Consider the following 72,089-nt stretch of genomic DNA (forward strand, 5'->3'; position numbering starts at 1 on the left):
ACTGTTCATATCATTTGGGGGGGACAGAATGAGAACCTCCAATCACTTTTGGTCCATAACTCAAAAATATTGCTTGTCTTTACATAAAATATTTTTAATAGTAGGACTCAGACAACCTTGTGAAATGATCTGCATAGATTATTTATTTATTTATTTATTTATTTATTTATTTATTTATTTATTTATTTATTTATTTATTTATTTATTAAGTTTATATGCCGCCCTCTCTCCAGAAAGGACTCAGGGCGGCTCACAGCAATAAAAACAGACAAAATCAATATTAAGTGTTAAAAACCATTAAAACTCCCCTTAAAAACCCCTTCAGTCCAATCCGGTCTGGCGAAATAACCATGTCTTAAGGTCACGGCGGAAAGAGCGCAGGTCAGGGGCCACCCGGAACTCCAGGGGGAGTTGATTCCATAAGGTAGGTGTGCCCACAAAGCCCGTTCCCTAGGAGTTGCCAGACAACACTGCCTGGCCGACGGCACTCCAAGGAGGCCCTCCCTGTGGGAACGCACCAGGCGATGGGGAGCTGTCGCTGGCCGCAGATTGTCCATCAGGTACCCCGGGCCTAGGCCATGTAGGGCTTTATAGGTAATAACCAGCACCTTGAATCTCTGCTCAGATTGCTCAGATGTTGCAAACAGTGGTCAGCTAGGCACATTTTCCTTACCAGGCCCTGCCTTCTCCACACGGTAATTTTTAGTGTCACTGAATGCAGAACCTCACAATGTCTTCTTGTGTTCTCTGGTATTTTTGGAATGTTTCCATTCCAGCAGTTCCAAATCCTCTCTTCAGCAGGGATGCAAATTACTAGTAAGTAAAAGAAATTGACAGATGATCTCAGTGGTATACCATTATGCGTAAGAATCCCCTTAGAGATATTTGTCATGATTCACTTGATAAATTGCTGTTTTATGTCGTGTTAAACACAGGGATGGTCCATGAAATTAAAAAGTGAGGACACAGTTCAAGTCTGTTCAAAACCATCCAAGTTCACACATCATACTAAGCTGCAAGGCTTCTTTTCTCCAAGCTGAAGTTCCCACATTTCTCCTGTTTGTCCTCATGGCAGGGGTGGACTTCAAAAATTTTAGCAAGGGGTTCTTTGCCCGGTTGCTGGGTGGGCATGGCCATGGTGGGTGTGGCCTAGTAGGCCTCCTGCACCATGGCAGGGAGGGGGAGTTGCCCTCCCCGGGCTCCAGAGGCTTTCCTCAAGCCTCTGGGAGGGCGAAAATGGCCTCCCCAGGCTCCAGAGGCCCTCCCGATCTTCTGGTAGGCCTGTTTTTCGCCCTCCCCGACCCTCCACGCGTGCCCTGCACTTACCTACAGCCAAAACAGGCCTCATGGGGACTCCTTGGAAGGGAGGGGAGGGGAGGAGTGGGCGTAGCCAGCCAGGAGTGGGATTTGGGGGTTCTCTGAACTGCACAGAATCTTAGCTAGAGGTTCTCCCGAATCTCTGAGAACCCCCAGCAGCCCAGCCCTGCCTCATGGGGTATGTCTTCCAGGATCTCTTTGGGCAAAAAGGCAAGATATCAATAAAAAAAATTAATAATCTATAATCCAGCCACTTGCAATGCACTGAGTGCATGATAGTTAAACAGTTATGCAATATATGTTAATCAGGGCTTAGTATTTCACTCTGTATTGCAGGGGGTGAGAGTAATAAACCCTTCTTCTAATAATCACAATGTAATGAAGTAGATACTTATATATTCCCTAAAGCAAAACCACTAGCTTTATCAAAATAAAACGACAAAGCAATAACTAACAAAGACATTCTAAACAGAAGTCTGAACCTAATTGCAGCCATGTATTTTTACAAATCTTATGAAACCTTAGGGCTAAGGAAAGTTAATTTAGAATATCCTACAAAATGTATGACCTAGTTTGGTGCAATGATTAAGCTACCAGGATAGAAACTGGGAAAATGTGAGTCCTGTTCCAGCCTTTGATAGGAAGCCAGTTGGGTGACTTGGGCCAGTTCTTGTCCTTAGCCCTAGAAAGGAAGCAATGGGAAACCACTTGTAAAATCTTTCCAAGAAAACTGTGGAGAATTGCCCAGGTAGTTGCTAAGTCTCAAAAATGATTCAAAGGCATATGTATGTTCATAGTTAATCATTGCCTGCCATACCTTATATGAAGCCATAATGTATAATTTCTTAGGTTTCGCCTGGCTTTCCATCTTCTAGATTTTCCTCAGATGGGTGAACTTCAATGTCAACAATTCTCAACAATTGTGACCATGGAACTCTGAACACTGAAGCCCATCTATCTGAATGACACCCGGGTTGGGGAAGACAAGTATCCATAGTGCCTTTCAAATCATGATTTCATGGTAATATTACCCCAGGCAACTGAGACTTGTTCAAAAAATAATAATGAAACCATGGGTTAAATGTCATTAATTCAGAGGACAGGGTGGGCCTAACCATGTTTGAAACATGATTTAAAGTGATTTGCTAACTAAACCACAATGTAGTTGGAGCTCATTCAGTGAAGCTGTTAGTACAAGGAAGACAAAGAAGATACACCTTCTTAAAAGGTAAAGGTAAAGGTTCCCCTCGCACATATGTGCTAGTCGTTCCTGACTCTAGGGGGCAGTGCTCATCTCCGTTTCAAAGCCGAAGAGCCAGCGCTGTCCAAAGATGTCTCCGTGGTCATGTCACCGGCATGACTAAACACCAAAGGCACACAGAACGCTGTTACCTTCCCACCAAAGAAGTCCTTATTTTTCTACTTACATTTTTTACGTGCTTTCGAACTGCTAGGTTGGCAGAAGGTGGGACAAGTAACGGGAGCTCACCCCGTTACGCGGCACTAGGATTCGAACCGCTGAACTGCCGACCTTTCAATCGACAAGCTCAGCGTCTTAGCTACTGAGCCACCACGTCCCTTACACCTTCTTATAACTGATTCACAGCACAACTTGGAAAGCCTACGTTCATAGCAAATATGAAATTTAATGTAAGAAGTAGGAGCAAACAATAAGGCAGAGAAGTATTACATCCATGTCCTGTTCATAGGTATCTGACTAGGATACCTGTGCTGCATTTTGCTGTATTTTACTGCCTCCTAGACCTTGGTCCGCACATCACATTCAGCTGTGATTTTCTTAACCATGTTGTTCAATAAGCCAAAGGGGCAGAATTCATACTTAAACCACCCAAAGTTCATACCTGTGATTATGAAAATGCATATTTTTTTCCCTTGGAGATATTTAAAATTTTACACATTTAGCCAAGCTGTCACAAACGCAATCTGGGGGCTTTGCTCTGAGAGTACTCTTATAATTTCACACAGTTGTATCTGTTCAATCAGTTCATAAGAAGAATCAGCTTGCGAATTATCCATGATGTGAATTATCCACGTTCATCTAGTCTTCTATAACAAGGTCTCTGAGGTACGTGAATTTCAGTTCCTATCATCCTATCTAGGACAGCTTTTTTTGTTTTTTTTAAAGGACTGTCTTTTAAGAACAACAGCTATATATGAGTGTTTTTATCCATCCTGAATGTCCTTATAAAGTCCTACCAAGTCAAGGTTAGGTTGCATGATGCCCTTCAGAGACTTTGGACTAAAGTACAGTTAATTACAAGGGACTCTGGAGATTATATTCCAAGATATTTAATGGCATTTCAGATTGTTTAGTTTTGTGGTTTATATCTTTATTCAACACTTTCAGTATTATGGCAGTTGAAAGGGGGGAAACCAGTGAGATATCTATGTATATACAGTATCTATATCTATCTGGAGAGAGAGAGAGAGAGGGAGGGAGGGAGGAAGGGAAGGAGGGAGAAGGAAGGAGGGAGAGAGAGAGAGAGAGGGACAGAGGAACAGAGTGAGAGGGAGGGAGGGAAGGGGAGAGAGAGAGATGGAGATGATACAGATGATATAGATATAAAAGCTGACTAGCACCAATGATGTTACCCAGTTTGGATAAGAAAACAAGGAAACTCAGAGAGCACCAAGCCCCCCCCCCCCCAAGTGGGCCTGAGCTACGAATATTCTCCTTTATTTAAAAAAAAGGTTTTCAATCAGCTCTAATTAAATCTCAGTCAAATTTATTATTTTATTTATTTATTGGTTCGATTTATATGCCGCCCATCTCCGGAGACTCAGGGCGACTTTCAATGCGTTAAGCAATAACCTTCATACTTTTGTATCTACTTGCTTAGTAGGGCTTTCGGGGCCCCCCTAAGTGGTGTTCTTTTTTATACAAAGTCAGCTTATTGCCCCCACAATCCGGGTCCTCGGAAGGATGGAAGGCTGAGTCAACCTTGAGCCTGGTCAGATTTGAACTTGCAGTAATTGCAGGCATCTGGTGCTACTTAACAGCACTTTAGTCTGCTGCGCCACCAGAGATATCTTAGTCCAACTGAGTAGCTGAATCTCCACCCATAGATTTAGCTGCATCATTTAACTGGGCAAACTCTCCCCAAACCTTTGACTTTCTTTCAAAATGGAAATGTGTAATAAATACAACAAGGGGAAGAATGACAGTGTTGTCAAACCATAGACTTTAGCCTTCATTGGGCATTAGAGACAGCAAAGGAAGAAAAAAACATCTGTTGAATATGTTCCTTGGCTGCAGCTCCTCCTGAAGCAACTTTCACTTTCCCAACCTTGCATCCCAGAGGGATCCGGGTCTCCAAATCCCACCGTATCCATTTTAGCTCTGAAAAACGCCCCGTTGGGGAGATTGTGGGTTTCTCTCTCTCTCTCTCTCTCTCTCTCTCTCTCTCTCTCTCTCTCTCTCCTTCTCTCTCTCTCCCCTTCTCTCTCTCTCCCCCTCTCTTCTTTCTCACTCTCCTTTTCTCTCTCTCCCTTCCTTCTCTCTCTCTCTCTCTCCTTCTCTCTCTCTCCCTCCCTTCTCTCTCTCTCTTTCTTCTCTCTCTCCCCTTCTCTCTCTCTCTTTCCCTCTCTCTCCTTCTCTCTCTCTCCCCCTCTCTCTCCCCTTCTCTCTCTCTCCCTCCCTTCTCTCTCTCTCTCTCTCTTTCTTCTCTCTCTCTCCTTCTCTCTCTGTCTCCCCTTCTGTCTCTCTCCCCCCCCTCTCTCTCTCCTACTCTCTATCTCTGTTTTCCACCCACGCAGACACTGATATAAGGTGCTGCCTTTCTGCCAGCCCCTCGCAATTCCACACTGCCCGTGTTCCACCACGGCGCCACAAGTTGCATCTCAAGCTTTTTTTTTCCAGAAGCCGAGTCGTCTCGAGAGGCTAAGCTGGACCACCCGCTCGCCTCTACCGCGATGGGGTTCATGATCTCCACCCCCCACCATTCCCCACCACCCCCCACCACCCCGGCATTGCATGGCTCCTCCTCCCTCCCCGGGTCTCCATCTCCCCCAAGCGCGAGCGGATCCCGTTCGACGGGCTTCCCAGGACCGGGCGCCGCGCTCATCACCTGTACTCCTCCCAAGCAGCCGCGCTCTGCTGCCATTGGACCAACTGCCTACCGATGCCCTCGAGCAACAAAAGGCGTTGCTAAGTGCCGTGAGATATTTATTTTTTTTGGTCCCCCGTGGCTTTTTTTCCACCCGAGTTAGGCGTCCTTGTTCTTCGGAGGGGAATCTCGACTCACTTTGCAACGTGCGGATCGGACTGTTCTTTCCTCCGCTGCTGCTGCTGCTGCTGCTGCTAAGCACATCTCTCTGCTCCTCTCTGTCCCTCCTCCTCCTCTTCCTCCTCCTCCTCCTCCTCCCGCTCCTTTCGCACTGATGACTTGAAAGCTGGAACTCTCCGGGTTTCACGGGGTGGGGAGGTGAGAGATGCCTCTTTCCAGTCCTACCGCGGGCGACCATCCAAGAGCAGGAAAGTGGAGGGGAAGCCGTCCTATGCCCGTCGGGAGAAGCATGGCTCAGATCGAGAGGAGGAAAGAGAAGGCTTAAAAAGAAAAGAAAAGAAAAAAGAAAAAGAGAGGGAGAGTGGAAGAGCGCTGAAGAAGATGAGTTTCCCCAAGGAAGACGGGGTGAGCGGCTTGTGCCACAAAGCTCTGCAGATCATCTCCGAGCTGTGCTTGGGTGGCCAAGTGGAACTGGAGAAATGTTCGGGCATTTTTCCTCTGGAGACCTCCAACCAAGGTATAAGGCGCACAGGTAGAGTAGCAGCTCCCTCGCTCGCCCGCTCGCTCGTCCCGGCTTCTTCTTCTCTTCCTCCTTCGCGTCTCCTCTCGTCCGCCTTCTGGGCGAGCGCTGCGCGGTTTGCTGACAAAAGGCAGGAGGACTCGCAGAGAGGCGTGGGGGGCGAGAGAGAAAGAGAGAGAGAGAAAAAGAGAGAGAGAGAGCCAGGTTTCCTCAACTAATGGCATCGGGGTTGTGTGGGCGTTGGGGAAAAAAAGTTGAAGTTTTCCCTCTCTTTCCTGCCTTCTTCTTCTCCCTGGAGAGGAAAAAGGCAAAGGGCGAAGCGCCTCCAACGTTTGGGCTCGCGGATGGATTTGGATCACGGGCAGGGACCAAGAAATCCCGGATTCAGCCCGAAGCGTGGCGACAGGTCTTCACTTCCCAAGTCACTCGAGAGTCGGGGGAAAGATGCGATCGACTCGGAATAGAATAGAATAGAATAGAATAGAATAGAATAGAATAGAATAGAATAGAATAGAATAGAATAGAATAGAATAGAATAGAGGAGAGGAGAGGAGAGGAGAGGAGAGGAGAGAATAGAATAGAATAGAATAGAATAGAATAGAATAGAATAGAATAGAATAGAATAGAATAGAATAGAATAGAATAGAGGAGAGGAGAGGAGAGGAGAGGAGAGGAGAGGAGAGGAGAGGAGAGGAGAGGAGAGAATAGAATAGAATAGAATAGAATAGAATAGAATAGAATAGAATAGAATAGTTGGAAGGGACCTTAGAGGTCTTCTAGTCCAACCCGCTGCTTAGGCAGGAAACCCTACACCACTTCTCTAACGATCGCGGGGAGAAACAAGGGGGAAAGACTTGGTGAAGTTTGGGGGCTGCGGACGTTAAGCTCCGGTTTTTTTTATCCTCGACTAGTTAGTCTATTTCTAGTGTCTTTGGCTGTCTTGGAAGCACGCTTTATGTGCCCAGAAAGACTGTTTAGGGTTGCTTTGGGCCAATTCTAAGAATAAACCTTGGCTTGTCTTTCTCCGCGGTGGCAACAATCATTCATCCGCCAGACAACAAGCCTTGGGCAAGGTAGCCACATAGGTTAAACCTGCGTCTTCTACCTTGCATTTTTCCCCGGCTCTGCCTCTCGCTAACCAGCTCTGAAAGGAATTACTCTTACCGGGTTGTGTGTTTACAGACCGACAGATTTTTTGTGGTCATCTTTCTCCCCTTGGTTTCAAATAATTGAGGATCAAAGGGGGGGGGGTTATGCTTTTATTGCAAAAGAGTAGAGAATGCTTTTAAATGAAACTTCTGCTGTCACATTTGTTGTTGTTGTTGTTGTTGTTGTTGTTGTTGTTGTTGTTGTTGTTGTTGAAAGGAACATTATTGTTCCTATTGTTGATAGGAACATCCCAGATAAGTTAGAGAGACTTGAATATATAGGAATGGGAATGTTCCTATGCATTTAGTCTCCCTGCCCCTTTGTTCCTCTGAGCAGGGCTGCCCGAAGTTAGGTGCAAGGCAACAGGTGGCAGGAACCAGCAGGAATGCTTCAGATGTGTTATTGGGAGAAAAATGTCCTGTGGGATAGAGAGAGACAGACAGACAGACAGACAGACAGACAGACAGACAGAGATTGAGAGAAAGAGACCATTGGTCTGTGGAGATAGGATTTGTGTGTCCTTGCCCTCCTCTCCAAAGAGGGAGGGGTATTTCCTTTTGTTTTCCATTGCATCTCATAAGGTCAGAATAATAGCATTGATTAATCAGGCAGCCATCTATCTTGTCCAGTATTTTGCTTCCAGCAGTGGCCAGCCAGATGCCTCCCCAATCTAGAGCAGGGAGGGCATAGATCAGAGGCAGGACACATGCTTTGCACGTAGAATATTCCAGTTCCAGTAGCTTGCTTTTTTTAAAAAAAAAGCTAGGAAAGGGTCTGTCTCTGTTTGTTCCTAACTGGAATACATACAAGTGAGCTATAGGTAGTTTTGGGGTAGGAGGAGGGCATATGAGCTAAATCTGGAGCTAGATAAGACAGAGATGTTATAGTTAAAGAGTCAACTGTTCTAGGTGGGTTTCCAATTGTAAATAAATGTCTATGGAGATACTCAGTCATCCAGGTCATGGTTGTCCCAAAGATGCTTTTTTTCAAGAGTCAACTGGACTTTCTTTGTTTTTCTTTGAAGATGTTTCACTTCTCATTCAAGAAGTTTCTTCAGATTTTCAGAGTTAAAGGCATTCAACTCTTCAGAGTTGAAGACTTCAGCTCTTCAGAGTTGAAGACATTTCGCTTCTCATCCAAGAAGCTAAATGTCTTCAAAGAAAAAACCAAAAGTCTAGTTGCCTCTTGGAAAAAAAAAGCACCTTTGGGACAGTTGTAGATAAGTTTATATTTCCTCTGAAAGTTACCATATGCCTTATGGAGTTCTTAGGAACTTTATTCATGCATTATCAGGGATCAAAATTGTGTCCAAGAGTACTGCTTACATGTATATGAAAGTGAGTGGAACTGTCTTCAGATTTGCTATTCAGTGTGGCAACAGCCAAACTGCTGGACATGCCTACAGAAGATGTAACGTTCCCCAGATTAGATATTTCACTTTATAACTCTTCCCAGTTTCAGATAATCACACATTCCAGTGAATACTCATAAAAGGCTCTGGTGGTCTCCTTTCTGAATAAACTGGGGAAGCTCAGAGCACTTTGGTCAGGTTAAACTCTACCAATGATGCAGACTTGCCTTAAATTTCTTTCGCTATTTCTATTTTCTAGAGCAATGCTTCTCAACTTTGGAAATTCTAATATGTGTGGACTTCAATTCCCAGAAGTGCTGCCTGGGGAATTTTGGAAATTGAAGCCCACACATCTTAGAGTTACCAAGGTTGAGAAGCACACTGTTTTAGAAAAATCAAGACTTTTTTCACGGCACGATTTTTGGAAGTGGTTTGCTATTGCCTTCTTCCTAGGGTTCTCACAGAGTCACCCAGCTTGCCTAAGACAACACTAAAACTCACCATCTCTCAGTTTCTAGCATGGTGCCTTAAAATGCTACAGCAAACAGACTCTCAATAAAAGAAGACTAGAAAACTGAAAATTCATTATGTTGAGCTGCCATGAATGAAGTGCAAAGAGCAACTGGCTAAGGTCTAGCACAGTGTTTGGCAACTCTAAAATGTCTGGACTTCAATTCTTAGAATTCCCTAGCCAGCATCAAAGTTCACACTTGTTAAAGTTGCTAATGTTGAGAAATACTGGCCTAGGATAACGTGAGCTATTGTTGCTGCTATATTGGTTGCCAGTTTGTTTCCAGACCCAATTTAAAATTTGGATTTGCTCTTTAAAAACTGTTAAAGTTCAGTTCTAACGTTTATTTATCTACTCTCAATAAATCAGGTCTTTGTTATGTGTCTGTTGATTGAAAAACAGTCAGTTTTGTGGATATGGGGGAAAAGGCTGTTTTGATGATGACTTTATGACTCTATCATTCAGTTGGGTGCTATTCAATCCACGGTTTTATGTAGAAGTAATATATTTGAACATGGGTGGTAATTCACTGATGGATTCTTCAAGGAAAAAGTCTATTAAAACTATCCCATCCTTAATGATATAATAACCGCTTCCAAAATTCATATTATAACCCAAGTTCTGTCAGACTTCACTAACCATTAGTTAATTCATAATTCATTATAACTCATTAGACAAGGATCTTCCAGAGGTCTGGAAAGCACTATGAAGTGGTATGTAAGTCTAAGTGCTAATGCTATTGCTATCTGATGAATCCAATTTCTTTTTTTTAAAAAAATAGGCCACAATCCTCCAGACGTTCATTTTATCTTTGGTAATATCCTCAAGAATGTTCAAACTGAAAAAATATCAATAACAGACCAGTATGAATGAATCAGTCTTAACTGGAATTTCAAGATTCAAAGAATTTGTAATTCCAACATCTTCAAGATTTAAAAAGTTTCATTCCTAGGCTATAATAGGGAAGCTATGCATATGCTCAATTTTGCATGAAGGTGAAAAACAGCAGAAAAGAGAGCTCCCTTAGAAATTATGAACCTGGGTTTGGTTTAGGTGAGTAGTTTTAACAGCTTCACCACAATGCTTTTTAAAACGTCCATTCCTGCTCATTCTTTTAATGCAGAGATAGCAGAAATGCAAAAAAAAGAAAAAAAAGAAAAAAAGAAGTGGAGAGCAATCTGCAAATTGTCCAAAGATAAGTTATCCAAAGTTGTACTAAGCTAATACAAAAGAAAAAAAAAGAGTCAGTTTGGTCTAGTGATTAAAGAACAGGCTAGAAATCAGGAGACTTGAGTTCAAGTCCCACCTTAGCCATGAAAGCCAGCTCGGTGACTTTGGACCAGACACGCTCAACCCATTCTACTTCACAGGGTTGTTGTTGTGGGGAAAATAGGAGGAAGGAGGAGTGTAGTGTTTGTTTGCCACCTTGAGTTATTTGTAAAAATAATAAAGGTGTTATTGGGTGTTTTAAATTTGTCTCGGCCAAATTGTTTAATTAGGTTTTATTCTGTTTTTAAATTTTGTATTTATGTGTTTTATTCTGTGGCTGTTCACCGCCCTGAGTCCTTCGGGAGTAGGGCGGTATACAAATCCAATAAATGAAATGAAAATGAAATATAAATAAGCAAATAAATAAATAAAGTGTCCAGACTCATTTTAAAAAGAAACACTTTAAAATACTTTTCTGATTGCTTTTCTAAGATATTGTTCTTGGCATGGCACTGAAATATTTTTATATTGCCATGATGTAAAAAAGATGTGGAGACTCTAGAAAGAGTGCAGAGAAGAGCAACAAAGATGATTAGGGGACTGGAGACTCAAACATATAAAGAACGGTTGCTGGAATTGGGTATGTCTAGGTTAATTAAAAGAAGAACTAGGGGTGACATGATAGCAGAGTTCCGATATCTCAGGGGTTGCCACAAAGAAGAGGGAGTCAGGCTATTCTCTACAGCATCTGAAGGCAGGACAAGAAGCAATGGATGAAAACTAAACAAGGAGAGAAGCAACCTGGAGAACTAAGGAGAAATTTCCTGACAGTGAGTACAATTAATCAGTGGTACAACTTGCCTCCAGAAGTTGTGAATGCTCCAACACTGGAAGTTTTTAAGAAGAGATTGGACAACCATTTGTCTGAAGTGGTGTAGGATTTCCTGCCTGAGGAGGGGGTTGGACTAGAAGACCTCCAAGGTTCCTTCCAACTCTTATTCTGTTCTATTATTCTTAATTGTCCTTAAAAGGCAGCTTTCTTTGCTGCCTCTCATCACTAGGTTTTCTGGTCCAAAAGATTGGAATATTAGTCAACTAGCTTGCCTTTCTTTCCTCAGAGATCGAGTTAACCTGACAAAAGTGTGTATTTGTAACATTTGATGTATTTTGGACAAAAGTAAGAATGACCACTCACTTTCCCTATGGGATAGTATAATAACTTTGTTGCATGTGATCACTGGAAAATGACCGGAATATAATATAATTTATCAGAAAATTTCTTCCTAAAAGGACTTCCTCCCCAGGTATGAGATTTGACAATAACCTGTGTTAATTAATTAATTAGCAGAGGCATCAGTGGGGCTTGTGGTTGACAGCTAAGAAACCAAATGAAGCCTAAAGCAGCACTGGACACTCCCAAAAGTTCTGTCTACAGAGATTCTCAATCATCCAGGTCATGGTTGTCCCAAAGGTGCTTTTCAAAAGGCAAATGGACTTTCTTGGTTTTTTTTTTCTTTGAAAACATTTATTTATTTATTTATTTATTTATTTATTTATTTATTTATTTATTTATTTATTTATTTATTTATTTATTTATTTATTGGTTCGATTTATATGCCGCCCTTCTCCAGAGACCCAGAGTGGCTTACAATGCGTTAAGCAATAGCCTTCATACTTTTGCATATACCTGCTTAGTAGGGCTTTCGCCCCCCCCCAAGCGGTGTTCTTTTTTATACAAAGTCAGCTTATTGCCCCCACAATCCGGGTCCTCATTTTACCTACCTCGAAAGGATGGAAGGCTGAGTCAACCTTGAGCCTGGTGAGATTTGAACTTGCAGTAATGGCAGGCAGCTGGTGCTAGTTAACAGCACTTAATCTGCTGCGCCACCGAGGCTCTTTGGACACTTCTCATCTAAGAAGCTTCTTCAGAATACTTGTTGGTGCTATCATACCCTCAGTTTTCCCCTCAGGGTTCTCCATACATGAAAGTAAAGTTGTGCGGTATTGTATCTGTAACCTTCCCAGAAGGACTCCAGAACCCTCACACAGCTTCAAAAGCTACAGAGCAGTGTGAAACCACATGATTCAATTTGCAGGTTCCTGCCTTCATTTACAAGTCTGCTACTCTGTTTCAGTCAGGTAGTTAGATCGAACTTCAGTTGCTTGTACAAAAGTCTAATTTGATCCAGGTAGAAACAATTTTTACTTGAAGTATCCAGCTGCTGAACTACTGATCTTGACAACAACTTCCTGTCAAGCTTCTGACAGCATAGCTTTTGGGGCTGACATTGTACGAAATCAGAAATAAATGTTACTTTCCATCCCCCCCTGCCCCCGATTATTATTCCCACATCGCTTCTGTAAAAGCTTATCATTATTACCACAAGATAACCTACAAGTAGATCATCTTTCAGCATTTAGGACAAAATTTTCTGTCACATTTGAGGTAACATTTGAGACACACTTATGATTGTCACTGTGGACTTAAACATATTAATTGCTCCACAGAAATTAGGGGCTATTTTGACATGAATGCAAATGTTTTCCAGTACTTTAAGTATTAGAGTCCTCCCCATCAGCCCTGAAATTCTGATAAGTGATTAGGAAAATGGACATTGACCAAAATCATCTAGCTGTAATCCAAACTGTATTCACGAAGCTTCAAGAGAAATAATGTACAATCCTTCATGACAGTGCCTTGGAAAAGCCTAACAAAACTTAATTCAAAACTTATTGTTTTAGCAGTAACAATGGTAAATTGGGAATAAGTACCGTATTTTTCGGAGTATAAAATGTACCTTTTCCCCCCCTAAAAGGAGATGAAAATTTAGGTGTGTCTTATACACTGAATGTAGCCCCGCCCACCAACTGGCCCCCACCCTTTGGCCTCTGCCTCACAGCAGTTACCTCCTTGCAAGTAAACAGCAAGAAAAAACAGCTTTCAGCTTCAGCACAGCCTAATTAGCACAAGTTGATTGGATCAGCCTCTGGACTCTCAGCTGATTTGCTCTCAGCTGTTTTTCGCAGGGCTCTGCTGCTTGCTGCAAAGAGGTAAATTGCTGGAGCAGATTTTTTTTTCCTTGTGCTAATCATGCTATGCTGAAAATGAAAGTAAAGCAGGCTCTTTGCTGTTTGCTGCAACGAGGCAAAATTGCTCGTTTTCTTTTTCTTCTTTTCCTCACCAAAAAAGGTAGGTGCATCTTATACTCTGGTGCATCTTATACAGTGGTGGGTTTCAAATTTTTTTTACTACTGGTTCTGTGGGCGTGGTTTGGTGGGCATGGCATGGCTTGGTGGGCGTGGCTTGATGGGCGTGGCAGGGGAAGGATACTGTAAAATCTCCATTCCCACCCCATTCCAAGGGAAGGATACTGTAAAATCTCCATTCCGTCCCCAATCCAGGGGAAGGTTACTGCAAAATCCCCATTTCCTCCCGATCAGCTGGGATTTGGGAGGCAGAGAATAGATGGGGGTGGGGCCAGTCAGAATTTTTACTACCAGTTCTCCGAACTATTCAAAATTTCTGCTACCAGTTCTTCAGAACTGGTCAGAACCTGCTGAAACCCACTCTGGTCTTATACTCTGAAAAATACGGTAAACAAGAGATTTAAATTGGCTTTCCACTATGGCGTTCACTGGGTGACATCGGGATATCAAGCCATCTACCTCTCAAAGTTTTATTCCTCGGGATAAAATGAAAAAAAAAAGGAAGCTTCCTGTCTAACTGCATTGAGCTCCCAAAGAAAAGATGAAATATAAGCACAGTTACACAAGAAGCATTCGACTAAAAGCAATCCAGATTGTAGGCGATCTCTGCCATTTCTAAAGATTAATATTTATTTAGTATGTTCCTTTTTCCTGGGAAAAGGATGGAAGCTGATGTGTTTAATATTTGCAATCACTAGCTGTCCATGTGTCAGTAAAGTTACAGATTGAAGAGTACCATTTAAGTTGTAAAGACACAAAAATAGTCCAAAAGTACTATGTGATCAAAATACAAGTATTTTGATAGGTTCGGCGCAATATTTCTACTCACCATCCTTTCCCATTAATATATTGTAGTTGCTAAGAAACCAAAGTGTGTTCCAGATAGTCCTGTTTCAAAATCATGTATCTCTTCTTTAAATTCATTATATTTGGGGTGGAATCGTAGCTCAGCTTTGATGCAAAGATACCTTGTTCTGTTCCTGGCATCTCCAACATTTGTTTGCTTGTCTTGAAGGACTGTTGGGCTCAAACTCTGGAGATTAATTGCAAGCCCAAATATACTTTATTACTTTTTCTGGCCCCATATGTGATCTGGCACAATGGCTTTTTTCCCCAGACTCTCCATGATCTTCCATAAGATTGCAAAAAAAAAAAAATAATCACAAAACCTCCCACAAATTCTGAGATTTTTAACATTGTTTCATTATCATGCAGGAGACAGACGCCACTTGGCGATATGAAGCATTGCTAATTGTTTACACAGTTAATCCTGGAATAGATAGATAACATTTATGATCTGATGCAAACAAAAGGCAGCTTTATTTTGTTATTATGTCACTTTAATTAAAATGCCACTTCTGTTTTATTATACCTTTCAGAGTTAGAGGGGAAAATGTTTGTGAAGTCCTTTGATCATTCTAAAACAATACATCAACATTTATTTGTTTTTATTCTTATCCTCAACATCCCCAAACAATGGAATAGGATATATGTACATAAAAGGAAGTTAAAGCAATTCTCCTCCCCCAAATAATTACCTTGTAGTTATAGTTATAGTGTAGCCTAAAGTCCATGCAGGTGGATTGTTGGGAAAACTGCTTCAAAGCATTCCTTGACACACACAATCCCAGCATCTTATTTCTCAAAGACTCAGCACAACCAAAGGCTTCTCCATGCATCTGAGTACACCTGCCCATTCAGAAGGCACTTCCACCAGGATTACTTCCTAAATGAAAATCTTCTGCCAATATCAGCGTACAGCTATTCACACATTTAGGTTTAGGTTTATTAAATTTGTATACCGCCCTTCTCCCGAAGGACTCAGGGCGGTGAACAGCCAAGATTAAAATACATGCAATATAAAAATTAAAATAAATTAAAACTGAATTAAATCAAATTGGCTTCCCAAAACTTAAACCCTTTACCCATAAAATAACCCATTAAAATTTTAAGCCAGCCCAGCTTGCTGAAATAGGAAGGTCTTCAAAGCTCAACAGAAAGTACGGAGGTCCGGGATCAGTCACATTCCTGGGGGTAGCTTGTTCCAGAGGGCGGGTGCCCCCACAGAGAAGGCTCTCCCCCTGGGGGTCATCAGTCGACATTGCTTGGCCGACAGCACCCTGAGGAGACCCTCTCTGTGGGAGCGGATTGGCCAGTGGGAGGTTATTGGTGGCAGAAGGTGGTCTCGTAAATACCCGGGCCCTAAGCCATGGAGCGCTTTAAAGATGAGAACCAATACCTTGAATTTATGCCCACATATAAAAATGGGTCACACGTCCATGTTAGTTAGAGGAGAAAACCTCTCCAGAGATTGTTTAAATGAGAGTCATCAATCCTAACTGACAAGGTAGGGAAACTGGGCAATATATGGAATCACTGGTTGTGTTTTAGATAATTTTCTGTCTAGCTTCCTTATTTAATAAACAAATAATAATAAATAATAACTTTATTGTCATTGTACGTGTATACACAGTATATCCATACAACGAAATTCACTTAATACTCAAAGACCAGGTCCAACACACATAACAATCCCCAAACACACTCCCACCTATCACAAATTCCCCGCCCCTAAACCACCCAAACATCTACACAACAGACCAAGTAATGCTGTCCAACAGCTCACTGATGGTGGCCCTTTAGTTCATTGTTGAGTGCAATTATATAGCTCTGGGATGAAAACTATTCAGAAAACGTGTGGTCCGAGTTTTAATTGTTCTCTATCTTCTGCCAGAAGACAACAGTCCAAAAAGATTGTAAGCAGGATGGGAAGAGTCTTTGAGAATGTTACACAACTTCCTCAAACAGTGAGATTCAAAGATGTCATCCAGGGCTGGTAGCTGGAGCCCGATGATATTCTGGGCAGTTTTAATGATTCTCTGTAGAGCTTTTTTGTCTGCTACAGAGCTGCTCCCATACCATGCAAGAATGCCATATGTCAGGACACTCTCAATGGTGCTGTGATAGTAGGACAGAAGTAGATGCTGAGATAGATTTGGGGGAGGAATTGTCTTAAAGTAATATCTCTTGTTCTCATATAGCAAGGTTCTGTGTCAATCAGCAAGCTATGGAACAGATTTGTAAAAAAAGAAGAAGAATGTTTTCATGAATGGGAAGACCTTTCGATCTACAAGATGATTCTGATTCAGTTTCTTTATATAGTTATAATTTCTCCTGCATTCATTAGGATCTGTTGATGCTTAGGCTTCATGACCTTAGAAGCTTTATAACTATCAAGATGAGAAAAGCCTAATTGTAGTTTCAGGACAAGAGAGATATAAATGTACTCTAACCATTAAGGATGGCTTCTGACTAAACTCTATAATTACTCCAATTCAGTAAGCATTAATCAGGCACAGTGAGAACATACATTGCCCTTTAAGTATTTTGGATGTATAAACCCTAACCACTAGAAGTTTGTAGAGATTCTCAGTCATCCAGGTCATGGTTGTCTCAAAGGTGCTTTTTCAGAAGGCAACTGGATTTTCTTGTTTTTTCTTTTGAAGACATTTCGCTTCTCATCCAAGAAGCTTCTTCAGGTCTGACAGGATGGTGGGGAATGGAAGGATTTATATTCCTTGTAGACAGATGGTCATTTGCATCCTTTTAGAGAGTGGTTGAAGCACTTGGAGGTTATCTGTGTCCTCAGGGTCACCCAAATAGTGCTCCTGGTTCCTGTAGTCTGCAATTTTTTTCCCTCTGGAAATCCATTCTTAATCCCACACCATTCAAAGGGTGTTTATCCCAAATTGTATAGCTAAAAGTCTGTAGAGATTCTCAGTCAATATAAACCCTTCCATTCCCAGTATCTTGTCAGAGCTGAAGAAGCTTCTTGGATGAGAAGTGAAACGTCTTCAAAAGTAAAAACAAGAAAGTTCAGTTGCCTCCTGAAAAAGCACCTTTGGGCCTAACCACTAGACCAAACTAGTATAATTTGGATGGTGCTGGCTATTTATTCTCTTTGCAACACTGAATGCCTCCATCGCTTTTCTAAATCCTATAGGAATCCTAGAAAGAATGACAATACCCTCTGTATTCAGAGTTAGTTAAGGCTCGCTATCCAAAACCACCAGATAGCATTTCAAACTTTGATAAACATCACCTAAAATAGTTTTATTGACAAGCAACCTAAAAGAAAGTAAGTAAATGTTTTCACCATTACTGGTTTGTTGATTGGATAATCGATTCTTCTGCTCTCTTATAAAGGAGACCAGGAGAAGGCATTATTCCACGGTGTGTTAGCATAACTATTATCAGAGCTCATCAAGTTTTGACAGCAGATGTCCACGTGGGAAAGCAGTGCTCCTTCCCACCAAAGTTGAGTGCATAATATTCCCCCCTTAACTTTCCCCTCCCTCTTTTTCTTTTGTTTCCATTACTTTTTACTAGGCTTTGGCTTACTTTTATTGTCCTCTGCTGAGTATGAAACATGATTTACTTGTTGTTAGAAAACAGTTTGTGCCATTATTGCATCATCATTCACTTTGGTATCATGTGGAGGGATGAACTGTGGTTTCCTGTGGTGTGCCAGATGCTCGGTACTCTTGACCGTTGTGCTCAGCTAGAAGGAAATGACCTGTGAAGCGAGGATACCTTTTCCCCCTATAAAGCAGCACATGATTTATGGCCATCATTTCTTGGGTTAAGCTCTTCATATAACTGTAAAAGAAGCAAGAAAGCCACTGAAGCATCTGGGACAGGTTTTATCACCACTCTACTCTTGGAAAGCCTCATCTATTGATTCTATACATTGTCAACACATTACTTAAAAACAAGACTCCAGGGCCGCTTTCATATTGGAATTTTGGAGTCATATAATATGTGTGGGCATAGGCATAATTTTGTATGTATGTATGTATGTATGTATGTATGTATGTATGTATGTATGTATTTATTTATTTACTTACTTATTTATTTATTTTGTCATGTTTATGTAGTGTACATTGGAAGGGGTGACCCTTTGAGAGCTGCATGCAACGGAATTTCATTTTAATGTATGCCGATTACTGTACATTCAAAGTGACAATAAAGTTATCAGCCACAGTGGCGCAGTGGTTAGAATGCAGTACTGCAGGCTACTTCTGCTACCTGCCAGCTGCCTGCAATTTGGCAGTTCAAATCTCACCAGGCTCTTCTATCCTTCCGAGGTTGCTAAAATGAGGACCAAGATTGTTGGGGGAAATATGCTGACTCTGTAAACTGCTTAGAGCGGGATGTAAAGGACTGGGAAGTGGTATATAAGCCTAAGTGCTATTGCTATTGCTATTGCTATTGCTATTGCTATTGCTATTGCTATTGCTATTCCATCTATCCATCTATCCATCCATCCATCTATCTATCTATCTATCTATCTATCTATCTATCTATCTATCTATCTATCTATCTTAGTGCTTCATTCACTCATATTTTAGAGATGTCCTTATGCCACTGACATTTACAGGCATGCCTCAACTTACAGGTAGTCCTTAACTTACAACGGTCACTTAGCAACCATTCAGCATTTAAAAAAAGATTAACAGAGTTGGAAGGGACCTTGGAGGTCTTCTAGTCCAACCCCCTGCTCAAGCAGGAGACTCTATACCTTTTCAGACAAATGGTTGTCCAATCAACAAACCTACCTTAGAGTGAATTATGACTTGGGTTTAAAGTTTCAATGCTCCCCCCTCCCATAGTCATGTGACTAAACTTCAGGTGCTTGATAACACAGCCCAATCTCTGTTTACAACATTGCACAGTCACATGACCATTTTAGGACATTTTATGATAGTTTTGCTAAAAACTGCTGCTTCTAGTTTTGGACAAAGCTCTGGTTTGTTTAACAACCGCAGTGCTTGCTTTATGACCACAGCATTCGCTTATTATCTTCTGTAAAAAAGGTTGTAAAATCAAGTCATGACTGACTTGATTTTACAACCTTTTTTACAGAAGATCAACCAGTTTTACGACTATCATGACTTATGACTATGATGGGCAGGCACCATTACAGTCATAATTCGAGGACTACCTATACTTATAATTCATTACAGCAGGGGTGAAATCCAGCAGATTCTAACAGGTTCTGGAGAACCGGTAGCGGAAATTTTGAGTAGTTCGGAGAACTGGCAAATACCATCTCTGGCTGGCCCCAGAGTGGGATGGGAATGGAGATTTTGCAATATCCTTCCCCCAGGAGGGGAGGGAATGGAGATTTTGCAGTACTCTTCCCCTGGAGTGGGATGGGAATGGAGATTTTGCAATATCTTTCCCCTGCCACGCCCACCAAGCCACGCCCACAGAACCGGTAGTGAAAATTTTTGGATTTCACCCCTGCATTATAGGTAATCCTCGATTTATGACCACAATTGAGCCCAAAATTTATGGGGCTAAGAGAGAAATTTATTAAGTGAGTTTTGCCCCATTTTGCAACTTTTCTTGCCATGTTTGTAAACTGAATCACTGCAGTTGTTAAATTAGTAACACAGTTGTTAAGTGAATCAGGTTTCCCCATTGGCTTTGCTTATGGGAAGGTTGCAAAAGGGGATCACATGACCCCGGGACATGGCAACCATCGTAAATGTGAGTCACTTGTCAAGCATCTGAATGTAAATCATGTGACCATGGGGATACTGCAACGGTCATAAGTGTGAAAAATGGTCATAAGTCACATTTTTCCGTTCCGTTTAACTTTGAACCATCGCTAAGTGAACTGTTATAAGTCAAGGACCAACTGCATTAGTTCTGGATGATCATTAGATGGCAGCAAAGAGGAATTTAAAATTGTGATACTTTGTGGTTATCTAATGGGGGATTTTTCAATCCAACTATGGTAACTCTACATTCCATCGTTTTTCTTATTGAAGAAAATCTTTGAGTTTTTGGATAGAACGGAAGAACTGCACAAACTTCATTGGTATGATAGCATTGCTCCTCTTTATTTTAAGAGGTTATACGCAGGCAACGATGCATTGGACAGATAAACATGTTATGTCTCTGCAATCATCCTTTAGAATTCTCACTATTGAAACCTTTTCATCGTCTTGTAATTCTACTTTTTCAAAAGCCAAAAATTGCTTTTCTCGCTGAAATACTGGTCTGAGCACCAGAATTTTAGCAACATTTCCACTGTAATTAAAAAAAACAACCCCTCAACTCTTACTTTCAAGGCAAAATGGGCAATCACAAAGATCATTGTGTTTATTTATTTGTTTCAGAATTGTATACTGCAACTTGAAAATAATGCTCAGCCTCTTACAGCAGTAAAAATAGAAGAATAACATTGTCATATCGTAAAACTATCATTAAGCACTAAAAATGAGATAAACATGCCATTAAATAATACCAACCACCAACTCCATCCTCGATAATAGTGTTGCAAGCAGACCACTAATCCCAAAGGCCTAAAAATGGGTTTTTATCAACTTTCTGAATGACAGCAGGAGAGAAACCATTTGGACAAGGGAAGTTACCAAAGAACTCGGTTTTCAGACTTCCCCATAATTTGAGAAACAGTAGGGAAGGAATTCTAAATCATCCTCTTTTAAGATGAAGGATCAAAACTACAGGTAGTATGTCCCGTTCAGAAGAGGGTCCTGAAATCTCTGGCCCTCAAGCCAATTTTCTCCTCTAACTTTCCACCAGCTAAAATGAAAGATATCTTAGGATGGGTGGAAGCTTGCTGAAGAGAGATCCAACAGAAGAGGAAGGAGAAATTTTCTGACAGTGACAATAATTAATCAATGGAGCAGCTTGTCTCCTGGAGTTATGGGTGCTCCATCACTGAAGGTTTGCAAAAATAGACTGGACAACCATTTGACAAGAATGGTATAAAACAGGGGTGTCAAACTCAAGGCCTGGGGGTCAGATACAGTCCACAGGGTGCTTAGATCTGGACCTTGGGGCCGCCCTGAAAAAAAGCAAAGGACCGGCCCATGATGCCTCTCCCAGTGAAAACAGGAGGCCGTTGCAGCCGAAAACAGAGTTCACGAGCCCGTTTTCGCTGGCAGAACAGTCAGGCCACCACAGGTGCCTCCAACACAAGTGACATTGATCTGGCCACGCCCCCCTGCCCCCTCCCCTCAAGGTCAAACACAACCCTGATTCGGCCCTCAATGAAATTGAGTTTGGCATCCCTAGTATAAAGTCTTCTGCTTTGAGCAGGGAGTTGTAGAAGACCTTTGAGGTCCTTCCAGCTCTATGATTCTATGTTCTTAGTTTTGTTTTTATAGTTTTTAATATTTTTCAAGGGTTATTATATACAGGGAGTTCTCATCTTACAGCCATTCATTTAATGACTGTTCAAAGTTACAACGGCACTGAAAAAAGTGACTTGTGACCATTCTCCACACTTACAATCATTGAAGCATCCCCATGGTCCCATGATCAAAATTTGGATGTTTGGCAACTGGTTCATATTTATGACGGTTGCAAATATCCTGGGATCATGTGGCCACCTTTTGCAACTTTCTGAGTCAACGGGGAAGCCAGATTCACTTAACAACCATGTTACTTTCTTAACAACTGCAGTGATTCACTTAACAACTGTGTCAAGAAAGGTCATAAAATGGGGCAAAACTCATACAACTGTCTCGCTTTACAGAAATGTTGGGGTCAGTTGTGGTCGTAAATTGAGGATTACCTGTAATGGTTTTAGATAATGGCTATTTTATATTTCTACTGCTTTATTGAATTGTTGTACGCTGCCCAGAGTCACTTTCTGTGAGATGGACGGCCGTATAAATTTGATGAATAAGATAAATAAATACACAAAATACATAAACAGTACTTTGGAATAAAGAATAATGGCTTTTCAACAGTTTTTATGTTGCCTTTTTTGCTAAAACAGTGAGAGGGGTGAATTAAAAAAAATCTTAGAATAAACAAAGAAGCATAAAAACCTCCCATGGAAATATAAAAGTATATCAAAATATTAAAAACTGAGTTATGAGTTTCAAGTCCGATATCTTAAGGCGTTTTTTGTTTTTTTTTTAAAGGGCAGAAAGTTTTGGATCAGATCCTTTTTTTAAGGTCTGGAAGACTGGGGACAATTCACCCCCATATTTTCTTCTTGCACTTCAAAGTTGGTGTAATATTAGGTTATATGTTTGAGCAGCACATCATCAGGATCTTGTTGCTTTTCATCACAAAGGTGAAAACAGTTGTCATGTTGCGATGAAAGTGCCAATGTGTTTAGGCATAATATGTGTGATCTGATTCTTCTTCTTCTTCCTAACATATTCCCAAAAGTGCAGGGCCTGCTTTTCGGATCATTGAATGCCACTTCGCATGGTCAGCTGCGTCTTCAGGGCACAGGCGGTGGCTTGCATATCTTTGTTGACGGTATCTTGCCATCTCTGTTTTAGATGCCCGCGAAGTCGCCGGCCATTGACTTCTAGTTGGTAGGCTGTCTTGGTAACAGTGGAAGGTGCTGCTCTCAGGACATGTCCATTCCAGCGGAGCCGGCCTTCTCTCATCTTCTCTGTAATTGGCGCCACACCAAAATGTTATCGAATGGTGTCATTTGTAATGTGGTCAAGAAGGGAGATGTGTGTAATATGATGCATGTAGGAAAAAAAGGAAGCGCTTGCATTGCAACACCATGGCTTCCATCAGCTAGATCAGGGGTCCCCAACGACCCACTACCGTGACCCACTACCAGGCCATGGCCTATTCCCAAGCAGACCACGTGAGAGGCGGGCTCACATGCACACAGACACACGCAGCTCAACTTGCAGCCGATTAAATCAGCACTCAGATTGCCTTATAACGTGACTAATCTACTAATTGACCCAATTACATTTTGAATTAATCTACCAATTCAAATAAATTAAAGCCACTCGAATGCCTTTCCTCCCTTGTTTGCAGACATCTCTGTCAGCCTGCTCGCGGTTGTCGTCAGCTTCTGTGGGCTCGCCTTGCTGTTAGTCTCGCTCTTCGTCTTCTGGAAGTTGTGCTGGCCATGGTGGCGAAGCAAACCCACCGCTTCAGACACAACAAGCATCCCTCAGAGCACCACCCCCGTTCCCCCTGAGTTTTTGGAAACCAACGAGAAAAAGGAAAGCCTTAAAGAAAACGGGAAGCCCCCAACAAACATCCTGGAAGCAGCGATGAAAATCAGCCACACTTCCCCGGACATTCCAGCAGAAGTCCAAAATGCTTTAAAAGAACATCTCATCAAACACGCACGAATGCAAAGGCAGATTACAGAGCCTACATCTTCGTCCAGGTAAGAGAAAGCTAAACAAACTTTTATAGGAACCTCACACAAAATAGACCGCCTAATTAAGGATCAAAAACAAATGAATGGTGCTGTGTGATTCATAAACAAAAGCTGGACAGCAGTGGTTCTCGACCTGTGGTCCACGGATTCCTGGGGAATTGTGATATTGTCACAGGGGGTCCACGAAGACTTGAAGAAATATTATGATTTAAGTGTTGAGTTAAGTCGTAGTGGTTTGTAGTTATGGTCCATTGACACAAAAGGTATTTGGTGGCAAAGAATAGAATAGAATAGAATAGAATAGAATAGAATAGAATAGAATAGAATAGAATAGAATAGAATAGAATAGAATAGAATAGAATAGAATAGAAAACAGAGTTGGAAGGGACCTTGTAGGTCATCTAATCCAACCTTCCACTCAAGCAGGAGACCCTACACTATTTCTGACAGATGGCACTCCAGTCTCTTGTTGAAAGCTTCCAGTAATGAAGCTCCAACAACTTCCCAAGGCAAACTGTTCCATTGATTGATTGCTTTCACTGTCAGAAAATTTCTCCTTATTTCTAGGTTGAATCTCTCCTTGTTCAGTTTCCATCCATTATTCCTTGTTTGGCCTTCAGGTGCTTTGGAAAATAGCTTGACCCCTTCCTCTCTGTGGCAGCCCCTCAAATATTGCAACATTGCTATCATGTCTTCCCTGGTCCTTCTCTTCACTAGACCAGCCATGCCCAGTTCCTGCCACAGTTTTTCATATGTTTTAGCCTCCAGTCCCCTAATCATCTTGGTTGCTCTTCTCTGCACTCTTTCTAGAGTCTCAACGTCTTTTTTATGGTGTGGTCACCAAGGTTGAGAACCACTGCTGTACAGTAATAAATTCAACAGTATAAAGTTAAGTATTGGTTTCAATTGATGATATTCAAGTCAACTTTAATATATGTTATGTACATCGTTCTATGATAGCTTTAAATTACATTTAAATCCAGGGTTAAATGCACTATACTGTGGGTCTCCATATAGAGTATATTTTGATTATCTGAGGGACCGTCTCTTGCCGGTCACATCTATCCGATCCATCAGAACAGGGAGGCAAGGAATGTTGCAGGTCCCATCTCCTAGGGAGATACACCTGGTGGGATCCAGAAGAAGGATCTTCTCCATGGTGGCTCCCTCCCTCTGGAACATCATTCCCCCAGAGATTAGAACAGCCCCCATTCTAATACTCTAGGATGAAGGCTATTGCTGAGCACATTGTAAGCCGCCCTGAGTCTTCGGAGAAGGGCGGCATATAAATCAAATTAAAAAAAAAAAAAAACTCTTCCAGAAGGCACCGAAGACCTGGTTCTGCCAGAGGGCCTGGGAAACGCAGATTGGGATGGAGCCCATTAAATGGCTTGTGTGAGGTGCTGTCGCCGGGGCAGGGAGTGGAGGGGTGATTTTATTATATTAATTTATTATATGACACTTCTTTTATTAGTTTTATTGTTCTTATATGTGATTTTATATTCTGTAAGCAGCCCTGAGTTGCCATGTGTGAATAGGCGGCAATATAAATCTCCTAAAATAAAATAAATAAATGAAGGGAAGAAATTTAGCAGCAAGAAAAGCTGCTTAAAAGAACTGATCTAGACCTACACTCCAATCTGTATCTAGTTTTTATTCTCAGACTCAAACATGAATGAGTATTTACATAGCAAGTGATAAATCACAACAGTGTACATAACATCTGACCATAAGGTAAATGAGACTTCTATATTTTCCTGCTAAGTGATTAGAAAATATTATGGCACTAATATTTGATCTAACAGTTTAAAGAGACTACAAAAACAATGAACAGTTGGTCACTTTAAGGTAGAACAATGCACAGGGCTGGCATAAAAGTTATACTCCATGAAATGGAACCCTTTCTGTACCAGGAGCATTCCAGTATGGATGCAAAATAACTATTTCTGCCATTTGTTTGACTGATTAATTTTTTTAAAAAAAATAATCTAAGATTCATTTAATTAAAATTAAATTAAAGACACTGATTCTAAATGACTTTAGAAGGCAACTCAGCATAACCAAGGTCAATTAAAGTAGGAACAGGTCACAGAAGTGCAGAATAGATGAAAACCCATCAGAATACAGTATCTCCAAAGCAACCTACAGGACCCTTTTTATGATACAGGAATATGAATAGCACAGGTAATCCTCAACTTACAACCAAAAGTGAGTCCAAAATTTCCATTGATAAGCAAGACAGTTGTCAAGTGAGTTTTGCCCCATTTTACAACCTTTCTTGCCATAGTTGTTACATGAATCACGGTGTTCTGACCTAGGCTTCCTGAGTCATTAAAACACATGAGTAGTCCCAAAAACCTCTTTTATTGCAACAGCTGTGAATTCTGTTCATGAGTCCCAATTAGTTGTAAAGAGTCCTTCGGGATAAGGCTGATAATCACCTACCTTTATCTCCCTTGACATGCTGCCAAAGACCTAATTGGCAAAGCCACACGGAGTCCAGAATCAAACAGAGCTTCAGCCTTTAAGCTGAACCGAATGAACAAACGTTGCTTCCTGCAAAGGCCCACATGCCTTTGCTCCTCTTTTAAGTCTTATGGGATGGGCCAATCATCTCCCAGCCCTACTCCCGAGTCGTCCCTTTTGTTTTAACTGTTCTTGCCTTCTGGCAGCTCTGTGCATGCGTGCACTGGGAAGAAGCTCCCCCGAGGTCCGACTCTGGAGGCTCCGGAGGCAGCACGTACCTCCCAGATGGCCCTTTCTCTGCCTCCGACTCAGAGCCCTTGTCCGAGCCTTCCCCAGACTCCAGGACTGGTACTTGTTAAGTTAGTAACACTTTTGTTACGTGAATCTGCTTCCCTATTGACTTTGCATGTCAAAAGGTCTCAAAAGAGGATCACATGATCCCAGGACACTACAACCATCATCAATACATGCCAGTTGCCAAGTATCTGAATTTTGATCACGTGACCACGAGGATGTTGCAATGGTCATAAGTATGAAATATGGTCATAAGTCACAGTGCTGTTGTAACTTTGAACAGACACTAAATGAATAGTTGTAAGATGAGAAGTAACTGTATATGAACAGAAAACACAAGGGCTGGGATGAATATGTATGTGTGTCTCTTGATTATAATAGCTGAGGCACACAATAAGTTAAAGTAGGAAATAACACAAAGCAACTTCAAAATGTAAAGGTAAAGGTTTCCCTCGCACTTATGTGCTAGTTGTTCCCAACTCTAGGGAGCGGTACTCATCTCCGTTTCAAAGCTGAAGAGCCAGTACTGTCCGAAGACATCTCCGTGGTCATGTGGCCGGCATGACTAAATGCCAAAGGTGCACAGAATGCTGATACCTTCCCACCAAAGGTGGTCCTTATTTTTCTACTTGCATTTTTTACGTACTTTCGAACTGCTATGTTGGCAGAAGTTGGGACAAGTAACAGAAGCTCACTCCATTATGCAGCACTAGGGATTCGAACTGCTGAACTGCTGACCTTTCGATCGACAAGCTCAGCATCTTATACTATTAAATATTTTTTTTAATTAGAAAAAAAAAGCAATTTATTCTTTACCATTAATAGTTCACGTCCTTCCTTATCCAACAATCAGAATTCTACCAGGACATAACTGAGAACAATATGCTAGTACTTAGCACTTGCAGTAGCTGTCACATCAACCGAGAAATGATTTAAGAAGATGCTGATTAGACACATCTAATGTTAATGCACTAAGAAACATTAAGGGCTAAATGCATTTGAAGTAATTGAAAGAATACTTCCTTGAATAGAAAATTCTGGGCAAAAAAATAGAAAAATTACGAGTGTCTTGTTTTGCAAATTATGGCCAGTGTTGCATGTATGCAGTTTTGATTGACTGATTCATTATTTGCCATCAAGCCATTTTTGACACCTAGCAACCACAGCTAAAAAGCTATCCTTAATCTGTTCTTTCAACTCTTCCAACAGTGTACTTGGTACCCCTGTAACTGAGTTCATCCATCTTGCTTCTGGTCATTCTCTTCTCTTTTCTTCTATCTTTCCCAGCATTAGAGCCTTTTCCAGAGATCTGGGTCTTCACATAACAAGTTTGAAGTAGGATAATTTCAGCTAGGTAATTTGTACCTCAAGTAAGATTTGTTCAATGATCCATCAATTTGTTTTCTTAGCTGTCCTTGGTATTCACAGGAGTCTTCTCTGACACCCAAGTTCAAAGGTGTCAATATTCTTCCTATCCTACTTCTTTAAAGACCAAGTTTTCCTCCCAAAGACTCTTTTAATGACCCTGTAATCCCTTGCATCAGGGTGGAGTCGGGGCAACTGAATGGAGCTGAGCATTTACTGGCTGGATGCCCTTCCTGTCACCAATGCAGAATTCGCAGTATTCTCATTGTTCCCAGAGAAAGAAATATCTGCCTCTACCTAGGATCGAACTCACAGCCTCCTGATTGTGAAGCAAGAGCTCCAACTCTAGGTCACCGCACCACTCAACTTTTCCTCTCAAAGTGTGCCACATGGAATTTAATTTTAGTTTCATTTTTCTCATTTGACTTTTAGTAGAGGGTTTGAAGATCTTTTGCATTTTCAGCTATCAAAGTAGTGTTATCAACATAATATGTGTTATTGATGTTTCAGTCTGTTTTGCTAAGTTGTGGCCATACCATGACTTCCTGACCTGTATATAAGTTTCTCATGAGGACAATGGGATCCCCCTTTTTCTTATCATTTTCCCTTGCTTGACAAGATTGACAAAATCAGAGACTTTTCTATAATCGATGAAGCCCATTCTGGCTTCTTTTTGGTATTCTTTGGCTTTCTCAACTATCCCGTGTGCATCAGCAATAATGTATAATGTTCCTTTTCTAAAGCTAGCATGAATATCTGCCATCTCTTTTTCCTTGTAGGGCTCTAATCTGTATTGGATGATCATAACCATTATTTTGTTACCATGTGAAATTAAGTATATTGTCTGTTAATTTGCAGACCCTGTTAAATTTCATTTATTTTGTACTGGAATGTAAATAGACATCTTCAAATTGGTTGAACATTGTATCATTCTCCAGATTTGTTGGCATAGCTTGATTAGAATCTTGACAGATTTTTTTTTCTGTTGCGTACCATATTTTCGGGGGGTAGTCCATCACTACTTTCCAGCTGGGTAATGAACCGAGTGTTGATCTAATTTCCTCTTCTAGTTCCAGTCGCTCTTGTAACTAAGAAATATAGAATAGGATAGGATAGGATAGGATAGGATAGGATAGGATAGGATAGGATAGGATAGGATAGGATGCGATGCGATGCGATGCGATGCGATGCGATGCGATGCGATGCGATGCGATGCGATACAATACAATACAATACAATACAACACAACACAACACAACACAACACAACACAACACAATACAATACAATACAATACAATAACAGAGTTGGAAGGGACCTTGGAGTTCTTCTAGTCCAACCCCCTACTTAGGCAGGAAACCCTACACCACTTCAGACAAATAGTTATCCAAATCTTCTTTAAAACTTAGTAAATAGTTACTACAAGCTTTGATGTCCATTTCATGAATATATACATAATATGTGGCCTTCAGAAAATTCTTTCAGATTTGTTGAAATAGTACTCCCACCATCCCCAGTTGGAACCATTGGGGGTATAATCTGTATGCCCAAAATAAGCCAAATACTCCATGTTGTTCCTAATATCATCCCAAAAATCTATTGGGAAGGACAGAGAAAAGGGAATAGATATGGCTATGACAGATGTTGTGGACAGCAGAAGTAGCAGTGACACGTCATTCCATTTCAGGAAATGGTATGACTAGTACATCTGCTGTCAACTTCACTCCAAATATTCTCTAATGAGTTATATTGTTTCTCTCCACAGGAAATTTTCATTGAGTCACTGTATAGTTCATTGTTAGAAACTGAACTCTTACGTAGATGTGAGCCTCAGTATTCTGGATTCAGGGGTGGGCTGCTGGGGGTTCGCAGGGGTTCAGGAGAACCTCCAGCTAAGGTTCTGTGCAGTTCTGAGGACCCCCAAATCCCACTCCTGGCTGACCCCACCCGCCCCACTCCGCCCCTCCCAGGAGTCCCCACGCAGCCCATTTTGGATGCAGATAAGTGCAGGGCACGTGCGGAAGAGGGCAAAAAACGAGCCTACCGGAAGAGGGCCTCCAGAGCCTGGGGAGACCATTTTTGCCCTCCCAGAGGCTCGAGAAAAACCTCTGGAGCCCGGGAGGGGCAAAAACACCCCCCTACCATGGTGCAGGAGGCCGACCAGGCCACACCCACCATGGCCACACCTACCCAGCAACCGGGCAGAGAACCCCTTGGTAAAATTTTTGAAGGCCACCTCTGTTTGGATTTTCTAAATCCTATGGAATGTGGATTCCAGGAATATTCAGGAATGTGAATATACATCAATGCTGGAATAGTCCTTTGACCTATATCCTCTTCCTTGTTGCTATCAATAAAGAGTTTTCCATTTCTATGCATTAATAATAAAACTATCAAAATTCAAATGATTCTACTGAAAGGAAAACGATCTAAGGTAACCTTGAATCTGAAGAATCATTGCATAGGCAGGGGAAGCAATGCAGTGAACCTGAATTAAATATTTTGCATTCTCCTATTTTGTACTCTTTTCTAAGAGACCTGCGGATAAAATGGGTTTTTATGTCTTGATTCCCAGCAACAATAAATGACATGTGAAGAAGCAGTTTTGTGTTACTGTCTGTTTACCTCCAGAGTGCAATTTCATTTCACTTGGAAGCTCATGAAAAGCATTCTTGTTGATGGGAAAGAGGGGGAAAAAACCCAATTTCTACAAATACTTTTTTTTTTTTTAGCTTTTAAAATTTTTTTAAGACAAACAAACATTTAGTACATTGTTCATTTCTTCCATGTGACATTTCGGTGTTATCTTCAAAAGTTTCTTCTCTTCTCTACCTCTTCTGTCTTCAATCTCACCAAATCCATTGCAAAGATTTTCCACTAATATAATTTTTTTTTAATTTGATTTATATACCGCCCTTCTCCAAAGACTCAGGGCGGTTTACAATGTGTTCAGCAATAGCCTTCATCCTTTTGTATTTTTATACAAAGTCAGCTTATTGCCCCCACAACTGGGTCCTCAATTTACCTACCTTAGAAAGGATGGAAGGCTGAGTCAACCTTGAGCCTTGGCGAGATTCGAACCCTGCAGTAATTGCAGGCAGCTGGTCTTAATAACCAGCTTAATAACAGGGTGCCTTAAACCACTGTGCTACCAATATATATAATATTCTAATTACAACCATTTTTTCCCCCAATCTCTTTTAAAAACTTATTTGTATCTCTTTTCTAACCAATAGTAAAATTTATTCCATATCTTAAAATATTCTGAATCTTCTTTTTCCTTTATCATCATAGTTAATCTATTCATTTCTGCACAATCTAAATTTTTTTTAATTACTTCTCCCTCCGAAGGTATATTCTCTGCTTTCCAATTTTGTGCATAAACAATCCTTGCCGCTGTTATTACATGTATAATCAAATATATATTATCTTTACTAATATTCTCTGGTAAGATACTCAATAGGAATAGCTCTGGTTTTAAATCTATACGTTGTTGTATCATTTCCTCCACCCGTAACTTAATTTTATTCCAATAGTTTTTCGTTTCAGGGCATGTCCACCACATGTGGTAATATGAACCTGGTAACTGGTGACATTTCCAACATTTAGCTGATTTATCTTTAAACATTTTTGCCAGTTTCTCAGGGGGCATATAAAACATTTTATATTGATTTTCCTTGTATGCAGTGGACATTGTTAATTTATAATTTCTTTCCCATAATTGTTGCCATTTATCCTACAAATACTTTTATGTGTGAAAAAAGCTTATGGTGCTCTTTGGTCTGATCATTTCACTATCTCAAATTTACAAAGTTTTCCTAAGATCTGAAATTGGAAATAAGACACTGAATGTAGATTTTATTTCATGATTCCAAAGTAGATAATGAAAAATATTCTTCATTCACTAGTTGTAATTCAAATTTTAATTTTAAAAAATTAGACTTTGTCACACTTTGTTGTGATTTTGCTGACTTCTACGAACTCTGTAAAAGAAATTATCACATTCGCTACATTCGTTTTCAATATCTTGTTGGGGTTTTTTTGGTGTGTGTTTGAGACTTTCGTTATCATTGATCAGGAGAGAAGTTGTCTTCTTTCAAAATGTAACATTTTATCAAGTAATGAGAAAAAAATCTGGGACTACAGCTTTTATATCTGGACACAACAAGATAATTGATTTTCTTTTTTTCTTTTGCTTTTAATTACAGAAAACATGCCACTAAGATTAGATTAAATTCCTTTTTTTTCCCAGCTAGAAGATGGCAAGGCTGCACTTAACAATATGATCTTTGTACCTGAGGGATTCTTGCTCATAATGAGGGCTTCAGAGATTAAAGGAGAGGAGACATGTAGTAAATTCCTTACAACCTGTCCATTACCTCTGCTGGTTTCCTTATTTATTCAAGGTTAAAATAATGTTTTCTTATAAATTGAATGTTCTTACTATGCAGGGACATAAGAAATTTATTTAGGCTGGGTATAGGCCAGTGATGGCTAACCTTTTTGCTGTCGCGTGCCAAAAACAGGGGGAGCGGGGGGGGTGTCACATGTGCATGCCCACACCCATAATTCAATGCACCCTGCCCCCCGTGCATGACCCCCCTGCACTCCCCCCACTTTTGGCATGTGATGGCATGGTGGGCCTGGTAGGCCCATTTTTCACCCTCCCCAGGCTCCAGAAGCTTTCTAGGAGCCTGGGAAGGGCGAAAACGGCCTTCCCCACTCCCCCAGAGGCCCTCCGGTGGCCAGGAATAGCCCGTTTGCCAACTTCCGGTGGGCCCAGAAGGCCCGAAAATCAGCTGGCCGGTGCACACATGCATGCTGGAGCTGAGCTAGGACAACGCTCGGTGCCCACAGATATGGCTCTGCTTGCCACCTGTGGCACCCGTGCCATAGGTTCGCCATCACAGGTATAGGCTCTAAGCCACTATACCCAACCTTGTAATTGAATAAAGATAAACTATATTGTTTCCTCTTCTTTCTTTTAACGACCCCATAATACCTTGCGGGGTGGAGTCTGGGCAACTGAATGGAGCTGAATGTTTACTGGCCGGATGCCCTTCCTGTTGCCAATTCGGGGCTTTGTTCAGCAGATATATTCTCATTGTGCCCAGAGAGAGAAATATCTGTTTCTACCTAGGATCAAACTCACAGCCTCCTGATCGTGTGGTGAGAGCTCCACCTCTAAGCCACCGCACCACTCATAAACTATATTGTTTGTAGCCCTAAAATACAAGATTCAACTCCTGGCATCTCCTGGTAGAATTTAGATTCTTGAACTTGGTCAACACATCACATTGAACATGAGGCAGCTTTTTAGTATCCTATCCAGGGACGCTGGCAAGTAGAGATGAATAAATCTGTCTAATAAGTACTTCATTTTAATTCATTTTCTCATTTTTCCAGTCGTAATGGTTTTTGCCATTCAATTTTAAATACTTTTTTTAAAATATGTGCACAATTACTTATTCAAATTTTCCTCTGTGCTTTTCCCAACACTTATTATTAAAAGCATTTTTCCTTAATATAAAGCCTTTTTGTTCTTACATTCATCAAAACACTCATGATTGTGTTTATTCCCCTTTAATTTATAGCTCTTTGGAAGCATTTGCTGTTGTTGTTGCTGCTGAGAAAATTCCCAACATTACAGTGGAATGTAACATTACATTATATTGGTTCTGGAAATGTGAAACTGAGTATCTGCAGTAAAACTAATTGCAAGCATGTGAATTCTAGCATAGGAATAAAGTGAAGCAAATTCACAGACAGTCTTGTTTTTCAAATATTAGAATCTAACTATTGGGTTAGGACGTAGACCTCAGATAATTTTCCAGATCAGCACTGAGGTCTGAGTAAGTTGCACATTCAACCCCACCAAGATAACTGCAATTTGCGGCACAAATATTGAATGAATGTAATAAGTTCCTGCACCGGACAGGCAAATTTGTATAGATCTCCAAGTTACCTTCTAAGTTCATATGTATCTACAACAGAGGTGGGTTTCAGCAGGTTCTAACCAGTTCTGGAGAACCGGTAGCAGAAATTTTGAGTAATTTGGAGAACCAGTAAATACCACCTCTGACTGCCCATGCCCCCATCTATTCTCTGCCTCCTGAATCCCAGCTGATCAGGAGGAAATGGGAATTTTGCAGTAACCTTCCCCTGCAGTGGGGTGGGAATGGAGATTTTAATACAGTATCCTGCCATGCCCACCAAGCCACGCCCACAAAGTCATACCATGCCCACTAAGCCACACCCACAGAACAGGTAGTAAAAAATTTTGAAACCCACCACTGATCTACAAGCCATATATGACTTGCCTGAAGAAAAAAACTTTGTAAATGATGTACATCTTAGTTCTTTCAGCAAGACATAGTCTCTGCTCTTAAGTCTTCACTGAATGGTTATGTTGTAAATAGTTGAATAAATGCAAAATAAGACATTTATTTAAATATGGATAGTGTTTCCATCAGTCACCACAATCAATGGTTAGTTTAAACCATAAGTTAAAGTTGCTTTCAATATAATCACTTACTGAATTTTTTAATGTAAGTTTCAATTTGCCAGTGGATCATCTAGTCCGGTGATGGCTAAGCTTTGTCTCATTGTGTGCCAAAAGCGTGCTCGTGCGCAATAGCACGCATGTGTGCCAGCACCCATAATGCAATATGCAGTCCCCCCTGCGCATGCGCGCATGACCCCCCTGCCCCCCCACGTATGCACATGTGACCCCCTACACTCCCCCTGCCCCCTGTGCATGCACACATGACCCCCCTGCCCCCCTTTTTGGCCTAGCAGACCTCCCTGCAGCCTCTTGGGCCCAAAAATGGGCTATGGGGGGGGCTGCTGCACCCCCCACGGTCTGCCCCTCCCCCCGTGCATGCGTGCATGACCCCATCCCCCGCATGCATGCACGCGACACCGCCCTGTGCATGTGCACATGTCTTCCCCAAGTGCCCCACCCCCCACATATCCTAAAAATCAGCTGGCTGGCGGGAGGCACGCGCGCGCATGCACAGTGGAGCTGAACTGGGCGACGGCTTGCATGCCCATAGAGAGGGCTCTGTGTGCCAGCTGTAGCACGCATGCCATAGGTTCGCCATCACGGATCTAGTCCAATGTTCTATCCTACAGGAACTCAGAAGCATGGAGACGAGAGCGCTAGCTTTCTTTCAATGGTATTCTTTATCAAATGGGCTTATTTCAGAAGTTACTATATAGCTATCAAAAATGTCACTGATATACCTTCTTACATGATACTAGGCCTTGGAGTTATGGGCTCCATTCCTGGAAGCAATCGCCTGAATGGCTGCTCTCTTCTTGAGTTACTTCATGATCTTAAGGGATCCTGTCTAATCTACCATTTAGGTGGTAAAATGTATGGTGTTACTTATTCAAAACTTATTAAATAATTTCTGTTGAACTTGAGCATTCTTCTATTCTTGGTCCCTGGCAAAGGCAACCCTAATATTGTGGCCCAAGGTCCCCATAGCATATTGGTTTCAGCTGCCACTGAATGAATGAAAGAAACCAGCATCTAAGTTAAGATAAACTCGTCTATTTATCAACTGATGTCTCATTACTTGGTTAAAAAGTTTGACTTGTTGCTGAATGTGTGAAACTGAACCAGTGGGAAAAATATTGTGTTGGTGTTGTTCTGATTTTGTTTTCCTCTGATACTGGATCTGGAATATTGTGCATAACCAGGCAGGAGTCTGATGCTAGAAAGAACCTGCAACTGTGGCCTGGCAAGCAGAGAGTAGAGGAGAGGTCTTGAAGATGACATCTAGGGAAGAAGGAGGTGATGGAAGTAGATGGGACAGGAAAGTCTTGGTTCAGAAGAAAGTAGGATGACAGTAGGATGACAGTAGGATCCTCTGTAGGATGAGAGCACAGGTGGAAATTCTTGGACAGGAAAAGCTAACAACCCAGACCCTCAAGCAAAACTGGAGCCATGCCAGATGACAGTAACTCCATGCAAGAGTTGGTCTGGAACATAAATTGTTTCAGTAAATTGATTTACTCTATCCTCTGCATTTGGCTGTTCTTGTCCGAAAGAAGCATGGACTTCAGATATTTTGAAAGAGGCATGGACTTCGGATATTTTGAAGTGTCCCACTCCATGCAAGGAGAGAAATTAAATGCATCCAGTTAATGCCATTTTAATTTTAGAAACTGGGGTTCCACTAAAACTGCCAGAGCAATTCATTTGGCAACTTTCAGCTGCTATCGTTCCCTGGGGCACACATTCCCGCTGGCCAATTTCAGTGGATCGGTGGATACTGATCCTACTGAGAATTGCCTATTTAAATTCTCTAGGACGTGGAGGACCATTTTTGGCTTGCCTTCAAGGCTCCAAAGAACAAAGATGAGTTCCAGGCAGAGCAACAAATCAAAGTGCAGGGACATGGCAGTGGGAGGAACAGTGTAGCAGATGTGAGCTGTTAAGCGTGCACTTTCTAATTAGCTGTGCTCCTGACCCCTTTGTAGGGTAATCATACAACTCCGATAGTTTCTTTGGTTCAGAAAAGCATTCCCACTGTTGCCATGGGAACAAAACACATTTGAATAATTAACACATCAATCAGCTGTCTCCATGAAACTGACGTAAGCCACTGTGTCATTAGAGCATTGGCTTCCTCAAGCACAAATATCATTGAATAGGATGATATTATATCATCTGGGGAATAACTTTCTCTGTAGCATCCAACCTAGGCAAGCTATGAAGTTGCTAGCAGTAGAAGCCAAGGGAACAATGTTATGTATTCGGTACAGGTGTTTTAAATAGAGCTGCGCAGAAGAATTCTGCATGTATGGTTTTTTTTTTCTAGCACGCTTCGGTCCATTTGATGAAATGGCATTTGTTTCAAGATTTTCTTTTCCAAATAAGAGAAGACTTTAATTAAAATTCTCGTGTGCATAAGGTCACCTGCAGAAGTCTGTGAAGGTCCATAGTACATGATACAATCATCTGCTAGCTATCAACAGCTTCCTAAGCTTCCAAGCTTCTATTAGGTTCCAAAAGAAGACAAAACTAGGGGCTTCTTCAGATTAGGAAATAGCAGAACCAGAGGATAGAACTGTACAAATCTTTTGAACGATGCTTCAGAATGCACGGCGCACCCCATGAAGCACCTCTTTTTGCATTATTAAGCAACCACATGAGGTGCTTCAAAAGGAGGCTGCTGGGCAGCTGCACAGAAAGATATTTTGCTTCAGTGTTCAAAGGCGATGTAACCAGGAAATGGGACCGATAGAACAGCCCAATGCTTCATTGCTCCTCTTCACTTTCAGACCGGCATTTTTGTTCAAGAGGCAAAAATTGGAAGTCTGGAGTGAAATAGTCATTCCAAAAAAAAAAAATCTGCCCCATGTTTGATCCAACCATCTTCTATTTACGAGGCAGGTATTATGACCATTGCTCTATTACCGCGTTCATGATGAAATGAGCTGTAATTGTGTTAAAAAGCAGAATAAGCACCAATTCAGTTGATGGTGCACTCCTGCCTTGATGAAGTAGCAATGAAATACAGCATTTAGCCAACAACAACCCCAACTCAGGGGTGGGCTGCTGGGGTTTTGCAGGGGTTCAGAACAACCTCTAGCTAAGATTCTGTGCAGTTTGGAGAACCCCTAAATCCCACTCTTGGCTGGCCCCACCGACCTCACCCCGCCCCTCCCAGGAGTCCCCACGCGGCCTGTTTTGGATGCAGGTAAGTGCAGGGCACGCACGGAGGCTCAGGGAGGGTGAAAAACGGGCCTACCAGAAGTTCAGGAAGGCCGGAAACAGGGCTATTTCTAGCCTCCAGAGGGCCTCTGGAGCCTGGGGAGGCCATTTTCGCCCTCCCAGAGGCTCAAGGAAAGCCTCTGGAGCCCAGCAAAAATGCGTCCCCCCTCCCCCACTGTGATGCAGGAAGCCGACTAGGCCATGTTCACCATGACCACGCCCACCCAGCAACCGGGCAGAGAACCCCTTGCTAAAATTTTTGAAGTCTACCCCTGCCCCAACTGCTCTATGGTCAAAGATCCTCAAGGCAAAAAAAATATAGAAAAGTATACTTGGAAGGGCAGTAAAAAGCCCACCAAACTGTCTTTCACATCATGTATGGGCTTAATAGAGGATGATGCCAATTATTTGTGTCCTCCAGAAATGGTGGTTGTCCCGTTTCGGTGAACGGCAAACAGGAGAATGTAGGGAAGCTTCTCATGAAATAGAAAAAGGAAAAATAAAAAACTTATTTCATTCAGCATGGCTTCCAGTATCTTTATGGCCCATGGCAGCAATACAGAATGGCTACTATCGTCTTCCAGAAAAAAAGGAGGGATCGAAGGGTTAATTCTTTTTACTGTTTTATTTTTTTTTAATTTCCTAGTTTACTTTTCAAGATCATGCTCTTCTACAAATCAGCATTTACAGATAGGCCTTGATTTAAAACAATTCTCTAGTTGACCGTTCAAAGTTACAACAGCACTGAAAAAAGTGACTTATGACCATTTTTCACACTTATGACCTTTGCATCCTCATCCCCATGGTCACGTGATCAGAATTCAGCTGCTTGGCCATTGGTTCATATTTATGATAGTTTTAGTGTCCCAGGGTCATGTGATCACCTCTGACACACAAAGTCAATGGGAAAGCCAGATTAATTTATCAATTTGTTGTTGTTGTAGTTGTTAGTTGCAAAGTTGTGTCCAATCCATTGTGACCCCATGGACAACGTTCCTCCAGGCCTTCCTGTCCTCTATCATCCCCTGGAGTCCATTTCGCCAACTGCTTCAGTGACTCCATCCAGACACCTCGTTCTCTGTCATCCCATTCTTCTTTTGCCCTCAATCGTTCCCAGCATTAGGCTCTTCTCCAGTGAGCCCTTCCTTATCAACTTAGTTATTACTAATTTAACAGCTACAGTGATTCACAAACCAATGGTGGGTTGCCACCGGTAGTAAAACCGGTGGGAGGCTCCATCCATCGACCCCAACGTCATCAGGAAGCTTCTGCGCATGTGCGGCCCTGTTGCGAACCGGTAGTAAAGGTAAATAGAACCCACCCCTGTCACAAACATATGAAGAACGGTTGCAGGAATTGGGTATGTCTAGTTTAATGAAAAGAAGGACTAGGGGAGACATGATAGCAGTGTTCCAATATCTCAGAGGCTGCCACAAAGAAGAGGGAGTTCAAGCTATTCTTCAAAGCACCTGAGGGCAGGACAAGAAGCAATGGATGGAAACTAATCAAAGAGAGAAGCAACCTAGAACTAAGGAGAAATTTCCTGACAGTTAGAACAATTAATCAATGAAATGTCCTTGCCTCCAGAAGTTATGAATGCTCCAATACTGGAAGTTTTTAAGAAGAGATTGGATAACCATTTGTCTGAAGTGGTGTAGGGTTTCCTACCTAAGCAGGTGGTTGGACTAGAAGACCTCCAAGGTCCCTTCCAACTATCCTATCCTATCCTATCCTATCCTATCCTGTCCTATCCTATCCTATCCTATCCTATTCTTAACAGTTGTGGCAAAAAGGATGTAAAAATGGCACAAACTTCACTGAATTTTGGGTTCAGTTGTGGTCATAAGTCAAGGACTTCTGCTTGAATGATGACTACTGGGGTGGAACTGAGAGATGGATTTTCCTCTCTCATTTCCATTTCTTGTAAGTTTAGGCTATTATCACCTTTTCTTACCTCTCCCTGATTTACTTATTCTCCATTTCTGCCTCCCCCCCCCTTCTTCTCTTCTGATCTACCTAATTCTCCATTTCCTGTTTTCTGAATTATCATTATTCTTCTTGAACTGAACTATTAAATTATCTTCCTGGGTTATCTAGCATTGTTAATAACTGTGCTCCCTCATGAGAGTTGTAACAATAACATTGAAAACTTGTTAAATGGTGAAATGCTGATTGACTTCTTTCGTTTTTAATGGTATCCAAGTTATTTTTTCTTTCCCTTCAAGATAATCGAAGCTAAATTTCTTTCTGTTTCTAAATGCAGGCACAATTCTTTCAGGAGACATTTGCCAAGGCAAATGCAGGTGTCTAGCATCGATTTTAACATGGGTCCAGAACCAGTTTTACAAAGAGGGGAGACCACAACCAGCATTGGACGGATAAAACCTGAGCTTTACAAGCAAAAGTCTGTGGATTCCGAAGGCAAGAAAGAGGATGTGAAAACCTGTGGAAAACTCAACTTTACCCTCAAATATGATTATGAAAATGAACTGCTTTTGGTCACCATCGTTAAAGCTTTGGAGTTACCAGCTAAAGACTTTACGGGAACCTCAGACCCGTATGTGAAAATCTACCTTCTTCCAGACAGGAAAAAAAAGTTTCAGACCAGGGTTCATAGGAAGACTTTAAACCCTGTCTTTAATGAAACTTTTCAGTTTCCTGTGGCCTACGATCAACTTTGCAACAGGAAGCTACATTTCAGCGTGTACGATTTTGACAGGTTTTCTAGACACGATATGATTGGGGAAGTTATTCTTGATAACTTTTTTGAAGTTTCTGATCTATCTAGAGAGGCTACAGTATGGAAAGATATCCATTGTGCCACTACAGTAAGTACCCTGTCTCAAAAAAAAAAAAGTTTTAAGAGATTTCAAAATAAGTAAGTCTTGTACCTTCATACTAAAACTCCTCCATCTTTTCTTTCAGTAGCTATTACATATAACACCATAGGGTAACAATGGGTTTTTAACCCATATCAAGACTTTGGGAATGGAATGGAATGGAATGGAATAGAATAGAATAGAATAGAATAGAATAGAATAGAATAGAATAGAATTCTTTATTGGCCAAGTGTGATTGGACACACAGGGAATTTGTCTCGGTGCATACGCTCTCAGTGTACATAAAAGAAAAGATACATTTGTCAAAAATTTTAAGACATTTATGAACATATTACTGATAGCCTTCCAAATACAGAGATCACTGGATTCCACTTTTTCAGATCTGTACAAGAACTTTACTTTCGTCTAAAGAGAGAAAAAATAAAGTTTCGGGTATAGACTCTTAGGAAGACATTAATCCTGTATCCAATTAACCTTTTCATTTTCCTATAGTCTACATTTCATTGAATTATACCCCAGTTCCCTTATTATTACCATTTATTATTCTCACTTCCTTTATGTCAGACCAGGTGTTGAAGGTGGCTAATATTAACAAAAATAAGAACTTAATGATAGAATTATAATTAAGTGTAAGTAAGATCCATACCAAATCAACTCATAATTGAACCCATAACTTACTAATATTAGGTAATGGTACTTACATGAAATCTGGGATGAAGCCTGGTGTGTCACAGAGTTGAGTTTTATGATGTCTTTATCTAGTTCAGGCAAGTGGAAATATGGACTAGTCTCATTCTTAGGTCAATCTATTAATGATGATAAATCTTATTCTTGTTCATATGGACAATCAGAGGTATGGAAAAATTACTTCTGAGGCTGTAGAAAACAGAAGCTCTCTGCAAATACAGAAACAGATTGTGTTTGCAATCTGTACTATCTTAGCAATGACCATGGTTAGGTTTTATTTAACAAGAAGTTGCTCCTTTAAAAAAAAAACGAAAGCCTACAGTAGCCCAAAGAGTGTCAAAGTCTAGACCCGTGATGGTGAACCTATGGCACGGGTGCCACAAGTGGCACGTGGAGCTATATTGGTGGGCACACAAGCGTTGCCCTAGCTCAGCTCCAGCACGCATGCGTGTGCCGGCCAATTGATTTTCAGGCTGTCCGGTCCCACAGGAAGTCAGAAAACTGGCTGTTTCCAGTCTCTGGGGGGATGGGGGAGGCTGTTTTTTCCCTCCCCAGGCTCCTAGAAAGCCTCTGGAGCCTGGGGAGGTGGAAAAATGGGCCTACTGGGCTCACTGTGCCATCACGTGCCAAAAGCAGGGGGAAGTGTCGGGGGGTCATATGCGCATGCGCGGGAGGGCGAGGTGCATTGAATTATGGATGTGGGCACACGCAACCGCGACCCTCCATGCTCTCCCGGTTTTGGCACACGACGGCAAAAAGGTTAGCCATCACTGGTCTAGACTATTTATTATTTATTTATTTTATTTATTTATTTAATTTGTCAAACATGTATGAGATAACAGGAATAAGTATAAACATGGATATGAACACAGGAAATGGGTATGAATAAATGAGGACAGTAGGATAGGGATGGTAGGCACGCTGGTGCACTTATGCATGCCCCTTACAGACCTCTTAGGAATGGGGTGAGGTCAACAGTAGACAGTTTAAGGTTAAAGTTTTGGGGCTTTGGGGTTTGGACTAGCACTGATGACGTTACCTAGTTTGGGTAATGAAAACAGCCAAACTCAAAGGACTCCTAATTTCAACCCTGAGCTACAAATATTCTCCTTTATTAGTGTCAAAGGCATTACACATGGAAAGGGGCATTAAACAATTCATTCTAGTCCCTTGGATTTAGTTTTAAAAAGTACCCACAGGTGATCATGCTATAACATTCAGAGCCTTGGTACTACAGTGGTTTAAAGCACCCTGTTATTAACACAGCTGCCTGCAATTTACTGCTGGTTCGAATCTCTCCAAGGCTCAAGGTTGACTCAGCCTTCCATCCTTTCTAAGGTAGGTTAAATGAGGACCCAGTTTGTGGGGGCAATAAGCTGACTTTGTATAAATATACAAAAGTATGAAGGCTATTGCTTAACGCACTGTAAGCCGCCCTGAGTCTCCGGAGAAGGGCGGCATATAAATCAAATTAAAAAAAAAAAAAACATTCAGAAATTGCAACGGTCTTATGGTCACATGTGGAAACAATCAAAGTTAGCTTTGAAGAGGAAGCTTTTCAAGACAGAGCTGGAAACATGCAGAATGATTGGAGTTAAGTTCGAAGACACATGATCCAAAGAAGAAGACTTTGTCTTCATTGAATGTCAGCCACCATGCTTGGGAATTCTAGGAGTTGAAGCAGTGGTGAAATTCAAAAGTTTTTTACTACCGGTTCTGTGGGCGTGGCTTGGTGGGCGTGGCTTGGTGGGTGTGGCAGGGGAAGGATACTGTAAAATCTCCATTCCCATCCCACTCCAGGGGAAGGATACTGCAAAATCCCCATTCCCACCCCACTCTGGGACCAGCCACAGGTGGTATTTGCCGATTCTCCGAACCACTCAAAATTTCCGCTACCGGTTCTCCAGAACTTGTCAGAACCTGCTGGATTTCACCCCTGAGTCGAAGTCCAAACTTCTTAAAAGTTGCTGAGGTTTAGAAACACTGTTCTAGAGATATCAAGACTTCTGGGCACCATCCTAAGAACTGCTGAGCTAGTTGTGTAACCTATTTGTCATCAAATTTCTCCAACATTGATCACAGATGGGGTGGGAATGGTTGTAGAAGAAATGAGCCAATGGAGGAGACAAATTCTATTATACCCTTGGCTCTGCTTAGACTAAGTGTAACCTTTAGTGATCAAGATATAAATAGCTCCAGCAGCATGCAATTAGTTAGCGTTTAAAGGGAGATGGCTTTTTAAATATATTATCATAGTTCACTGTTACGCAGAGGGGAGAAAAAGCAAGATTTTTCACTTTTAAAACTCAGCATGGCCATAGAGATTCGGTGCTTATGACTGGTTCTTTTGAATGAGTGGCTTTTAATATGAGTAAGATTTCCTAATATATAGATAACATTCTGACTTTAACAGGAATCCTTTCAGCTCTCTGAGGCACTCAAAGCCAATTATATTGTCCGGCTTAGTGTGCTTGTTTCCTGATGTGGTGCTAATGAACAAGGGTTTCTTTTTTTCTTTTCTTTTTTATTAGAATTCTAAATCACAAGCTTTCTACTTCACAAGAGTAAAGTGAGAGAGAGTGGAGGTCTTGCATTGGAAAATCCACAATCCAGCTGTGAAGCTCCTGAATGCAGTGAGCTAGGCTTTAATAAAAGCTTTAGAAACAGAAACTCGGCCCACGAATCAGGCTAAAGACAATGGAATTTAGATTTGATGTAATATAATGAGTGAATACTATCCCTGTGGACTGTATGTCTATGGAGACTCTCAATCATCAAATAATCTTATTAATTATCCCAAGCTATGGAGGGACGTGGTGGCTCAGTGGCTAAGACGCTTAAATTCTTTCCAATGACAGCCTTTAGGATGGCTGGAGAAGCCTGAGGCATTGTCCAAGAGGAAGATGTACATATTGAGTATGTCTAGTTTAATGAAAAGGAGGACTAGGGGTGACATGATAGCAGTCTTCCAATATCCAAGGGGCTGACACAAAGAAGGGAGAGTCAACATATTCTCCAAAGCACCTGAAAGCAGAACAAGAAGCAATGGATGGAAACTAATCAAGGAGAGAATCAATCTAGAACTAAGTTAAAATTTCCTTAATTAGAAATGAATTTGTTAAGGATATAGTTGTGAGATAACCAGGAATGGTTATGAAGCAGAGCATGGAGTTTTGCGCATGGAAACGGTGCTGAGAGTAATTGTGAATAAACTGCATACAAACTGGTTTTTAAAGTATTTTACTTATAGAGCAAGGCAAAATCATAGTCCTTTTACCAATCCAAGTCTTAGCCATGCATAATCAATCCAGAGATACAAAACTTCTTACCGGTTCATAGAACAATACATGAATCATTCAGGAACAATATAAAAACAGTTCATAAAAGCAGTAATAAATAAACCATTATCAGATTGACCATGTAAAGAGATCAAAGAGATCTACAACATAGCAGCAGGTAACAATATGGTGTAATGTCCACATTGACCACAATCAAGCTCTCCTTAAATACAGTTGCTACAGAGCTCATCCAATCAGGATGCAGAATGACTCAGCAATACTCTTAAAGCTATATTATACATATTCATGCTATAAACATATGATGTTGGCTTATATATTTCCTGGCCAACTAGTTAGGCAATGACCATTTCCTAACAGAATTAATGGAATCACTTGCCTCCAGAGGTTGTGGGTGCTCCAATAATGAGGTTTTTAAGAAGAAATTGGACAGACATTTGTCTGAAATTCCTGCTTGAGCAGGGGATTGGACTAGAAGTCCTCCAGGGTCCCTTCCAACTCTCTTATTCTGTTGTTAAAGATGGAGGTTTGGCTTAGCAAAAAATCACACTATTGCTTTAGACCAGAAGTGTCAAACTCAGATTGTCACATAACATATCGGGACATTTTTCCCCTTCACTATACCGGATGTGTGCGTGACAAGTGCGTGACACATAGCCCTGCTTTAGACTCTCATAATTATGTAGGTAATGCGGATCCAGCTGGATGATCACTGAAGAGCCCTCTTTATTCATAGTATTGTAGGAAAGAAAATGTGCCTGTTTGAGAGGAGCAACTAACTATATCCAGTTGAGACAGTACAAAGGCAGAACAAAGTTCCTTTGAAGTAGAAACATTCAGAAGAGGGGCCCCTCAGTTGTCAGAGATAGAGACATTTGGTGATATACAGTTTGAAGGTTAAAAGAGATCAAGGATGACCACATGAAATATCAACAAGAGGTAATTTGAATCTATGCTTCAGTGATTTACAAGAAGAATTATGACTGTTTGGCAAAGATAATGTAAAATTTAGTAATTAGGAAATGTCAATTAAATATAACAAATGTATATGACCACATAAACTGCTGTGTTAGCAGAATCCTTTGTCTTAGAAGGGTATAAAACCATTGTAACTAATTTCTGTCTTTGTTCAAAGCTTCATGTACAAACTTTGAACCTATTGCACAATACACTGTCTCTGACTAACCTAAGAAAGTTGTGCTGGTCTAATTAATCCACAACAATCTTGAGTTTTTGTATAATAGTGTTCTCTCTTGAAAAACTCCTTCAAATAGAGCCAATTGTTTTATCCTTTAAATTGTTTTCATTTCCATTCTCACTTGACCTATTCTTATCAACACTCCATCAGTTTTTTCTTTCTACTCTAACTTTCCTTCCCATTCTATTTTTGCTATTCTCACCTTTGCCTTCCTTCTTTCTTATTACAACTCATGTATTACATGTGATGTTTTATTTAGTTTAAGCCCAATAATTGTTCAGTTACACCATTTTTTATTTTAAATTCTTTTTGCCTTCATTACATTATCCAATTTATTCATTTTCATCTGTCTCATAGGAGGGAAAAATACGTAATCGTTTTGGTGTTTATTTTTTTTATGCTAGATAATCTGAGAGTTGGGTGTTTTGTCAGAGAGTTTAATAACTTGAAAAAGAATAGAATAGAATAGAATAGAATAGAATAGAATAGAATAGAATAGAATAGAATAGAATAGAATAGAATAGAATTTTTTATTGGCCAAGTGTGATTGGACACACAAGGAATTTGTCTTGGTGCATACGCTCTCAGTGTACATAAAAGAAAAGATGTTCATCAAGAATCATAAGGTACAACACTTAATGATAGTCATAGGGTACAAATGATACAAGCAACAAAATTACAGTAATACAGTCATAAGTGGAAGGAGATGGGTGGTGGGGACGATGAGAAGATTAATAGTAATGTAGACTTAGTAAATAGTTTGACAGTGTTGAGGGAATTATTTGTTTAGCAGAGTGATGGCATTTGGGAAAAAACTGTTCTTGTGTCTAGTTGTTCTGGTGTTCAGTGCTCTATAGCATCATTCTGAGGGTAGGAGTTGAAACAGTTTATATCCATGATACGAGAGGTCTGTAAATATTTCACAGCCCTCTTTTTGACTCGTGCAGTATACATAGTGGTGGGATTCAGCCAGTTCGCACCACTTCGGGAGAACCGGTTGTTAACTTTCTGAGCAGTTTGGCAAACTGGCTGTTGGAAGAAATCATTAGGGCAGAGAACTGGTTGTTAAATTACTTGAATCCCACCACTGAGTATACAGGTCCTCAATGGAAGGCAGGTTGGTAGCAATTGCTTTTTCTGCAGTTCTAATTCTCCTCTGAAGTCTGTGTCTGTCTTGTTGGGTTGCAGAGCCAAACCAGACAGTTATAGAGGTACAGATGACAGACTCAATAATTCTTCTGTAGAACTGGATCAGCAGCTCCTTGGGCAGTTTGAGCTTTCTGAATTGGTGCAGAAAGAACATTCTTGTGCTTTTTTGATGATGTTTTTGATGTTAGGTGTCCATTTTAGGTCTTGATATATGATAGAACCTAGAAATTTGAAGGTCTCTACTGTTGACATTGTGTTGTCTAGTACTGTGAGAGGTGGAAGTATGGAAGGGTTTCTCCTAAAGCCTACCACCATAGACTTTATAGAATAGAATAGCAACAGCAATACTATAGAATAGCAATAGCACTTAGACTTATATACTGCTTTACAGTGCTTTACAGCTCTCTCTAAGCAGTTTACAGAGTCAGCATACAGTCCCCAACAATCTGGGTCCTCATGTTACCGACCTTGAAAGGATGGAAGGCTGAGTCAACCTTGAGCCAGTGAGGATCAAACCCCTAGCAGTGGCTGAATTACCCTGCAATACTGCATTCTAACCACTGCACCAGGATGAGAATGGGCTACCACTTAGCAAATGTGAGGTTGATGTGGCTACTTCTAAAGCCTAGAATTCAATTGTGAGGAATGTTAAGTGATGCCTGCACAAGCCTAGTATAGTATTTTGACATATTCAACAGAGCATGATTAAGAAAAATACAGCATAGTCCAGGGGTGCATAGTGTCCCTTGGCAGATCTCAGTTTTGGTCCAGCATCTTGATAGCTATACTTGAAAAGAGAATGCTGGCAGGACGTGCTTTGAAAGGGAAATACTAGATTTTTAAGAGCTGAAATAGGTGCATTAAGCCATTCCCCCACCCCTTAAATGCCCTCAATCTCCAACCCAATTGAAAGGAAGGCTCCCGAATGTTAGCCCCATTTATTCTGGGAAAGCTTCAAGAGTCAAAATAGAGAAGCTGGCATGCCACTTGTATTCTTAATCATTACGTTTTGCAACCCTGTCTGAGGGTGTGATATGAGATCACTTAAACTTTTCAGTAAAATGATCTATCCCAGTGTTTTTCAAACTTGCCAACTTGAAGATGTCTGAACTTCAACTCTCAGAATTCCCCTGCCAATTTGCTGTCATAAACACTTAGATAAAACTAGTCAAAATTCAGCCATTTTGCTACCGATTCCAGAGATACAATTTCCCCTTAGCTATTCCATTTTAGCTGTGGCGGCTGCTGCTAAACCATCCTGATTGCAAGAAAATGTCATCTGCTCCTCTAGATTTTGAAACCCCATGCCACATTCTGTAGGATTCATCTGAACCATGGTTTCTCTGACCTCCATCATTAAACCTCCTCAAATACATACTCAGGAAGGAGCTGCAGCCTATCTGGATTCTCTGATAGCTGTATTAAATGCAGCCCATGTTCTAGATACGTTTGTTTGTTTGTTTGTTTGTTTGTTTGTTTGTTTGTTTGTTTAGTCAAGCATGTATTTTATGACAGATACAAGTGTAAACATAATTATAAATACATGAAAAGGATACGAATCAAAGAAAACATTAGGACAGGGATGGTAGGCACGCTGGTGCACTTATGCACACCCCTTACAGACCTCTTAGAAATGGCGTGAGGTCTTTATAGTCCTATAGTCCTATAAAGAAGATATTTTCTGGAAAATTTGGAAACCATTTGTGGGCTATGCGCTGGGAAAATTGGATGCTTCAGTACCTGTACCCCGAGAACGTGGATTTTGGCGATCATGAGGATATATCCGAAGAACCAAATCTTCCTTTCTTATGTATAGCACAGGGTGAAATATTGTATATGTTGTTTGTAATGTTAGTAATTTAAAATAATATATATATATATATATATATATATATATATATATATATATATATATATATATATATATATATATATATATATATATAAAAGGAATGGCATGAGGTCTACGGTAGACAGTTTAAGGTTAAAGTTTTGGGGGTTTGGGGAAGAAACTACAGAGTCAGGTAGTGCATTCCAGGCATTGACCACTCTGTTACTGCAGTCTAGTTTGGATCGATTTACCATGAGTTTGTATCTATTGTGTGCTCTTGTATTGTTTTGGTTGAAGCTGAAGTATTCATTGGCTGGTAGACATTGTAGCAGATGATTTTATGTATTATGCTTAGGTCAGACCGAAGACGGCAAAGTTCTAAGTTGTCTAAGCACAAAATTTCGAGTCTGATGGCATAAGGTATTTTGTTGCGAGTAGAGGAGTGGAGGACTCTTCTTGTGAAATATCTCTGGACTCGTTCGATTGAATTAATGTCCAATATGCAGTGCGGGTTCCAGACAGATGAGCTGTATTCAAGAATTGGTCTGGCAATATCTTGCATTAGGCAAGATATTTAAAAACAAAAGAAACTCAGACCTAACAAAGCATACTTTTGAATTGTTTTTACTCCACTTAGGCATAAAAAGTGTTGCTTTCTGCCATCTTCCATAAAATTTACAAATATATCAATGTAGTTTTGTATGATTTATGAGCTAACCACTAGTTTGAGGATTCTTTTTGACCTTTGACTAGAAATCCATAAAATTTTAATGCAATATACCATAAACTGTGTCTAATTAACACTAGTAGGCTCTGGGCATTACTACTGTATGTACTGCATAAATCTGTTTATGTTCATCAGGCTTAATTACTTCTAAGCCAGCATTTATCAATCTGGGCAACCTAAAAGTCATGTGGATTTCAGCTTCCAGGATTCCCCAGCCATCATGACTGACTGTGGAATTCTGGTAGATGAAGTCCACACACCTTCAAGTTGTCAAGCTTGAGAAACATCTGCTTTAAGCCCAATTTTATGCCGACATTGTTCACACTAATATATAGCAGAATCAGAGTCAGGAACTTCTATCTAACACATTAATGGATGATCAGTGTAGCTACCAGTTGAGTCTCCAGCAACTAAATGGATGGTTTTCTAAAGAAATAGTTCTCTTTCTCACTCATCTTGTTCTGTATCCTGGTGTGTTTGCAAAAATCGTTGTGCTACTTACTGGAATGAAGATCTTACAGCCCCTTGCTGGATGCGTTCATCAGATCTCAGCAGTCTCCCAGTTTTCAAGTTGTTTTACTGCCAGATTCTAAGTAAATAGTTTCCTTTCCCACGTCTGTTTGCCTTTCACATGAATCTGACGCAACAAAACCTAAACATTCCTGAAAGTGCCAATGGCATCATTTGATGCCCCTAGCCACACAGCCACAAGCACATATTTATTCATATTAATATTTTGATCTCTTAGGTAGAACAGTGTAGTGACCTAGTGGTGAAGACACTTGCCTCCCACTCAGAAGGTTGAGAGTTCAATCCTAAGTAGCGGGAGATGCTTCTCTTTTAGGTTGCAAATTCAAAATATGTACTGCCAACTCCACATAGGCATCAGGAAAGGCACCCAGCCAATAAAAGCTGAATTCCATCCAGTTACTCTGATTCTAACCTGAATTAAGGGATTACAGGGTCAGGAAAAGAGAAATTTTTTTTAGATAAAAACATTACTCATCAATGCATTTTTGTATAAGGTATAAAATGGATGAATGCATTTAATAGTTAAAATGAGGAAGACCATTACTGGTATCGTAGAAATATAGCCAACATTAACCACAACCAGGGGTGCTATACAGCAGGTTCTGACAGGTTCTGGAGAACAGGTAGCAGAAATTTTGAGTAGTTCGGAGAACCGGCAAATACCACCTCTGGCTGGCCCCAGAGTAGGATGGGAATGGAGATTTTGCAATATCCTTCCACCAGGAGTGGGGAAGGAATGGGGATTTTGCAGTATCCTTCCCCTGGAGTGGGGTGGGAATGGAGATTTTGCAGTATCCTTCCCCTGCCATGCCCACCAAGCCACACCACGCCCACAGAACCAGTAGTAAAAAAATGTGAATCCCACCACTGACCACAAGCTCTTAGTCTCCTCTCCATAGGGTTAGGTGGGTGAGTTAAAGAAATCTGCATGGTCAGAGCCCTTCACCTTGACATATGTTCAATATATGTTCCATATACAAAAAGGGCAGGGCTTCAGTTGTGTATTTGTGGCTGCCATCTTGATTTTTTTTAACCTTCTCCACATGGACACCCTGTCTTTTGAACAAGTTTTCCTCAAGAATTATATCCGAAGCTATTCAGATGCCCTTTATTAAAAAGCAGAATTAGTTTCTCACAAATGTCAGGGTATAGCTGTAATTATATATGCATTTAACTGGGAATAACTCCCATCAAGATTAATGGTGCTTCTGCAAAAATGTTTATAAGAATAGATCAAGTAGTAGACCAGTGGTGGGATTCAAATAATTTAACAACTGGTTCTCTGCCCTAATGATTTCTTCCAACAACCAGTTTGCCAAACTGCTCAGAAAGTTAACAACCAGTTCTCCCGAAGTGGTGCGAACTGGCTGAATCCCACCACTGTAGTAGACTCTTATTTCTAAAATGAAACTACACTTTCAGACCAAAGCAGAGTCTCTTTTAAAAAATTATGGAGGTTTTTATCCCTATCATCTCAGTTTATGAAAGACAGAAGTCTAATACCATGGAGTGGAAGGTTGAAATAAGGTTATCTTTTAAATTATGAATTTTTTAGAATTAATGCCCAATTAATTCATTCAGACAAAACTATATCCTACTGAATATTGCCATATAATTCCCATAATATCTGACCTTCAATAGTGCTGACAGCTATGGGAAGCAAATAGTATTTGAAGAGCTATAGATTTCCTAAGCTTCCGATCTGCTTCACAGTAGTTACAAATCCATTTATATTTTACTCTCTCTCTCTCTTAGGTTACATTATTTCCTTCGTTCCATAATTTACCTTTTCTAATCATCAATCCCATAAATCATAAGTTCATTTTTTTTTGTTTCAACAAAAGGTTCATTAGTCACTAATAAATACAATTATTCTTTGTTATAATTTTGTCTTTGCTTTTCCTTTTTTTCCCCTTTCTCTTCTGTATTTCTTTCTCTGTACTTTTTTCTCCACTTATTACTTTTCTTTATTTTTCATACTTTTCTCTTTCAAAATTTGCATTGTTTTTATTCTTTTAAATTTTATTTAATAAATAAACATGCACGCACAAGGGCGCGCACACACACATCTATATCTATATCTATATATATATCTATATCATCTACATCTATCTACATCTATCTATCATCTATCTATCTATCTATCTATCTATCTATCTATCTATCTATCTATCTATCTATCTATTCCCTCATCCGAACTGTTGTTATATTTCTTCCTCAAACTTAGGTCCTCTACCAGAAGCCTGAGAGTTTTTGTGCTCTGCACAATATCTTAGCTTTGCTCTCTCTTGGACAAAAAGCTCTGATGTTGTTCCTAGGATCAGTTGGAGCCACTCTCCCAGCTCTCCTCTCATTGTTGTAGTAGCATTCCATGTTTCCTTGTCTCCACCATGCAAGGTTTGTTCTAGTTTCCTACTTATCATCAGATTGTCTTAGTACCTCAACATCTGACATGGACCCTGTTAATCTGGGCAATGTCTTAGCTGGCATGAATCTTCTGGTTAGTGTCACTCTCACATTTGAGGTAGGCAGGTGAAGCATTGCTCAAGGACCCCAACTGATTAGGGAGGTACCAGCCTGAATTTGAACCCTGAACTTCCTTATCAAAGGCAGTCTAACCACTACGCTATCCAGCCACTATATGGAAGGGAATTTTGTTACTACAGACCAAAATTCAAATAATATCAGTTTAGGGAAGATTCCCAGGGGCACAAAGTGAGATAAAAGTAAGGTCCTGTATATGTATTTTAACAAGTGTATTATTCTGGAATAAGTTTTTAAAACCATGTTTCATTTCTAGTACAGTATTGATAAGCAAGAGCAACCAAGATGATTAGGGACTGGAGGCTAAAACATACAATGAATGGTTGCAGGAACTGGGCATGGCTAGTCTAGTGAAGAGAAGGACCAGAGAAGACATGATAACAGTGTTCCAATATTTGAGGGGCTGCCACAAAGAGAAGGGGGTCAAGCTATTTTCCAAAGCACCTGAAGTCCAGACAAGGAATAATGGATGGAAACTGAACAAGGAGAGATTCAACCTGGAAATAAGGAATTTTCTGACTGAGAGCAATCAACCAATGGAACAGCTTGCCTTCAGAAGATGTGGGAATTTCATCACTGGAAGCTTTCAGCAAGAGACTGGACTGCCATCTGTCAGAAATAGTGTAGGGTGTCCTGCTTGAGTGGGGGGTTGGACTAGATGACCTACAAAGTGCCTTCCAACTCTGTTAATCTGTATCTACTCTTCCTTTTACAGGAAAGCATTGATCTGGGGGAAATCATGTTTTCCCTTTGCTACTTGCCTACTGCAGGGAGGATGACCCTCACAGTCATCAAATGCCGAAATCTCAAAGCAATGGATATCACTGGTTCATCAGGTGAGCAGGTGCCTTTTCACTTAGCCTTACCTGAGTGGAGTTGATGGGGAAATAGAGTCTTATCAGGATTTTAAGACCTGGTGCTGAATTTCTAAAAGGGCTGTTCAAGCATGATCAAAGATGTTACAGCCAGTGGTGGGCTGCTGCTGGTTCAGACCGGTTCTAGCAAGCCAGTAGTTCCAACCATCCACTGGCCCCACCCACCCACCCACCTCTGCCCTATCCTGTCCTATATTTCCTTCTTTCTGGCTCAGCTGATTCGCACAGCACAGCTGATTTCCGCACCTCCACTGTTCTACTGACCGGGGCTGCCTTAGAAAGTAAGGAGCTGAGCTTCAAACTGCTGTATTTTGAATACTCTGTGCAAGTGCCTTAGGCGCGTGCATGGACAAAGCGTGCGCTCACAGAACCAGTTGTTAAACCAGTTGCAGCCCACCACTGGTTACATCCACCCACTAGATGGAACTGGCTGCTTCTTTTAATTTTTGTCTGCTGGCAAAGTTGTCCATGCACTTTCATTTGTTTAGTTCCTTTCCTGTTATCTCAGATCCCTATGTCAAGGTATCTCTGATGTGTGATGGTCGACGCCTGAAAAAGAGGAAAACAACCACAAAGAAGAACACTCTCAATCCAGTATACAGTGAAGCTATAGTTTTTGACATTCCTCCTGAAAACGTGGAACAAGTCAGCCTGTCCATTGCCGTCATGGACTATGACCGGTAGTAATGTTGCATTTTCCTCTTTCCAAAGAAATGAATAAATATGTCTTGCGAATGTGTATAATGTGTTCAAATATATTAACATGGGACCTACAGCTTAAGATCTTTGCCTGGACTCCTATTTACTGCTCTGTCTGATCTTCTACCATGCCTTTTATCAAAATACTTATCATTCCTCCCTTACTTATCACAACCTCTCTTCGTTAGATTATTTTAGACTGTGAAAGATCCAAATTCAGGGGGCAAAATATCATTTCGAACACACAGGGGTGTGTATGTTGCTTCTACCTTTAAAGCATCTTTTCCTGGGTTTGTACAGCTGTCCTTCACAGCTGCTGAATGATCTCCGAAAAAGACTTGTTGTCTTTTTGCCAAGTGTTCTCGACAGGTGCTACCTGCATGTCTCCACACAAGCCAAAAGATATTTTGCCCTTTCCTTCCTTCCCTCAAAACTCAGATTTCTCAAATGTCCTAGCAGCATTTGAGGGTTGTAATTTGCATATATGATAGTACATGAGCAAGAATTTAGCTGGTAACTGTGACAGTGTGCAGCAATCTTTCTACCACCAAATTCTGCACCAGGAATGGTCTGTGGGAGCAGAATAACAGAATAACAGAGTTGGAAGGGATCTTGGAGGTCTTCTAGTCCAACCCCTTCCTCAGGCAGGAAACCCTACACCACTTCAGACAAATGGTTATCCAATCTCTTCTTAAAAACTTCCGGTGTTGGAGCATTCACAACTTCTGGAGGCAAGGACATTTCACTGATTAATTGTTCTAACTGTCAGGAAATTTCTCCTTAGTTCTAGGTTGCTTCTCTCCTTGATTAGTTTCCACCCATTGCTTCTTGTTCTATCCTTAGGTGCTTTGGAGAATAGCTTGACTCCCTCTTCTTTGTGGCAGCCCCTGAGATATTGGAACATTGCTATCATGTCACCCCTAGTCCTTCTTTTCATCAGACTAGACATACCCAGTTCCTGCAACCGTTCTTCATGTTTTAGCCTCCAGTCCCCTAATCATCTTTGTTGCTCTTCTCTGCACTCTGTCTAGAGTTTCCACATCTTTTCTACATCGTGGTGACCAAAACTGGATGCAGAATTCCAAGTGTAGCCTTATCAAGGCATTATAAAGTGGTATTAACACTTCACGTGATCTTGATTCTACCCCTCTGTTTATGCAGCCTAGGACTATGTTGGCTTTTTTGGCAGCTGCTGCACACTGCTGGCTCATATTTAAATGGTTGTCCACTAGGACTCCAAGATCCCTCTCACAGTTACTACTATTGAGCAAGGTACCACATATATTGTACCTGTGCATTTTGTGTTTCTTGCTTAAATGTAGAACCTTACTTTTTTCACCATTGAATTTCATTTTGTTACATGTTCAAGTCTGTCATGATCCTTCTGTAACTTAAGCCTAACTTCCAGAGAGTTGGCTATTCCTGCTAGCTTGGTGTCATCTGCAGATTTGATGAATTCCCGATCTATCCCCTTGTCCAAGTCATTGATGAAGATGTTGAAGAATATGTCAAGGTATCTCTGATGTGTGATGGTCAGAGCAGAGAAATTAGCTCTCTTAAAGTCCAAGACGCTAGTTTGACTTTGTTCTATTACTTGTGCTTGCATAATGTTGAATTCCAATATTGCATGATCACTCGCCCCCAAGGTTCCTGTAGCTTCAACACTTTCTATCATTTCATCTCTGTTAGTGAGAATTAAGTCCAATGTGGCTGATCCCCTTGTTCCCTTCTCTACTTTTTGGTAAACAAAGTCGTCTGCTAGGTTTGTTAGAACCAGTTGATGACAGGGTAGTTAAAATTCCCCATTATTATTGTGATGTGCTTCCTACATACTTTAGTTAGCTGACTAGCAAAAAGTTCATCTGTTTCCTCTGTTTGGTTGGGTGGCCTATAGTATACACCTATGGCAATGACATTTTTTTCCCCTTTAATATTGACCTAAATGCATTCAAGATAATGTTCATCATTGTTGTGCTCTATTTCTGTAGAGATGTAGTTATTTCTTATATATAGTGCAACTCCACCTCCTCTTTTATTTGGTCTATTTCTTTTAAATAATTTAAATCCCCCTAACTTTTTTTTTTTTTTTAATTTGATTTATATGCCGCCCTTCTCCGAAGACTCAGGGCGGCTTACAATGTGCTCAGCAATAGCCTTCATCCTTTTGTATATTTATACAAAGTCAGCTTATTGCCCCCACAACTGGGTCCTCATTTCACCTACCTTAGAAAGGATGGAAGGCTGAGTCAACCTTGAGCCTTGGCGAGATTCGAACCCTGCAGTAATTGCAGGCAGCTGGTCTTAATAAGCTTAATAACAGGGTGCTTTAAACCCCTGTACCACCAAGGCTCTGTATGTTGGAACTGTATGTTCCATTTGTGGATTTCATCCCACCAAGTTTCCGTAATGGCAACAATATCATATCTGCCCTCATTTACTTGAATTTCTAATTCACCTGTTTATTCCTCATACTCTGTGCATTGGTATATAGACATTTGAGTCCATTTTGATTGACTCTGTGTTTACTGTCTACATAACCTGTGTTGTGCCTGACTGACCCTACTTTCTTGCCACCTGTTGATCACTCAGAGCATAACATCCGGTAACAATTTCAGGAGTCAGACAGACTACAGGAAGGCAAGTGACAGTTTTAAAGGAAAAAACAAAAAGATGTATTATTTGATCAACATCATCACTGCTGTTTTGGCCATTTATACTTTGTATGTAGATATCCTACCATGAAAATAAGCGTTGGTTTTCATAACTTTCAGATAACATAAACCCACAGATTGCCAACCCCAGATTCTAGCCCTTAGAAACAACTTTAGCTTCTATCATCAGGTCCAAAATAGGTCTACTTCTCATAATAGATTATTTGATAAACATTGAAAGGACATATCTGAAATGGTCCCTAACAACAAATGCTACAGTAAACCCCAAAAATGCATTGCTGTAGTAGATACATAGAGATATGAGGACTGCCATTGAACAGAAAAAAAAAACAAGCTGTAATAACTTCAACTCTTTTATTGTAGATTTAAAACATTCTAGACTTTATAAAGGCACTCTTATCCTCTGAAGCATTATTATTCTCACATCTAAAAAGCCTAGAGAGATTTGATGAAATCTCAGAACCTGAAAGAATTCAATGAATAACATTTCCAGGTGTCAGCAGATGAGGCAATGTCCTATATCTATTTGACCTTCTCCAGTCACCGTAGAAGAGAAAAAAAAATATAAAACAAGGAAATTGCTTTTTTTCTTAATTTGTACAACCCATGCAACTCACAAATTCTACTTACCCTTGATTTAAAAAAAGATAGTTATTCCATTCGCAGCTCTTACTGTTTTACATCAGAGCATTCTCAGGCCCAGCCCAAGAACGACTAGAACAATCTAGGTAAAAGTTCAGTTATTTTTTGTTCACACCACTAGCCAGAATCTTGCCAGACTAAACTCTTAACCTAATGGATATAACCTGGGAGATTCTAAGGAGTAACTATCCTAATTCTTTTCTTCTGTCTCCTTTCTAACCCTGGTTATGTTGTGTTTTTTTTTGTCTTGCCTCCACCTCTGCCCACTTCATTAGAGTCACTTGGTAGAGAGAAGGGCAGCATAACATTTACAAATAAATAAAAATATAGTCCATCACAAGTATATACAGTTCTGTGGACCAATTTTCCCTCTCTTTAATCCTAGAGTAGGGCACAATGAAGTGATCGGGGTATGTAGGACCGGACTTGATGCAGAAGGACTCGGAAGAGACCACTGGAACGAAATGCTGGCATATCCGCGCAAACCAATAACCCACTGGCATCCATTATTAGAGGTAAGGATAAAATTATTTCCATAAAATAGCTAACTCCCATGTTTTTACCCCCGCCTTCCCCAGATAGATTCTCCTGGATTTTTTTCTCCCTTAATCCTCCTTCAGTCTGATAAAAGAACAATTGCATTGGCAATGTCTTTTAAAGAAGAGAAGTTCAGCTGGAATGTGTTCTTGCACTTTAGTGGTAAAGTGCCAAGAGATGTGCATAAATATCATGTGTTTCCATGAACTGCACTTTCTTGTGTTCTGCCTCCTCCCTGCTTCCAATACACTCATTATATCTCAAAAGATATTGTGGTGATGGAGTCCAGTGGTGGGTTTCTACCAGTTCGCCCCGGTTCGAGCAAACTGGTAGTGGCAGCAGTGGGAGGCTCCGCCCACTGACCCAGACATCATCACGGATGCTCTGCGCATACGCAGAAAGTTCTGTGCATGTGCAGAAGTGCCGCACGCAAGCGAAGCAAGCGAGACTCCACGCATGCTTACAGTTCCGAATCGGTAGCGAAGGTAAGTGAAAACTACTACTGATGGGGTCTCTCTCCATAGACCTTTTTTTAGATTGAGAACTGCCCTGTGGGCCACCAGGGCAACTTCAGAAAACATAGACAGGAAAACACACAGAATGATAGTCCTTGCCTACTGACCATTGCTTCAGCAACCATTCAACATCACAACAGTGCTGAACACTTGTTCTTATGACTGATCCTTGAAGTTGTGGCCATCACAGCGGCTTCGAGATCACAATTTGGATACTAGGCAACTAGCACACATTTATGATTATCCCAGTCAAAGTCACGCGGCTGCAATTTGTAACCTTCACAGCTGACTTCCCACAAAGTTAATGGGGAAGCCAGCAGGAAGTTGCAAGTTATGGTCATGTGGTCTGTGGAGATTCACTTAATGACTGCAGCCAGAACTGACTAACTTCCATTGTAAATCAGATGCAATCTCATGATTTGTCATTTTACAACCAAGTTTCTTAGTGATGGACTTGCCAGTCTAATTATGGTCAGTGAGTGAGGACTACCTGTAATGAAAATTAACCACACTGATACCAGCACCTTCTACTACTTCTCGCAGGGCTGTCTTAACGCATGGGCCTGATGGGCACTTGCCCGTGGAGCCCACGAGTATAGGGGCCCTATACTAATCTGTGTATGTTAACCCTTCAATGCACCTTGTATCATATAAATACAGCAACTGTATGGCTTACTGAGTATTGTTGTGTTTTTCAAGTCTTGTGTATTGTTCAAATGTTTATCATGTTGATTAGTGGTTGCTGCATGGCAGCAACCACTAATCAATGTTTTAATGTTTCAACACCGATTTTGTTGGAAGTGCCAATAAAGTAAATATATATTTAATTTTATCAGCCATTTACATTTTTATTCCTGTGAGTAGTTGTCATAGGGGCCCCAGTACACTGCTTTGTCTGGGGTCCATCATACTGTTAAGACAGCCCTGCTTCTAAGTAGAAAATCAGCTGCAGGAGAGTTTTGAAAATAATTTTCAAATATCTAAGACAAAGTTAGGAGAACAGAAACCTCTTCCATGAGCAACAGTCAGCAAATGACTGATTACAGAAGTCCAATGAGTATCACTCCCAATGTTTCATTTACTTTTTTAAGAAAAACTAAGCAATTACAGCTGGGGTGGGTTCTATTTACCTTTGCTACCGGTTCGCAACGGGATCGTGTGTGCAGATCACCTATGACAACATTCGGGGTGGTAGGCAAACTGGTCTGAACCAGGGGCAACCTACCACTGAATTACAGCACTGGGACAAAACAATTCTTAAATCCTTCCTGCATCAATACAGGTACCCCATCTCTTTCTACACATTAAATTGCTTTCTGAATATACTACCCAGGCAGAGAGTTGAACCCAGGGGTAAAATGCACTTACCTTTGCTACCAGATCGCAAATGTGAGCATGCGCGCCTCCTCCACCCATGCACAGAGTCTTTGGCACATGTGCAGAGGGTCAAAAATGGGATGTGATGACATCCAGATGACCGGCCCTACCGGATTGCATGAGCCGGATAGATCCGGCTGAATTTCATCACTGGTTGAAACGATTGATGCCTAAAATTCCTGATGCTTATATGTAGATCCAGTTTATTCAGGGTACAGTGGGAGTGGAGCAATGAGTGGGTGAGGGTCATTGCCTTGGTATTCTGCTTGTAGGCTTCCTGGAGGCATCAAATTGGCCAAAGTGAGAAGCAGGATGCAGGACTTCGCGGACCTTGATTCAGTAGGTCTTTTCTTATTTTCTTAAAATGTACCATCTGTTCCAGTTGCCAGGCCGAGCAACCAGCTTTGACAGCCAAGGATCCTGTTCGTCACCAAAACCACCACTTACACCCTAGACTGAACAGTGGTGTAACATCCGCACCATAACCATGTACAGCTGGAGATTTGGGTCTAAATTCATGACCTGCATCATCATCATTGTTATTATCTGCTGTGCCTACAGTATCATGCCACTATTTCTTATTCTTTACTTCCAGTTGTGTTTCATTGGCGGACAGGATTCTGTCTTCTCTATATGTATGGGTTAAGGCACATTTATAAAGTTCGGAGATCCATTTCATGATACCCCAAATTAAATCAATTTGATACTTCCTTTTAAAAAAGGTATTTCAGTTATGACAATGTTTACATACCACAAAGGCCAAGGTAGGTTGCCAGTGAATCCTTGATATGTAGAAATGAACAAGTTTTCTGATGTCTGTAGATACTAAAGTTTTAAAACATTCACTGGTTTACTTGGAATATTTAAATAAATAAGCAAACTTAGTACATAAAGGAAATGCAAATATTGCAAAAAAAGTAAAGGAAGGAAGCCTTAGAATGCCGTATTAAATCAAAGTCCTGGTATTCACAGGAATTTATTTTATTTTTTTGCCAGATTCATAGGCATAAATATCATATTGTAAGGAATTTCAGGGCAGGGAGTAAACGTGGTTTATTTATTTATTTGTTTTGGGGTTTTTTGTTTGTTTGTTTTCAATAGGTACTGTAACTGCTTTCTTCATAAAATTTACCTTTTTTTAATTTTTATTCAAAACATTAAAATACAAACTTCAAAAAAGGGAAAAATACAAAAACAAAATAAAACAAAATTAGACGAGACTACACAAAATAGTCCAGAAAAAGAAAAAAAACAAAAAGGACATATATATAAATTGTCCCCTCTAGCTGAATAGAGATAACGATCATAGTTCCCCCCCACCCACCTTGCAAAACAGGCACACAATTTATGAATTTCTACAACAGTGTTTACCCAACCCACTAAGCCTGATATATTTCTGCTATATATAAACATAGTTAACAGGTAAAACCAACAGCTAAATAAAACTTCAAAACCCTCTGTTAAGAATCTATTGATTGTATTTCACTCGCAGAAAGTTCTCAACAGCTTCTGGTCTACCCCATAAGTCACCAAAATCATTGTCCCTAATCTGTCCAGGATCAAATATCTTTGATTAATTCTTAACGATAAGGCTATTCCTTAAAATATTAACCAGGATCTTTTGGATGGGATCTAAATATCTGATCATGCAGAACTACATATATTTGCCTACTACACCATGATTAGGCAACTATTTAGTAGGTAAAAGAATAAACAAAGTGAAAAAGGGAAATTATTCATTGTTGTACACTTATACTTTCTGAAGAGTGCCTTCTAAGGGGAAAAAGTATTATTATTATTATTATTATTATTATTATTATTATTATTATTATTATTATTATTTACTTTATTCATTAAACATGAAACGCTGTCAACTGAACATTCAAAAATGCATCACAAATACCATTGACTGGTGCTAATGGTTGATACGGGTTGCTGCCAGTGTCCTAGGTATCAACCAAGTATCTTCTTAAGATGTACGCTGTTCCAAGTAACACAGTTCGTTGCAGTTCCACTGGTGTTATTGCAAGAAGCTGCAATTTGTTGATGTATCTTATAAAATTCTTGGACATGGTACCAAGTGCCCTGATGACAATGGGTATCACTGTTACATGTTTCATCCATAGCCATATAGTTTCGCTACAGGTCGCTATTATTGTTATTGTTATTGTTGTTGTTGTTGTTGTTGTTGTTGTTGTTGTTGTTGTTATTATTATTATTATTATTATTATTATTATTATTATTATCATATTCAATATCCATATAGAAACCTCATTCCACTTTCATTTCCTGCCTTTCACTAATAGATTTAGTTAGTTAGTTAGTTAGTTAGTTAGTTAGTTAGTTAGTTAGTTAGTTAGTTAGTTTGTTTGTTGATCATGTACAAGATAACAGGTATAAGTATAAACATGGACATGGACACAGGAAATGAGTACAAATAAATGGGGACAGTAGGACAGGGACAGTAGGCACACTGTTACCGCTACCGGTTCTCCAGAACTTGTCAGAACCTGCTGGATTACACCCCTGGTCCAAAGCCATTAGAGAGATGGGGGAAATGATTGGTTTTGAGCTACTCCTGTTGTTTAAATTCAAACTGAGTGGCTCGAAAAAGAATATGTCTTTATGTGATATACTCTTTTTCAAGCCACTCAGTTTGAATTTAAACAACAGAAGTAACCCAAAACCAATCATTTCCTCCACCTCTCTAATGGTGTTGGACAATGGGTGAAATAAGTCTTTATGTGATATGAGCCTAGTCAATTGCAGATTGTTAATCTAATCAAGGTATAATAATGCAATATATAAATCAAATCTATATTTAGGTCAAACTTTGACCTTCTGGTTCAGTATATCCTCATGCATTTAAACTGTGCTACATGGAAGAATACATATTCTGTGATCAGAGATGCTAGGTACACCTAGCCCAGTGGTGGCAAACCTATTTCTTTCAGAGGTGGCACGCAGAGCACTCTCTGGAGCCGTCGCCCCAGCTCAGGTTCACCACACATGCGTGTGTGCCTCCCACCAGCCAGCTGGTCTTTGGGTCTATCCGGGGGGACATGCGGGGCATCCGCAGATGCATGGGGTGGGGCACATGCTGGGGGCACATACACATGTGTGGGGGGACATGCACATGTGCAAGGGCACATGCACAGAGGACAGGGTGCATGCGGGGGCACATGCACAGAGTTGGGGGCATGCAGGGGGCATGCGCATACACAGGAGCGGGGCACATGCACGGGGCCATGCATGCATTGCATTTTGGGGGTTCGTGTGCACGCGCTTTGGGCGCTCGGCCCGGAAAAGGTTAGCCATCACTGACCTAGCCTGTTCACATAAGGCCTCTGATTCACTAAATATACTTGTCCTATTCCAATAAAAATATGTATCACGGTTTAAATTTTGGGAATACGTGCCAGAAATGCACAAAAGCACACACATGCATTTGAAAAGTTGCTTGTTTACATTTTCATATACATACAGGTATGTACATATATATATATATGAAAAGAGTCCACGTGGTTTAGTGGTTAGGGTGTTGGACTAGGTATGAGTAGAGATCTAGGTTCTCTCTTTCAGCACAGAAGCCATTTGGGCAATGTTGGGCCAGTCACTCTTTTTCTGGGAATTTGAAAAATATCTATCTACCAACCCGAACTGGTTCTGGTAATGTTACAGTCTCTAAACTTTAATGATGCTACCTTAATAATTCTTAGGTCTTTGGTTATTGCAAATCTAATCGTAGATTACTCACACATAATAAAATCAAAAAATACAAAGAAGCTTTGAAGAAACGTCTTCAAAGAAAAACCAGAAAATCCAGTTGTCTCTTGAAAAAGCACCTTTGGGACAACCATGACCTGGATGACTGAGAATCTCCATAGACATTTACTTGGAACAATTTGTAGCCTGCAGTGATACCTCCAAAACCATGAATCACCATCTGCCTATCCCTTGGGAAGGCCTAAATAGGTAGATAAAGATGTCAAATGCAGCCTAAATATCTGGTTGACTGTGCCACCAACCAACCAAGCAAATTTATTTATTTATTTATTTATTTATTTATTTATTTTACTTACTTATTTACTTATTTATTTATTCACTCACTCACTCACTCATTCACTCACTCTCCATTCATGCATATAAGCCCACACTCTAGGAGGTCTGGCTTTATATATACTCATCCAAATATTTCCAATCAACTATTTAAAGAAAAAGACAGGGTTTTTTTTTCTTCTGCTCTATATAAAAGAGTTGTGACAGAAAGTCACAATGACATAATTCAAGTTTGGGGAGGGTAGCTCATTGAAAATGTTTCCAAATTCAATCGTTGCTAACCATTTCTGAATTTTATTAGGCAAAAGCATAATGAAAATACATTTGGCCCCAATAAATCACAGAAATAAATGTTCTCATGATTATTTAATCTTAGTACAAAACACTTCTGTTTTACTTTTGAAAACATATTTTTGGATGTTTGAATAAACATTTCAATATTTTGCATTGGCACAGCACTATTACAATCTGGAACGTATTTCCAATGTGTAAAAATTGTAAGATTGCTTTGAAATGCTGGAATTTAAAGTCTCTTTGCTTGTGTGCTTTCTCTTATTTGTACTAACTGTACTTGTGGTAGATTACAATGAGATCCTTTAAAAAATGTTTAGATATAATAGATTACTTATTATACTGTTTCTTGTTTCAGGCAAAAATGGGCACAATGTGTATGGCCAAACAATGGACATTTATCAGTTTTTAAATTTCTAAGAGTTTTTGTGTTTAAAAGTGTAACATAGCCCAACATTTCTAAGCTTGGCGAGAATGTTTTTCTGAGAAGGCAAGGTCACAAGAGGCTGCATTCATATCATGATAAGTCAAAAACACGGTTCCTCTGGTTTTAGTTGAATATATTATATGAATCTTGGCATTATGTTTTGTAAACCATGAATTGTGGCTTAGCATGTTGGGTGAACCCAGCCAATTTTGACTGACTAAATCAAGCATGGTTAAAGCAAACCATAGCTTCCTGCACTATGTGAACTCTCAGACACAGAGTTACAACTGCTTTTATATACCTAAGAAACACGTCATGAATTAAGGAATGTCTCTGATAATGTGTTGTTAATATTTATATTTAACTTTGTAAAATCTGTTCCTATGCAGCACTTGTTCATTTAGTAGAGTTGGGAGGGGGAAAACATTTGTGTGAGCATTGCTGATATAAAAGAGGCTTGGTTAGCAGTTCATAGCAGATTATTCTTCCAATGCTTGCGTCCTTATTGATGCTAACCATTCATATTACTGAAGCAAGACCTTCTTGTGTACCCAATGAAAGGGCCCAATCAAGCGGATGCCTTCATGGGGATGAATGAAATGCTTTTACAGGCAAAAAGATAGCACCACCTTGAAGGTCTTGAGAATGCTAGTTATTGCTTCTCTGTTGCACAATGACGTGACGAGACAGGACAATTTGAACTGAAACAGTCGGTCAGAAAAAAATAATAATATTAGCCCTGATTCTTCCCCCATTTTGAAATATTTGAAGAAAAATGAGTCAAGAGGATGAGGTACACGAAATATTAGGAAGTTGCTTATATTTATTATTAAGTGTGATTTTGGATCCAGTTGTGTACATAGCTTTTCTATGATCTGTTATGAGATCCATGTACCTTCTGCGAGCAAAACATGACTGTTTCACTAACTACAATCCTTACTTTGCTCGCAGAGGGAGAAAAATGCTTACACACCCAATTCAAAGTGCACAAGCGAACCGGCAGTGGAGAAGTGTCAATTAGAATTTCCTGACATGTTTGTTGCAATAGTTCTGACTTGTGTATTCAGGGTTTGGTCACCATTTTCTGCATCAGATCTCTACCCGTAATGTGATCTTGTGCGAGTAATATGCATTCATCACAACTTGTAAGACACAGGCTCATCTGGATTGTTCTAAAATGGAAATGATATGATTAGACCACTCAAGTACAGCCAGATTGAGAAATTGGATACGTTATGGTATGAATGCTTTTGGCGATTTCCTACAAGTTGTACAGTTGGTAGAGCAACTTGTTTGCATTAAAAGTTATGCATTTCTTGTTTGCATTAAAAGATGTGTATTTCTGAGCACTTATAATGCCCCCTTGCACATGATATATTTATATATTTGTATGAAGGTTGAAGAAATATAGTTTACTTTTGATAATGATGAGAATGAAATTATTTATCAATTTAATATACATATATAAAAACTATATATATATTTCATACAAAACAAATTATTCTATTTTCTTCTAAATTGCTGGCCATATTTTGTCCACTTCAAAAGTCCATGCTACCAGAAATAGCCACGGATCACATCATACAATACAGTGGCCTTGACTCCATGGTCCAGTTTTTCATTATCATCTACAGCCAATGAACTTCCTTGTTTTATTTTATGCTTAGCAACATCTTCTTTTAGTGATGACACTTTTTTGAAGCACTGAGATTTTCAATCAAGGCCATTCAACTAAAATAAAACCATATTGATTGCCACTCATATTTTCTGGTCTGATCTACTGAGTTGGTAGATAAAATTCAGGGAAGAGAAATAAAATGTTCATGCAGGCACTGTCTATTTTTAATTGTCTCATTCTATTTTTTCCCCCTTGTTCTAAACCACAGAAGATAAAAATGCTTGCTGTTCATCAAGTATGACTGGTACATGAATGCATTCATTGTCGTGTTCCAACATTAAATATACATGCAGGGTTCATTCATTTGCATGAACATATCTGATCTGAAATATACATTTCCAAACCAGATAAATTCTTTTCATACGGATGCAGTGAAAAAGGGCAATAAGTACAGGTGATAAGGAAAGATTTACAGGTTCTTAAGAATAATAAACATTATTTTCTATTTTTACTGTTATATTCAGGAAATCTACCCCATGGGAATGAGGTGGACAGAATCTGACTTTTGATACTTTAATCACCAGAGCCTTTTGCATATAAACAGATATAGAATAAATATTTTTGTTTGTTTGTAAAACAATTTCACAAGTTCATTGTATGAAAACTAAATTGTATAAATAATAATGATATCAAGCAATGGGATTCTATTAATTGGGAAAAGTGCACTATTTTTTAAAAAAACAAAATTCATTATTAAATCTGAAATTTTCAAAATAAAGACAGGTGGCTGCAGAGTGTAGAGCATCAGATAGGTAGCCTGATACTTTCTTGGACTGCATTTCCCATCAGCCCAAATCAGAAGGGCCAATTACAATCCAAAACCTCTGGAAAGCACCAGGATTCTTGGACCTGCTGTTGAGATAAATTGCAAATGCTGTTGATATTTGTAAGCATCCTTCCAATGCTTCAGTAGGCATTTGGATTTCTATTTTCCTTCCAGTACTACCAACAATGATTATAAGGAACCTTGTAAGAACCGCGGTGGCGCAGTGGTTAGAGTGCAGTACTGCAGGCTACTTCTGCTGCCTGCCGGCTGCTTGCAATTTGGCAGTTCAAATCTCACCACGCTCAAGGTTGACTCATCCTTACAAGGTGGGTAAAATGAGGACCCAGATTGTTGGGGGGGCAATAGGCTGACTCTGTAAACCGCTTAGAGAGGGCTGTGAAACTCTGTGAAGCAGTATACAAGTCTAAATGCTATTGCTAATGCTATTGTAAAAAAAAAAAACATACTGACATTTCCCAGCATTGATATTTATACGCAGAAAGACCATCCATTTAAAACTGATTATGGAAAACAGAAGAGTCCTGACAGCTTTCCCATAGCTTGTAAGAGGTTTGGATAAGGTTCAGTCTTGCTTACCATGGTAAAACAACCACGCTGCTCGTTTTGCGTGTGAATGTGCCTCAGCAGTCCAAATTCAAGTGAAATGCCTGTCTGTAGTCATGTAAGTCATAAGGCCAAGTCAGCGTATAGCCTATGGAATACAACAGTGTAGTCTTTGCTATTTGATGTCAGCTGAATGGGGTTTTGTTTTGTACTTTTTTCTGCCGTGTTAAGTTATGTGCCTTTTTCAAGCCAGTTTGTGATTTGGCCCTTAGCCATTGTTCAGATTGGTATCTCGGGCTTCTGTATTTAACAGACAGTTTTTAAAAGCACATTTTTCTCTCTAAAACATGTTCTGGGCTTTTTGTTTGTGCTAACCAGCCGTTTGTGGAAATCTAAAAGTATATGATTGTTATTACTAATATAGTAACTGTTTTTCTTTTATTTAGGGGTGGTTTTTTTTTTTTTTTGCACTAGCTCTTAAGAAATGTACGTTTCTGTACTTTTACAATCAACTGTCTGAAAAAGTATACAAATCTATTTGTCGGTAAAGAGAAATATCAAGATATGTAAGGGCACCTCAAAATGTATGTCATGAAAATGTACAGTTTGTGATAATTTTATATTGAAAAAGACAAAAACAAGAAACATTTGATATAATTTTATTCTATTTGTTTCATATGTATTTTGAACAAGAAATAAAGTGATCAAACATCTTATTTGTATTGCTTCAAATCGTTTAAGATTATTTTATTAATGCAGCTGCAAAGATCTAGATCATGGCCATGAAAAATTAGCAGAATATAAATGAATAAGAATTATTAAACATCAGAAACATTATGTTTTCTACTAAAATATGTTAGACTAAAAAGAAGCTGCCATACTTATTCTGATTTCTAGCTATCACCTGTACAAACATGGCTAACTTCTGTTCTGTCCCCGTACCACACACGCACCCCACAGACGGCCCGGAGTTAATAAGCCACACGACAAAACTCTTTGAAGATAAAGCTGGCAGCAACCTAGTGGCTAGCTGCCAATTCAGACTTTACTCACACAAAACAAAGATTAGACTCCAAGCATTCCGATAAAGCAGGCAGAGTTTCAACAATACAAGGATTAATCCAAATGCAGTCCGATAAAGCAGGCAAAGTCCAGTAACGCAGAGATCATGGATTATTTCCAGTTTTTGCTCGTCACAAACTGAACCAGCCACCACACCCACATTTATACCCTGTGGGGTGTGGTCCAGTGACTCAGCTAATCTCTGGCATGGCTTCCCCTCTGCTGCGCATGTTTCTCCCTGCGCCTCTGCCGAGGGTCCAGCCAGCACTTATCTTCTTCGTCGCTGTCCACCTGTGGCTGCGGGGACATGCTTGGCTCTGAGCCTATCTTTTGGCCTTCGGTGTCCTCCGGAGGCATTGCCAGAGAGGAGGGTCCTGGAGAGAGAGGCCTTGCCAACTCCTCTCCCTCACTCTCAGAGTCTGCATCTGTCGATAGCCCAGGCTCAGGCAACGGAGCCACAACAACTTCCTACAGTTTCTAAGAATAATTTAAAACACTACAGATCTCCAAACCAAGCAAAGGATTATACCAGTAAAATGGGATTGGATTCCTTTACCCATAAAAGAAAAGGTAAAAGGAGCCCTTGCAGATTTTACTTCACTCGTCGTACTCATCTCTGTTTCAAGGCCATTGAGCCAGTCCTGTCTGAATACTATTCTGCAGCCGTGTGGCCAGCATAACATCGCAGAGCACTGTTATCTTCCCACCAAAGTGGTGCCTATTTATCTACTCGCATTTGCATGGTTTCAAACTGCTAGGTTGGCAGGAGCTGGGATGAGGACAGGAGCTCATCCCATTGCAAGGCGTTCAATTTAAAGAGATTCAAAAATCATTTTTATTTGATAACAAATGGTAGATATTCCAAATTGAGAACAAGGGATGGACACTTGATTCTTTGCTTCCTCTTTGGTAATCCTGATCCAGAAAGGGGGTATATTTCCATTCCTATTGGGAGGAAAAATATCTTTCGTTTGCATAAATAAACTTTCCTCTATTGCAAAGAGCAAGTATAGGGCCTCTGTCGCAGTGAGGAGGCAAACAGCACATCTTTCAGAGCCACAGTTGTGACAGTGGAGGCATCTATTTTGGAGAAGTCAAAATATGAAGATGGCAGCCCTGGCCATGTGTTCCAGGCCCCACCCCTTCTATTGTGTCATCCATAAAGGTGTCAGGGTTTCAGTCACACTGAAGTTGCAACTGTCATCTTGGATTTTTGATTCCATGCTCCCCCTCCCCTTATTTTCAGATAAATATTTTAAATCTCAACTCCTTTGCAGGGTGATAATACAAAATGGCCAAGTGGAATGAAAATAATAAATGAAAAAAAAAATCCAAGGAAAATGCCCTACTAATCTCTGTAAGGTCTCAATTTTAGCCAGCTGAAATGACCTCCTGATTTACTGCCACTCAGTTTCCTTTGGGCCAAACCAATACCACCACCAACATGCATCATTTGTGTATATTTGATTTAAGCAGGTAACAAATTGTCCCACAGGTGCTCATTCGATGGTTAAATCAAGAGCACTGAGACACATTGGTTTGAATTTCTATTCTAATCATGCCTCTAATCTCCAATGGCACCAACATTAATCTGCTCCCACCAAGCTGCCCACTTAAGAAACAAAACACAATTTGTTTCAAAGATCTATTGCAGACATTCATCCTGCCTTGGAGAAACCAATGATTCTTTTTGCTGAAAGATTTAGGACAACATTCCAGGATAATGAGGAGACACTGATTGGTTGCAATCCAAGTGCTAAACCGTAACACAATTTCAACTTTGTACATTGCATGAACCTAGCCAATTGTGACTTTTTCACAAAAAACCAATTGTACAAACCATGATTAGCGTGCTTTAGGATCAGATTCACTGTGTTTATTGTGATGACGTGCTTGTTAGAATGCAGTACTTCAGACTAACTCCAGGAGTTTGATTCTGAGCGGCTCAAGGTTGACTCAGCCTTCCATCCTTCCGAAGCCAATAAAATGGGGACCCAGATTGTTGGGAGCAATATTCTAATTCTGTAAACCACTTAGAGAGAGCTGTAAAGCACTATGAAGTGGTGTATAAGTCTAAGTGCTATTGCTATGAGTAGTCCTTGCTTAATGACGATAATTGGGACCGGCAACTCTGTCACTAAGCAGCACCTTCCTAAAGCACAATGTTATAAATCCTTATGATTTATATTGATATTGTTTCCTGATTGCTTATTTGTACCCTATGACTATCATTAAGTGTTGTACCTTATGATTCTTGATGAACATATCTTTACTTTTATGTACACTGAGAGCATATGCACCAAGACAAATTCCTTGTGTGTCCAATCACACTTGGCCAATAAAGAATTCTATTCTATTCTATTCTATTCTATTCTATTCTATTCTATTCTATTCTATTCTATTCTATTCTATTCTGTGACCGCACCAATTTACAATGGCAGTCCTAACTGCTTCTGTGAGACGAAACTCATGCATTCATAGCATCCCTTAGCCACCATTTGCAACTTCTTTTGGCTTCCCCGTTGTCTTTGCTTGTCAGAAGACAGCAGTGAAGGTTGCAAACTGTCATTACATAACTGTAGGACTCTGCAAGCATCACAATTGTGAGCCAGTTGCCAAGCACTCAAATCGCAATCATATGATCATAAGGACACTGCAGTGCAGAGGCACCAACTGTGAGGAACAGTGGTAAGTCCTTCTCATTCAGCATTCTCTTATCTTCTAAGAAGTGACTAAACAAGTGGTCCCCGAATGAGAACTACCTATAATGTATTGAAATATTTCATCATTCACACACACAATACATTCGGAAAGTATTTTTAATAAATTTAATAAATTTCTAAACTTCTGTTTTCACTTTATCATTATGAGGGTATAGGGTATAGATTAATGAGAAAAAGAATCAATCAGAATCAATCAGAATACAGCTAGAAGATCTTATAGTCCTACCCCCAGCTCAAGCGGACACCCTATACCAGTGATGGCTAACCTTTTTGTTGTTGTGTGCCAAAAGCACAAGTGTGCACGCCCACACCCATAATGCAATGCACGTGCAACCCCCCTGCATCCCCACCCCCTTTGCATGTGCATGTGACCCACCACACTCCTCCCGCCCCCCTGTGCATGCGCGTGTGACACCCTCTGCTCCCCCGGCCCCCAAACATGCACACGACCCCCCTCGGCACTCCCCCCATGCCCTGTTTTGGGCCTAGTAGGCCTCCCTGCAGCCTCCTGGAGTAAAAACAGGCTGTCGGGGCTGTGCCACACACATACACACACACACCCCGCATGCCTCATTTTGGGCCTAGTAGGCCTCCCTGCAGCCTCCTGGGAGCAAAAACAGGCCATGGGGGGCTATGCCGCACATGCACCCCCCCACATGCCTCGTTTTGGGCCTAGTAGGCCTCCCTACAGCCTCCTGGGAGCAAAAACAGGCCGTCGGGGCTGTGCCGCACACACACACACACCCTGCATGCCTCGTTTTGGGCCTAGTAGACCTCTCTGCAGCCTCCTGGGAGCAAAAGTGGGCCCTGGGGAGCTGTGCCACACACACCCCGGGTGCCCC

General features: G+C 40.5%; 1 protein-coding gene across 1 annotated transcript; it reads left to right on the forward strand.

Annotated features, from left to right (window-relative positions):
- Window positions 1-5,945: 5,945 nt before the first annotated feature.
- On the forward strand, window positions 5,946-60,131 carry SYT10 (synaptotagmin 10). The gene is made up of 7 exons (XM_070947067.1): window positions 5,946-6,096; window positions 23,352-23,712; window positions 39,821-40,385; window positions 53,076-53,196; window positions 53,744-53,915; window positions 57,634-57,763; window positions 60,060-60,131. The coding sequence occupies exons 1-7, from the start codon at window positions 5,946-5,948 to the stop codon at window positions 60,129-60,131; spliced, it is 1,572 nt and encodes a 523-aa protein (XP_070803168.1).
- Window positions 60,132-72,089: the final 11,958 nt, after the last annotated feature.

This window comes from Pituophis catenifer, unplaced genomic scaffold, assembly GCF_029215685.1.
Source record: "Pituophis catenifer annectens isolate HBS135680 unplaced genomic scaffold, rPitCat1.0.hap2 SCAF_7, whole genome shotgun sequence".
Lineage (NCBI taxonomy): Eukaryota > Metazoa > Chordata > Lepidosauria > Squamata > Colubridae > Pituophis > Pituophis catenifer.

What these genes read in the sequence shown, in the direction of transcription:
- SYT10 (XM_070947067.1), top strand. Translation starts at nt 5,946, where the DNA reads ATGAGTTTCCCCAAGGAAGACGGGGTGAGCGGCTTGTGCCACAAAGCT. An exon ending in CCAAGGTATAAGGCGCACAG is followed by an intron (nt 6,097 to 23,351) that starts GTAGAGTAGCAG and finishes CCTTGTTTGCAG; the next exon opens with ACATCTCTGTCAGCCTGCTC. An exon ending in GAGCCTACATCTTCGTCCAG is followed by an intron (nt 23,713 to 39,820) that starts GTAAGAGAAAGC and finishes TTCTAAATGCAG; the next exon opens with GCACAATTCTTTCAGGAGAC.